Genomic DNA, 61,814 nt, shown 5'->3' with positions numbered 1-61,814 from the left:
TGTACTTTTTATCACATTCCACGCAAGGAAAAGTATGATCTCTTTTATTTCGGTTTTACTATTCTCTCAGACGTTTGACTTGCTGCCTTGCCTGTAGGATTTCGCTCAATCAATGTATCCACAGCTGCTAGTCTTTTTTTTTATTTTTGCTTGTTTTTTTTGTGTTTTTTTATTGCCACAACTGCAGTTTTTATTAGTCCTTAATAGGCGTCTCTCGTTATTGAAAGTAATCGTAGCAAGAGCGTTATTTAATAAGAGATAAAACTGTGAATGCTGGGGAAAAGATGCTTGTACGGCTCCGTTTGCGTGAAAGCCATACCGATGCTGTTATCTTGGTTTCCTTTTAATGAACATTATGAAATGATTGTATTAGCGCCTTAACTTGCGTTGATCTTTTTTTTTTTTTTCTTCCCGGTGTTTTGATTGAACAGGTGGGACTAACAGTAAAAACCGTGTAAGGCGCAGTAATGCAAGTGGATGATTTCTTAAAAAGTATCTCAGTTAAAAAGTAAAACACGCGCAAATTACAAAAGAAAAGAAGTCGCTAGCGCGTTTTGAACCCAACACTTCCACGCCGCGGCGACAAGTACCGGCGCTTTAACCTCTCGACCATACCCGAAGGCGGTGGCCGCAAGAGCCGGCGGAGGTATATAAATGCACTTCTATCGCTTTTATTTCGTGTGCTTTTTTTTTTTTTTTTTTTTTGGCTTCTATTTACTCTTCCTGGCCGTAACTTTACCTGCCGCTCCTATAGTATAAAGGGGCGGTCAGTTGGACTCCAGTTGAAAGCTCTGCAATCAGTTTCTGCGAGCGACATTAGGCTTTTGTGCTTGAAGCGATGCGGATCTCTCCGCCATTAGGCAGGGACGCTAGGTACTTCCTTGTCCCCATGGAGCTGGTCACGTGACGTAAAAATCCCTCTTGGCCGCGGCCACGGCCGCAGCCGCAAAATGAGCAAACCGGTCCAGGGATCCCAGAGCCGTGTATTGGGAGAGTTTGGCCAATAGGCGGAGCAAAGGTTGCCGCCAGCGCCGAATATTCCCGCCGCGCTTAGGGCGTAAACTAAATTTGTGACACAGCGTCGACCAATCAGGGGACCGCGACGTCACAATATTGCAAACGGAATTTAAAGCGTGAAATAGAAGCGTTTAATCTCAGCCTCTCTACTCCAGCTCACAGATGTCGGCAGTGAAGACAAAGGCACAGGCGCGTGAGCCTAGCTCAGAAAAACGGTTTTGTGTGTATGAGAACTCGTGCATAGAAGGCACTTTCCAAAGCCACGCGCTCGTGCCCATGCCTTTGTCTGCAGTGTTGATGTTTGTTCGCTCTGGGCCGGCTTGCTAGAACCGCATCCTAAGATTGGCTGAAAGAAAACAGTGCTACCGGTGGGGCGCGCTAGCGTCTTGAGACGCGGAGTCCCTCTCGGCTCGTGCGCTGGCTTTGGCAATGCTTTCTTTCCCCGTCTCAGCTGAGACGCTGTTTCAAGTAGGTCGGCCCTGGTTTGGAACCAACGTTACTAAAACACTCAGTTGGGAAACTCCCATAGAGACAGCTTTGAAAAAGTGGCCCCAATCTGTCTCCGAGCACCGAGCTAATGACGAACACAACGCCACCATTTCTCCCGCAGCGGCCTCTCGAGGAATTGCACGTGACTTCTATTTTGGCTCTCAGAACGGTTACAGCGGTAGAGGTTACAGGGGTGGCACCCTCGTCTCCCCGGCGGACGCGCCGCGTGAACTACGCGAGTTAAAATGCACCTAGGGCGGGACGCGCTACCTGAAAGGCCCGCTGAGGCATGGTTGTATAAAAGCAATATTAATTGTTCCGCAAAACCTTGCCAACTAAAGATGATAAAAACATCACGCGCCCATCATTTGGTACTAAACTCCAATAAATTTCATACAAAAAGAGTCTTTTCCGTTTGTTTTTACGCAAAAACAGGCTTTCAAAAAGCTCGAGGTGACCATAGTACAGACAAACGAAAAAGAGTGGCGCTGTTGTCGCATTTAGCTCGGTCTCGGTGGACGCCAGAGGCCCAGGTTTCGACGGCGAGTTTCCCAACTGAGTGTTTTAGTAACGTTGTTTGGAACCCACGTTCGTTTATTCTACACTTGAATATTGGCGTGACTAAAACCTCACATGCACAAAGTTTTCAGTCACCGAGAGCTAAACCTTTTCACTCTAGCGACGCTAAAACCAGAGTTATTACAATAAACGCTAGAGGCTCAGCTGGCGCTAGTGTCTTCGGGACTTCCGGTTGCAAATTGAAGCAGACAGCTTGCAGTCTACTTTTCCAGTCTTCCTGTGTATTCCTATGGGAAAACGCGCCTGAATTTTGTCTCGTCGCCGGAAAATAACATAAATAACTTTTGTTATTTCGGTTGTACCGGGTAGTATGTGTAGTGGTCGCTATTTGTCCAGCTAGTGGCGCCCTCTTAGTGTAGAGGGGCGTGCGTGTTCTTGAGAAGAAGTAAAGGAGAGTTCTTCACGAGCAGCCGTCGGTGTCGGATGTCTTTTACTGAGCTCCGCCTGACAGGGGTTTGAGAGGTAGGCTCTGAATCCTACAGTATGTACATTTATTAATATTTAGAAAGTGTAATTGCTTTAGTTACAGCATTTCCCTTTATCAGTGAACGATGCTAAACTTCACTATAAGTGTAATTGCTTTAGTTACAGCATTTTTCTTTATCACTGAACGATGCTATACTTCACTATATTTGAGGCCCAAACCACTGTTCCATGGCAGGTATGTAGAAACGAGCGACGACCCTAAGCAAAATAACGATCGAAAGGTATGTAGAGTGTGTTCAAAGTTCGCCAGCATTTCGTTGGTGCTTATATATTGCTAATATGTCTGTCCTTTCACTATATGAAAATGACCCCGTCGTGCATCTTTACGAGTGGTTAAAAAAAGAAAAAAAAACGTTCAAAACGTAAAGAATAAAGTACGTGGGCTACGAAAGGTGTGTTTTCTTATTATTTCCTATGTTGGGCAGTTTTTATCGCGCACCTGTCCTCTGGCTTCCCCTATTTGCAAAGATTTGGAGCGTGTGGGTGATGATATAAACACAGAACAAGCATCTTCGCACATATCCATGAGCAGAAAGAATAAAGATATTTCTTGCAAATCGGAGTATATTACGTGACTTTCAATTTATTTTGATCGTCTGCAAGCACAAAAATTACTTACCCAGTGTTACTGCGTAGTTCTTGCCGTCTCTCTTGGTTTTCCAGATGTCCATCGTTCGTTTGGCACGTATATCCCCTATGCTGGAAAGCGTCGACGCTGTGTTCGCGCTTACAGTGTCCGACATTGCACATAAATACACGTACGAAGCGGTATTAACCGTTTTTAATGCCGCGAATTTCAAATAAAAATGCTGTAACTGACCAATTATTTCGTCTGCGTGACTGAGAAATGTTCCAATGTGCCTAGTACGTACGAATTATTCGTCATATTTGATTTTATAATCGAGCGCGGAGAGAAAATGCACTCGCTTTTTCCCATAGAAATGCATTTCCGGAACTCAATTTGTGACTGCTTGCTGTCTGCTTCAAAATGCAACAGCACACTAGCGCCAGCTGAGACTCTAGCGTTTATTGTAATAACTATATGGCTAAAACGGCTCAAATCAGTCCTGTCACATATTTAGAGCACACCACCACCGCTAGGGGCTGTTTCGCGGCCTGTGGTTTGCCCCGAGATGCTCGCCTATTCAAACCAATGTATAGTCAAACTCTCTCAATAAACGGCTCTGCAGGGATCTTGGGTTCGAGCCCCACCCCGGCCCGTTTCGATCTGGATGAGCATCGTACCGGCGTGCGGTCGTGTATCACTACTGCGTGGTGCACGTTAAAGACCCCAGGCTAGCGGTTGTACTGCACTGGCTCAGCGGCAGCAGCGATTACGGCACATCTTTTCAAACATCCTAATCCCTAGAGTAAAATATTAGACGCAGGGTGTTTCTGACGTCGCACAGTAAAACAAAGTTTTCTCGCTGTGTTCCCACCAGGTAAAAAAAGTGTAGTTTATTTTTTTTTCCTTCACATTGCTGGACATGTGATTAGTGCTTATATTGTCACGGGTGGTGACCAGAAAAAAAAACAAATAAACAGGAAGAAATAAACTTTTAATGTGGCGAACTTGTGCCAAAAATAAAAAGGTACAAACGATAATAACAGAGCGTCGCGGGCGTCGAAGCCGGCGTAGCAGCAGAGTCGAACGCTGGTGCGAAACTGACACCGCTCGCCTTGCGGAATCCCTTATGTACCCTCGTGGGTTTCTGGATCGTTCGGCGTAGAAGGTTCGGCGCGTAGAACATTCGAATGTCGAATCAGCAAGACGGTTTCGAATTCACCAGAACATCACATTACAGTGCCAACAAAAATGTGTAGCCGCGGAGTTCTGCGTAGAAGGCAAGGGCGATAACCGTTATGCCACGCGCGCGCTGCCTACTTGGCCAGCTGCGCGCGCGGCATTACTCCCCCCTTTGAAAAGTGCATCGTCCCGATGCAACCCAAAAAACAAAACAAAAAAAATAAAAAGAACGGTAAACTAAAGAGTCATTTGAACGCATCAGGTCCACAGTCCTATCGAGCGTAGTACGGCTTCAGTCGCACGACGTGGACGACTCCCGGTCGCGGAGGGCGGCGTGACGAAGTCCGTGTTCCGTCGGGCATCACCTCGTATAGTTCAGATCCCCGAGTCGACGAAGCACTTTCTAGGGTCCAAAGTAGCGTTTCAGGAGTTCCTCGCTGAGACCGCGGCGGCGAATCGATGTCTACACACACCCACACCCTGTCTCCGGGCCGGAAGTGGACGTCCCGACGACGAAGGTTGTAGCGGCCAGTGTCGACACGTTGTTGAGCCTTAATCCGGAGTCTGGCGAGCTGACGGACTTCTTCTGCCCTTTGGGAAACCACCTGGGCGTCGTCGATTGCGTCGACAGCCGGTTCGTGGGGTAACATAACGTTCAGCATTGTCGTTACCTTGCGCCCATGCACCAGTTGAAAGGGTGTCACTGCGGTGGTCTCTTGTACGGCCGTGTTGTAGGCAAATGTGACGTACGGCAACACCTCGTCCCATGTCTTGTGCTCCACGTCGACGTACATGGAGATCATGTCGGCGATGGTCTTGTTGAGTCTCTCTGTTAGCCCGTTGTTCTGCGGGGGGTACGCCGTGGTGCGGCGATGGCTGGTGTGGCTGAGACGACGGACCTCTTGCGTCAGCTGGGCAATGAATGATGATCCACGGTCTGAGGAAACACTCACCGTCATCGTCTTCGATACAGGCAGGACCGGCCTCGACAGGACCTCTTGACAGGCAGTCGGCGTCATGGTGCTTCCGGCCGGACTTGTACACAACGGTCATGTCAAACTCCTGCAGTCGTAGGCCCCACCGGGCGAGGCGTCCGGAGGGGTCTTTCAGATTCGCGAGCCAGCAGAGCGAGTGGTGGTCCGTGACCACGCGAAAAGGACTTCCATACAGATACGGGCGAAACTTTGTTATTGCCCAGACGACAGCGAGGCACTCCTTTTCAGTTGTAGAGTAGTTCCTCTCCGCCTTGCGTATGCGATGACTCGCGCTGCCCCGTCCTGCCTTTGAACAAGCACCGTGCCAAGTCCGGTGTTACTGGCGTCCGTGTGGATCTCTGTATCAGCGAACTGGTCGAAATGGCCAAGAATCGGGGGCGTCTGGAGTCTTCGCTTCAGCTCATCGAATGACCGCTGGTGTTCGTCTGTCCATTCGAACTTTACGGCGCCCTTCGTGAGGTGCGTCAGCGGTGCGGACAGCTTGCCGAAGTCTCGAACAAATCGTCTGTAGTAGGCACAAAGTCCGAGGAATCTGCTCACGGCCTTCTTGTCAGACGGCGGCGTAAACGCAGCCACGGCGCGGGTCTTCTCAGGGTCAGGGAGAACACCTTTGTTGCTCACGACGTGGAGAAGGAACTTAAGTTCACCATAGGCGAATCGACACTTTGTTGGCTTGAGTGACAGGCCGGCGGTCTTGATGGCTTGAAGCACGGCTCGAAGTCGTTTCAGGTGCTCGTCGAAATCTCGTGAAAATACCACGACGTCGTCGAGGTAGACGAGGCAGCTCTGCCATTTCAGACCTGCCAGCACGGTGTCCATGACACGCTGGAAGGTGACTGGCGCAATACAAAGCCCGAACGGCATCACTTTGAATTCGTACAGTCCGTCGGGAGTGACGAAGGCAGTTTTCTCCCGGTCGCGTTCGTCGACTTCAATCTGCCAGTAGCCACTCTTCAGATCCATCGACGAAAAATATCGGGAGTGGCGCAGTCGGTCTAACGTATCGTCGATGCGGGGGAGCGGATAGACGTCCTTCTTCGTCACAGCGTTTAGTCGACGATAGTCCACGCAGAACCGCAGGGTTCCGTCCTTCTTTACAAGGACGACTGGGGACGCCCATGGACTTCTTGAAGGTTCAATGATGTCGTCGTCGAGCATTTCTGGGACTTGATACTGAATCACCTTCCTTTCCTTTAAGGAGACTCGATACGGCGACTGGTGGACAGGGAGCGCGTCGTCGTCGGTAATAACGCGATGTTTCGCCATTGGTGTTTGGCGAACTTTCGACGATGTGGCAAAACAGTCACGGTATTCAGCGAGGAGATCAACCAGTTGCCGGCGCTTAGGAGCTGGGAGCTCGGGGTCAATGTCGATCGGCGGCGGCGGCGTGCTGTTCTGCTGTGACGACAAGGTTTCTTCGGAGATTGCGGTGACCACGACTGGCGCCTGAAGCTCCTTAATGTTGCCCACAGTGGTACCCTTCGTTAGGTGCTGCGGCTCCTCTCGGAAGTTTGTCACAAGAACAGTTGTACGTCCTTCTTAGAGATCCGTTACGCCTCGTGCGACACCAATTCCTTTCTCAAGGAGCAGTTGGACGCTGCCTTCCAGAAGAGCTTCACAGTGCATGCTGCGTCGGTTATGACGGTGACGAAAACACTCGACCGCGGCGGTAAGTACACATGGTCGGCGATAACTCGGATAGCGGTTGACGTCGTCTTGGTCTCCACCGGCAGCAGGACAGGCTTTCGCAGCGTCAACTGGTTTGCCGCAAGGTCGATTACGGCGCCATACTCGCAGAGGAAGCCCATTCCGAGGATAACGTCCCTCGAACAGTCTTGCAGAACGACGAACTTCACAGGGAACGTCTCACCATGGATCTCGACGCGAGCAGTGCATCTCCCGACTGGTGTAATAAGGTGTCCTCCGGCGGTTCTTATTTGTGGTCCATCCCACAGCGTCATGACTTTTCGAAGGCGGCGGGAGAGCCTCCCACTCAAGACTGAGTATTCTGCTTCGGTGTCCACGAGTGCCGATGCGTCGAGGCTGTCGATCACAACGTTCAGGTTGTTGGACACCGATGCAGGAGCGTCGTTGTGATGCGTGGCGTCGGGAGAGGGGGAGCGCTCCGTCGTTCTTGGAGGCTCTTTAAGTCGGTCGTCTTCAGCAACTCCACCTCCAGGGGTTGCCGCGCCTAGTTTCCCCGGCGAGGAGCGAGGGGCGACAAGCTTTCACGCCGGGGTCGGTGCATCGGCAAAGCTGCACGTCGCGGCGACGGCGACCGGAACTCTTGGCGGGACGCAGGCTCGGTGGACTAGGGTCGTCGCAGGTACTCGTCGATCTCCCGAGGGCGTTCACCATACCGGGGGCGCGGGTCGTTTGGGTGGAATCCGCGCAGCCCGAGTCGTCGGTATGGGCATCGGCGGTCCACATGGTCGGCTTCCCCGCAGTGGTAGCAGAGCGGGCGTCGGTCGGCCGTTCGCCACACGTCGGTCTTCCTCGACGAGGGTTGCTCCGGGCGGGCGTCCTGGACCTGTCCTTCCTGGCGTCGAGAATACTGTGGCATCGGAGGGTCTCGTCGGGGTGGCGCCGTGGCCTGGCGGTTAGCTTGCGGCGGTCGTCGGGCCGTGGCGGCGTAGCTCAAAGTCGGCCCCTCTGGCGTCGTCGTGTTAATCGGAACCTCAGGTTGGAAGGCCCGGTGAACTTCCTCTCGCACGACCTCGGCGAGTGACAGGGAGGACGGGCGATCCGTAGCGGGGAGCATCTTGGGGATTTCTTTCCGGACGACTTCACGGATGATGTCACAGATGCCTGGGAGGTCGGTACCAAGGTCGTATCCGGATGATGTCGCCAGAGTAGTCACGCCAGGGTGTCTCTCGTAGTGTCTGGCGCGTGCTAGTACGGCACGCTCCATATTCGTCGCCTCCGTGACAAACCCGTGAACAGTTGTCGGGGGATTGCGAATGAGACCTCCGAACATCTCGCTTTTCACACCCCTCATGAGGTGTTGCAGCTTCTTCTCCTCTGTAGCCTGAGGATCGGCGCGGGCGCTCAGGCGAAGAACATCCTCGACGAAGCCGGTGACGCTCTTGTTGGGGCCCTTGGTTCTGGTTCGCAGTAGGTCCTCGGCTCTTTCTCGGCGGTGGTGGTTGCTAAACGTAGCCTTGGGATCGGTCTTGAAAATGTCCCACGACGTCAGAGCGGACCCATGATTCTCGTACCAGTGCTTGACGGTACCCTCAAACGAAAAATAAACGTTGTACAGGCGCTGCTCGTCCGTCCAGCAATTGTGGCGGGCAACGCGTTCATACTGGTCAATCCAGTCTTCGACGTCTTCGTATTGCTCGCTGTGGAATGCAGCAGCCGTTCGCGGTACGACGGGCAGGTAAACGACGGCTGGAGAGGCCGGGGTCTCTGACTGGTTGGCCATCGTCGTCCTCCTTGTTTGCCTGGTACTGGGTGGCAAGGGTCCTAACTCCGGGGGTAGGCCAAGGTTCCGACGACTTAATCGGATCTCGGTCTGGTCTTCGTTGGGTTCTTGGGGTCTTGTGTTCGGACTTGCATTGCGGGAACTCGGAGGGGAGCGCTGCACGGGCATGCGGGTACCCCGCACCTCCACCAAAATGTCACGGGGGGTGACCAGAAAAAAAACAATAAATACACAGGAAGAAATAAACTTTTAATATGGCGAACTTATGCCAATAATGAAAGGGTGCAAACGATAATAGCAGAGCGTCGCGGGCGTCGAAGTCGGCGTAGCAGCAGAGTCGAACGCTGGTGCGAAACTGACCCCGCTCATAGAGTAATATACACAAGGTAAAGAGCGGACACTGCCGTAGGCCCCAGCGGCCCAGATAGACCAGTGACAGGTAGCGCTCTTAGCGGGCGGTATTAAGCATAATCTGATTCCGTTTCCGGTCAAGTTAGTTTCGGTTTCGGTTTGGGCGTTTTTGCTCCGATTCTCCAATTCCCTTCTCTCTCTCTTTCCTCCCCGCCTCGCTCATCTCTCGGGAGCACCGTGACTCCCGAAGCCGCTGTTTTTTGTTTTTTTTTTAATACTGACACACTTTTGCTTTATTTTTTACGATAGAGTCCGTGCAAAATGTGTCAAACAATATTTCAACTTACTTCACAAAGCAGAAGTATATATATTTCTTTTCTTTTTATATTGTAAAGCATTGAAGTTACACAATCACCGCATTGACTCCTGGCTGGTGGAGCATTTTGGGGTCAACAACAGTAGGTGGTTCGAACAGATCTTATTGGACCACATTCATGTACACATGATTTACTTCAGAAGCTCTGTATGTTTTATACGGAAGAGATCGATACTCACAAAAATAAATGAATATGAAGGACTTCGGCATTCGTACACTTCGTAATAGATTCTTGGCGGAACCAGGTTAACAAAACCCTTCCACGGAGAACATGCTGTATGATACATTCACTTTCACGCCGACTCGGGTACGAGAAGTAAGTGCAAAAATAAATAAGACATCGCTATCATTACCAGTCATGAGAGTATAATAACAGTGCGAAGCACACGCCGGATAGTACAAATTCCCGATTTCCGGCAAATATAAAAAAAAAATCATCAATTTGCATAGCCTCAAACTCACTGCGGGCGAGCCATTACCAAACAATGAGAACTCTATTCGAAATCTGACAAGATTCAACGTCCCTAAATATTCCCCGAAATTGTTCAGGAAAGAAATATGACTTCAGAAAAAAGCGGCTAAAAAACTATGGACAGTGGATACAAAAGTGGATACATTTTCTTTCAGATATTGTTAGCCTCTATACACTATTTTCTATCGAATTTTTTTAGAAAGTGGACAAATATTTTTGTTAGGGAGCCGTGATACACATTCGCTGGAAAAAGGGGAAACAAATATTTGGAGAGCAAGCTGCACCGCCCACTTAATCACTTTTTGTTTTTGGTTTGGCAACCGCCTCTGTTAATACGCTATTAACAGTTAAACCTGTCTCGTTCTTACTAGCCACTGAAGAGTGCAACCGAACTTTGTCCGAATTCCGGTTAAGAAATCAAACATATCAACACAAGCGTACTCTGGAATACAATTTTAAAAACCCTTTGTGGTACTCCTCTGGGCAAAGGCGAAAACCACCCAGACCTCAAAGTGTGCTATACAAGGCGGCACACACTCCTCGAACATGTGTCACACTCTCTATTATGGGAAGAAAGTGATTTTCTAGTTGCTGAATGAAATAAAAGGCAGCCTGTGATGGTACTACTAAGTTCCCGAAGAATTTTCCAGGCACGTGGTATGCTTTAGGAACAAGACAGTACTGGTGAGGCCTGGTCAAGTTATTAGACTCATCCGAGAGCAGCTGAAAACAGCCACAGCTGTAAGTTGTCTGTTCAAGCAAAAGCTTCATCAAATAGCCCCAAACGTAATGAAAACGTGGACGAGTCATCAATTATGTTAGACCTGATGTCTGATGCCAGCTCAGAAATATCCTCTAGTGGCGGGAAGTTATCAATTGGAAGACATTCCACAATGTCTGAAATTAAACTTTTATGGTGCAAGGATATTTGCAACTCCTTTAGGATGTCAGCCTTGCCATCTTCTACGTTTTCATTGTCCGACAGTTTGAACAGTTTCTTTATCCAGAGGTGTTTTAGTCCTGAGGTGAACTGATGCACATTTGGGTTTGTGTTGCAGCCCAGCATTTGTCGTATATAGCTCCAAAAACGTTCCCAAGTGTGTCATGCTGCAGGCGTCGTGTAAGTAAGAACTTAAAGTCGTGGCTGCTTGAAAGCTCATCCCAGAGCATGAGGACACTTTTTATAGTAACTTGCCACCCAATGATGGCTTATGGCTGCCTCCTACTCTGGAACTGCCATGCTGAAATCCATCCCGAGTTACTGGTGGAGAAAATCAAGTATTTGAGATTCTCCCTTCAGAATGGCATGACGCAACTTCTGCCCTGTCTTCTTGAATTTTTTAGCTATTTAGACAATCAAAAAGTATGCACATCCTATCACAGAAAAAGGCTGTAGCCATGGCTGCTCCAGGAAGTTCCTTTGCATAAACAAGAGATATGATTACAAGAAAGATTGAGGCACTCAGTACCTGTGGGGCACAATTTTCTTCCATGTTACAGGAAGGTTTTTGAATAAATGTGTCTCTCAGTAAGTTTCGGAGTCCATTGCAAGCTAATCTCATGGATAGAACAATGAGGTTCAACAATAGAAGACCGCTCAATGACCTCATTTCCAATGCAAAGTTTGTAATCTTTGAGATGGCTCTTGGTTGTTTTGGGAAGGTGGTGAACATCAAAGACAAAGTAAACGTGTTCGTGTCAGCTTCAAAAAATGGCTTATCACCACACACACCAAGCTTACGTTTGAAGCCCCCTAACCACAGACCACAGCCTTTACTGTGAAGCCAACAGTCTTAAAGGGGCGATGCACAGATATTTGTATTTTGCGCAAATACCGCTTAGAACGAACCCCTGACGTGAATGATCCGTAAAATATACCCGTTCGTTTTCACCACACGCAATCGAAGTCGCAAAAAAAAATAAAAAAAAAAACAAGCAGAGTTCACCCCCTCAACTCGCAGCCAGAACAAGCGGCCCCGTGATCTGGAGCCGATTATATGCCGCCAATGTTGATCATAGTCATGCGCTGGGGTTGGCAAGGCACAGGACACGCGCTGAGTTCCAGACATTGTTATGGTTCGGCTGTGGTCGTCGTTGCAGCGATTTGACACAGGACACTACCCGAATGTTTCTCGAGCTATCGATTATCACGAGCCCAAATCGAGTGTCCACGCCATGCTCGGGTCCAATCTATGAGCGTATTCAAATATCGTCACTGGGCGGTACTGCTACCGTGCAGCTATGTCATCAGGTTTATCGAAGGAGAGATTGAATAAAAACACTGGGTTTTGTCCTCGAAATTACAGCGCAACAGAATAGTTTCTTGGTCAGTGGCGTTGCGTGCGAGTATCCTTGAGCCCCACTAGTGCCAGTAAGCTCGTGTAAAGTGAAAAACATTCCAATTGAATATCATTGCACCGCCCCTTTAAGCTCCCGAATGAGAGAAATGAGGAGACTGCGTTAAACAGAAGACGTTGTTGGAGTGTGCACAACATTGTGTGCAAACGCACCTCCTGGAAATTTCAGACAGCATAACAACCAAGGCTCTATCTGCAATGTTAGAGGTTCGTTCAACACCGTCATCTGTTAACCCATGGACAATGTCGTGTGCAAGGTCGTAAGTTAAATTCTTTTTTTAAAACAATGTCATCGAAAATCAACATGCACACACGTTCAAGTGCAGCCAGACAGCCCGGCAGAAACAACAGCGCGAGAAGCTCGAACCGATCGGCTCCACGAATTCACGCCGAGCATGCGAGCACGCGGGCGGTCATGCGTCACCTTGATTGATGCAAAGTCGACCGAACATGATGCAGCAGAAAGCACAGATGGACGGCACGCACGGCACAGACGAATGACGCAGGGACGAGCAGAGGCCATGCAGAATGATGCAGAAGCGACGGCGTGCAGGCAGGCAGGCCATGGCAGGCGCCATTCATCACGTGGTTTTTGTGACGTATTTGATTTAATCTATTTAGTCGTTTTAAGTACTTTAAACAATTTTAAAGCATTGCCATTTAAAAAATAAATACTTTTCACAGAAAGAGTTTTAACTAATTTTAACCACATTGTAGAAAAGCGCCACGTAGCGGAGGGTATGAAACGCACTATCTGGGCCGCGAATCGGCTCCCGTGTCCTCTCTTTACGTTTACTATATTACTCTATGCCCCGCTCGCCTTGCGGAATCCCTTATGTACCCCGTGGGTTTCTGGATCGTTCGGCGTGGAAGGTTTGGCGCGTAGAACATTCCAACCTCGAATCAGCAAGACGGTTCTCGAATTCACCAGAACATCACATTACAGTGTCAACAAAAATGTGTAGCCGCGGCCAGGAATCGAACCCTGGCCTTGTGCGTGGATGGCAAGCGCGATAACCGTTATGCCACGCGCGCGCTGCCCACTTGGCCAGCTGCGCGCGCGGCAATATATGCCATTTCCTATAATAAAGGGGTGAATTTCGCTAACTGTGCTCCAGCTAGAGGACCCATCAAGGAGTGGTCTGCGACTGTTGCACGGGACCTACACCACCCAAATTGAAGCATGCAAACAGCCTCGCCTACCTCCTTGTGACGTCATCCTACCCGAATGGTGTCAACTCAAAAATTGCACTTTGTCCCAAAGCCGAGCGTCCTCCGACGATTTGGATAAACGCGAAGTCCTTCTGCTCACGACGCAGCGCTCGTGACCCTTTCTCTGCAGATGACATCAGTGCGGTGATAAGGTATAAATGCTAGAGCCCCAACTTTGATAATTCTTCGTGGTTTTTGTTCGCCACGCTACCAGTTACAGTCATAAAAGAATATAAAAAGAAAACTTTACTACGCATCTAGTTTTTTTTTTTTTTTTCGTTAACTTAAAAAAAAATTAACCTTGTTGTTCATTCCGAGAGCGAGAATCTATCGCTATTTGAAATGCTTGACAGCTCTATTGCTATCGGACATATGCATCTATTATGTTATTTCTCCGTACAACGAAACAGAACGACTAATATAGTTTTTTTTTTCTTGCTTGGATTCGCAGGCATTGTTTTGCGTGGGAAGCGCGCCCAAGTTCATCAATGTTCTCCAGTTTCAAGAACTTTCAGATACCTCATTCACGCCCCACGTACCTACTGACAACGAAGAAGAGGTTGTGGCAATCCTGTACACGTCAGGATCAACGGGTCTTCCGAAGGGCGTGGAAATATCGCACAAGGCTTACTGTGCCGCGTTTCACACGTTCAGGTACACGCGCTGATCAGAGTGTTAAAAACTAACCAGTTTTCAAAAAACAAAACTACATTATGCATACCGGCAGCCTTTTTGTTTGTTTTTCTATTTTTGTACGGAAGCAGGCACATTCAGAATATATAGTTTTTCAAGTCTAGTAAGAAAGACGCGGTAGCAACTTGTACATTTTCTTAGAGCAGTTTTAAGTTAAAAATATATCTTTCGGCCCGATCGAGCACCCACTTATTTTATTCACATGCGTAATGGTATATTGAAACTAATAACTTGTGTGACATAAAAAGTGAATTATAGCAACCAAATTTCACCCTCCATGAACCATTTCATAACGCTGTGAAGCCGTGGGGGAACCAGTATCCTTAAAAACCCCTAAAAGTTTTTTTTTTAAACAGGCTGGTTGGGAGACGCGTGTCAAAAAAATTAATTTTACGCGAAAAAGATTTTTTGAAAGGTATTGACGACTAGAGATTTATTTGAAATTCTGCGCGAGAAATCTATGAAATCTATGGGTCATTCCGGAATTACCATCTCGATCGTGAAGGCGAAGCTAATCCAACTCTCTTTTACGTGCCCGAAATGCCGAGAGAGAAAACAAGTGGAAAGGAGGCCACTGTCGAGTAAATCACGTCTCGCGCCGTCAATATTCCTCCATCATTTCTTTTTTTTTTTTTTGTAAAATTAATTTTGTGATACGCATTTCCCGCCCAGACTCTTACATTTTTTTTTTCTTTTTAGGGGCTATTTAAGTATTATCTCACGAAATCAGTCACACTGCGCAGAGACACTCAAATCATGTTAAGCTCATCACATCTAAAAGTGCGTGAAAGAAACATGTGTGCCGCATTTTCATGTGTTGTTTGTTGGTTTCTTTGTTTATTTGATTTTTGCACGTTTTACGACCATATATATTGTAAAAAAGACTGCATTGTAAAGAAGGTGTAGAACACGACGGGGGATTACGGACGGAAGTGCTGGCCCTTCGCCGTCCGTAATTTGTTTGTCTGCTCTATCATATTGTTTTGTTCTGTTCTGTCTTGTCCTCTCTGCTGCCGGCCGGATTACTATATACTACGTTATACAATTATATTCCTTTATACTACAATATTACTTTACACTAAAATATACTATTTTATACAAAGAGTTTAAAAATAACTTCCAGTAGGCAAAGAAATCTTTCCTTGAGTTTTTAGGTGGCTGTATTTATAATTTTTTTTTTAGTTCCTATGCACCGTTTTTTTCTGGATTTCAGGCCTGCTGGAGCTTGCACTGAAGAGGATGTCTTCCTTTGTTGGAATCCTTTCACCCACGGGGCGGGTTTTGCAATAGCCATGTTTTGCATGTTTTCAGGAGCAAAATTAGTCATAACCGATCCTTTGATTCCGTACAAAGCTTTCCTGCAGGTTCTCAAAACTCATGAGGTGAGAAATTTCGTGTGAACATAAGAGTAAAGATAACTTCTAAGAGAAAATTATCTTTGTCAAGCGGCATAAATTTATCACGAAGGAGCAGACAGTGACTCAGTTGCATGGTAAATTTTAACAGAACACCGCTTTCCTATAAAAACGAATGTTGAATTGTATTATAGTCTCAAGACACTAAGCTGAGTGACGCTGTTAATTTTCTTTTTATGGTAGTATATTCGGAAAAAAACCGGCCGTAAGGGGAGTATAGTCCGTATTTCCTCGTTTTTGTGATTTCTTTTTTTTTTTTTCCAAGTAAGGACTGCGTTGTTTTCAACATTGAACGGGTGTCAAAATACGCCAACGCATTTATCAAAGAGACGTATCTATGGTACAACCACTCTCCTGGTTCACGGGATCTTTATTATTCATTTATGCAGTATTTACCTTCAGAGAGCATCACAATGTATAAAACAAATCTGCAAACAAAAATGTATGTCGAAGCCAAAAAAAAACGAGTCTACGTACGTTGTAAAATAAAAATTTGATAAAACGAATCTGCAATAGGTGAAATTAAAACCACGAAATGGAGACTCTAATTAAAAGAGAAATGGGTATGAAACGAATATAAAAAAGCACTTCAAAACCACTATAAAATTGACTATAGATATGACAGCTTAAGTGGACAGCAGGTCGAGATAATAAAATGCTTGTAAGCGCCGCACAAAAAACGAACACGATTAAAAAATTACTGACCTTGGCAATGACGTAGTAAAAGAGTGACACGACATTCAGTGACAGAAGCACAAAAGGAATGTCTAAAGATGCCCAAACACCATAAAGTATAGAATTATAAAGTACTGGCAGTCAATGTAAATGTGATGTCATGTTCTAAAGGATATTCCCCAACAAGACTTTTAAGAACTGAAATGCAAACTTGATAGTCCTTTCCATGATGTGGAGAAGAATGACGGCCTGATATTCGAATTGTTTTCCGTAGTTTGTTTTGATTGTTTTTGCCTTTCTAAGCGTCCGTTGAATGGTGTGATAAGGCGCTGCGCTAGCTTGTTCACATGAGCTGTGGCTTGATTTGCATAGTAGGTGAAACAACTTACTCTAAAACAACTGATGTCAGGCACCCTTTTGTATTTAGTTCGCTACGGGATTTTTTAAAGAAATACCTGCAGCCTATTGCTAAGGCTGCGTTGATATCCTTGTAGCTACGATGAGGATAATGTCGACCTAAGTTTAATACCGGTCACGCTCAATCATTCATTTTCTAAGAATTGTTAAAAATGCAAAAGCCGGTGAACGCCGTATTTTTTCACTCAATACCGAACTCGCCAAAAATTTGAAAACATTGGTATGCTCGTGAAACTTGTGGAATAACCAGTTTAAAGCGAATACAGTTGTTGTCCACGACAATTTCGTATACGGAAACACCAACGCGTGCTACTCTCTAAACTTCACAGAGGAGTTCTCCGAAAAAAAAAGTGAGTGACAGATACCAATATTCACTTTTGTAAATCCGAAAATTGCAGGATTTTTTAAAAGAATCCCGAATGGTCGAACGCAAAAATCAACGATGTCCTTTATTTCTCTCTCCATCTGATCTTTGTTTGTTTGTAGCACGTACTTTGTATTGGGTGTAATGCCAAGATTATGAATATGAGTAATTATACATTTCTTTATATTAACGCAAAATTTTTACTTTAACAAAAATAATCGCATACGCTCGAACCATTTATATTATGGTGATTTAAATTAAAATGAAATAAAACGTTCCCATGAACCAATCTTCAAAAATACATATTTTTTCTATTTATCGCTTGACGATCGTTTCCCCATTTTCATGAACACTTATCTTTTATTTCTAGCAATAAAGATTCAAGCAAGAAATATTTATATCACTATTTTTTAAAATCGCATCAAGGTGCAAAATCTATCTTTTCTACATGACGTGTATTTAATAGCCTACATTATACTTTAATATATTGAATCTATTTCAATGACACAAATTTAATTGCCCTAATTTTTAAACAAAAACATGTTGTGTTTTAGTCCTGCTCGTGAGTTTTTATATACCACAGCGCAAAAAAGAAGTAATAACTCTTGATTTGCTTCTTATTAATGCATTCGTACACCTTAGGGTTAAAAAAAACGTTAACATGCAGAAAATAAACTCATTAAACTAACCTACTGTTACTCATTAGCTGGTCAGACTTTTTATCCGGGTTACCGCCTGTTGAAACTGCAATTCTTTCTTATACCTAGCAAAATAATAATTATGTAAAAAGAATAAGTGAGAGGAAGCAAACTTGGTCTCTCATTTCCTTTGGTCGTAAGTTACAGGGCTTCAAAAGGGGAGCCACTTTCTAGGGTTGAACATTGCTTGCCTCATATCTGTTGGGGCCAATGACATTCCTCTAAAGAAGCTGTGGGAAATTATTTTAATGGTTACTTAAATCGTTTACATTCCGAAGTTCGGTATGTGAGTAATTTTGTCCATCCAACTTACAATCCATGAAATATACTTTGATCCAACTGTTAAGCCGCTGCAGAATAATGTAACGCTATTTAAGTTCAGAATTCCTTAGATTTACAGCCAGGATTTCCGAAAAACAGAATAATATTTTTGGGACCAGAACGTTGTATTCATTTTACAGGAAGTATCTATGAAGAACTTTAAACATGGCGTTAATTTTGTTTCTTTTTTTAATCTCGCAGGTATCTTTTTTTATTGGTATCGCAGGATGGATGCAGCATATTGTCAATGAAGTCAGAAAAAACAACGATAGTGTGCCTCGAGTAAAACAAATCTTGATAGGTGGTTCAGTGATTCCGCCTAAGCTTCTACGGGAGGTTCGTGAAATCTTCGACGTCGAATCACTTCTCATTGGCTACGGCTTGACTGAAACGTTTGGCTTAGCGTGCACCTCACCTGTTGGACAAATTGCCTTCGAGAACAGCGCAGTTCCTCTTGCCGGTGTTAAAATCAAGGTATGCCTGAAACTTATCGGATGGTACAAGTTTTCTTTTCGTTGGGTTTAAAATCTGCCATAACAGTGAAGAGTTCCGTTTCTTATATATTGACGAGGATCAGCAAGTAAATGATTACAAGCAGCAAAGTATTTTTTTAAGGATAGCAGGTGCGATAAAAAGGTTCCGAGGCTAATGTGGTAGCTTAAAAAAAGAAAGTGATGCGCCCGCAACATTCAAACGTGGGGGGTCTTTTTGTCTCATTGTGCCAAAGGGCCTCGTTCTTTGAACATTTGGAGCTGCGTTACACGAGCATTTATCTTTGCTCTCGCTCTGGCTTGCAGCCTATAGTGATATCGTCATTGCGCACGTGCACGTGGACACAAGAACTGGCATAGGGCAGCTCCAAACGATCACATGACGTCTATACCTTTAGTATGAGACGCGAAGGTCCTTGCCTTCGAATGTTGCGCGCGCTTTACCATGATGCCCTTGTTTTAGGCTACGAATTGAGTGTCGTTGCTCTTTGATCAAACCTTGCATATGATTACTGATATCTGTAGAAATCCACAATCAAACTTTAAGTTCTCATGAGCTTAAACACCTGATAATCAGGGAATGCTGCATTGTAATGTGGTTAGGAGCTTACTGACGTTTAACGTAACATTTTAGCATCGGTAGACCCGATGCCTCGAGATACACCTCGCAATGCATGCATGTATGTACGAATAAAAATATGACGCTTAAAACTATCTTGAAAGTAATTTAGAACATTTTACATTTATTTGAGAACGTGATTGCGAACAAATATTTAGTGAGCACGAAACGACTAAAGTCTCCAGGAAACTTTAAGAGAAGAAAATATATTGCCTTAATGACAGAATTTAAGTATTAGAATTTAACATGGCCTCACCTGAATATTATGATAACATGGCTAAACATTCTTTTTACTTTTTTAGATTTCTTACTGAAAAAGAAGTGATGACAATTTTGTGACTTATTTTCTAAGAAAAATTCAAAAGATAAAATGATTCTTCTAGAGTTATCTATAAAAATAAATAAAAAATAAGTCGTAATGACGTTACTTTTTAAGTTATTTAAAAAAATTGACATCGTTTTATATTGCTTTGTAAAAAGTGAAAAAGTAAAGTTTTATTATTTATTAAAATATTTAGGACATTTTTGTATTTGGAAGAAGGTTTTGAAGAATAACAGCTGACATATTTTGAAAATATTGAAAGGTAAAATATATTTTCTGCATATTTATCTCTCTTAGCATATTTGTAAGAGTTCTAAATGACAGTAGGTTGGTTTGCACTTTTTTTTCGTCTAATTTAGGATATTTTTTAAGAATCACAGGAGAAAGGCAAATCTCCCTTGTCATTCCCTTTCTTTTTACTATTTAATAAAACTTTCTGCTAACAAGTCCGACGTAACAAAACTAAAATTAAAGATATGTCCCACGTAACGCAAACGTTTGCTGTGCCTAGCGTTACGTCCGAACGGACCGCTGAAACGCGTTAACCGAACCCCGTTCCCCCTCTCTTTCTCGCCCATTAACTCTGAAAATCGATAACATTTCTTCTAGGAACTGTTTTTGTGGAGGTTGTTTTAGCGACTGCGCCGAATTATTATCAGTTGTGCCAATGACTTTTAGTAAGAGATAGAGTGGACGAACTTCGGAGCACTGTTGTCCATCTTGACAGACTCCCGAGAAGGAGATCGGACACTCATAACCTTAATAAGTGATGAGGATTCACCGGATAAATGATGGCCTTGATTATGCAGGCTATATAAGGCTCTGTAGCTGTACACAGGACTGTGATTCTCGTGTTGAGTGCTTCATGGGGTTTTTTGTTTGTGGTTCATTCTAACGTCTATTTGTGCAATGTGTATGTACCACAGGGACATATTTCCTAACGAAGTCCAAAATATAAATAAAAGATCGAGTTTTTATTAACGTTAATGCGCGCTGTTCTGTCAAACAAAAGCTAACAAAATTTATGTCAGAAGGAATTCTGAAAACTTTAAGTGGCCAATTTTAGCATACCTCAACAAAGTTTAAAAAAAAAGTTTCAGTACGATTTCAGTAACTTTTAACAGAAATTCAGAAGAATTAACTATAGATTTTTGTAAAATGTGTTGAGGGTGGTTCACGCATTTGCTCTGTAGAGTAATCGTGTGTGCCCTCGTCACTTGTAACCGCCTACGACAAGAGGTCCCAGAGAGTGTGAAACTGCTCGACCGGGGTCATGTGGTTTGTGTGCCGCGTTTTGAAAAACTATCTGCAAGGAGGTGACGAAAGCGTTGATCGTCTGCGAGTGTCTCTGCCTTTCCGCCTGCTTTCCTTCTCGCCACTTGACAACGCAGCGCGTGCGCATTTGCGACCAATCGGAGCGGGAGGTGTCTGCCATTTAATTTAAAGCACTCTTCGTTGTTGTCAGAGGGACTCTCTTCAATCTATGCTTTCTATAGAGCAGTCTGACACACTGACGCCTTCAGTGGAGCAAAACACTTTCGATCTGTGTCGAAGGTTCCCTGTATTTGGAAGGTCCAATATACGGTTGCTTTGGAACAAATGGTCGCGTAAAGCAATATTATAATTGTTTTTGAAGTTCACGGTAAAAGGTAATGCCTAAAATCAGAAAATATATATGCATAACGAAGGTGTTTCAGGGTTGCCCGATAGACTGCGCCGTCGTGCTGGTGAAATATCGTCGTGCTTCAAACACCCCGGGCAAGGTTTGGGTGTTCGGAACTCCGGGGACAGGTTTTTCAAAATCCGATGTTGTAAAGCTGCAGATCGTGGATGTTTCCGTTCACTTTGTTTACCAAGGTTTTTATGACCAGATACGGCCTACTGTATTTCAATGCGTAATGAGTGCCATCTCACCATGCTTCAGGCATTCGAACTTATTTTTGACGGATTATTTAACGCATTGGATTCATTAGTCTATACATCCTGCAAATATGTCGACTAGGAACCCACAACACCTGGGAAGAGATACAAGAGGTACGTCACATCTCCCAGTTAGGACGGCTTAAATTAACACCCCCGGACGAGCTACCTAGAGAGAGTTAGGCTACGCGACACCACTCTTGCAAGAACAAACAGAACGAGTACCTCGGCACCTAAGAAAAGCCATTCGTGTAGCCCAGATGCCGAAGCACATGCATCCGGTTCACATGAGGCTCGACGCATCGCTAGAACATGAACCATGAGCACCAAATACGGCGACAGCCCAACTGCAAGATACACCGACGCGTCCCTGTATCAGAATCAGCCAGCCCATGCTGTATGTGTAACCAATGCAGCGGGGCATCAAATGACCGCCATCGTCGTACGTACGGCATCTAAAGAAGCCGCCGAGAAAATTCCCATTGCCAGACCGTCACAGTGCTGGAAGACTCCCAGGCAACCTGCCGCAATTACCTATTAAGAAGCGTCTCCTAAACAGCGCTTTGCATTCTCAAGACCATCTCCCGGCTTCCCGAAGTACACCTTGTCTGAGTACTTGGACACAAATTCCTCGAAGGCGGCACATGCCGCTGCCCGCGCGCAGATATACCGGTCTATCATCCAAGATGGGGCAATCTCCCTTGTTCCCCTCCCGACTGACCTACTCATCAAGTATGCCGTCATACTATCCCACTACCGTCACGGTGGAAGAAAATACCGGCCACCGCACTCAAGACTATCAATAGGTGAAGCCTATTGATAGTTTTCCGAAGACTGCACGTCATCTACCCTTCTCATCTACCCTCCGAAGACTGCACGCCAACACATATCCCCACAGGACCCTTCTTCACGCCATCTACCCTTCTCAATAGCCGCCACCTGTAATTTCTGTCCTTCTCAACCCGGACTTTACTGCCAATCCCACCGCGTTCTACGAGCCGTGGATGACCTGCCTGACCAGCCCGAACCCTAGGATCCTGCAATACCTGGTGACGAGGGAACGGATAGCCAGCCGCAGTTAGGGTATCCCGGAGAAACGGTGCCCACCACCGGGCAGGTGCCCTAACATGTGCAACTGATGCGCGTTAAATAAGGATTTATTGAATCAATGTCGATGACTTTTCAGGCCCTACATAATCAGACATTTGCCGTTTTCAAAAATGCTGCGTCCGACCGGATTTCGGAAGTTTGATAGGCCATTCTATTGACTTAAGCGGGAGTATTAGAAATCACACACCGAAAACATGACCATTATGTCACAAAACGACATCAAGTTGTGACTTTACATCGTCTCCCCTTATGCCCAGACGTAGCCGTCGCAACGAGCTGATGCACCTTTCGGAGCGCACCATAGTCCGCTACGAAAGCACACCATGGTGGCGTTCGTCATTATTTCTGTACGCGTTCTATCACCGCTCAACCAATCATTACCTGCAAAGGACTAGTGACTTGCGCTTTTGACGCTGCTTGATCGGTTCCATTAGATCGGAGGGTCGGCTGCGTCCGAGCTTAAGATGAAGCGAAGTATAATCAGCAGGCGAGGCAACACTCATCATGCGCGACTTGGGAGTAACTATGTTTGCGAGTCCACTCCGCGAACGTAAACCTACTCTGAATTTTAGGATCGGACAATTCATTAACAGAGGTTGTTGCAAATATTTAACTACTTCCGGAAACGGTAGTGCAGCTGTCTCTTCAAGCAAATATAATTCGAAAGGAAGAAAGGATTTGATGACCTGCTATGATGACCCAGGTTATGGACATAACCAGCGGAGACTCTCTCGGCCCCTATCGTAATGGCGAGATTGCGGTTCATGCCAAAGGCGTCATGAAGGGCTACTATGGGCGTCCTGAAGCTACCGCTGAAGTCTTGAGCAACGATGGATGGTTGCGTACAGGTACGACGTGCTTGTTTTTTTTTCGTTTTTTTTTTTCGTTTCGACTAACAAGAATACGGCTTTCTCGGTCTGACCCAAATATTTCGATTCCGCCAAAATTGTCATGGAACCAGAGTAATATTATTCACTTTTTAATGTTCATTAGCCCATAGTGCGTCTGAGACCTTTATATGACGCTGTAAATACGTACTGTAAAATATGCGGATTTGAGCTCGGACAAAGGCTAACCAATTACCAGTCTCAAAACTTTGCGGTTTGGTGTTCAACCAACAATGTATACAACTATAGCGGGCATTATTAATATTACATGAAGTTTGTCGTAACATCAGAATTCACTACGATCTCACTTCGGCTGCTAGATAGATGTGCGCACGGAAGCGTGCAGGGGCGCACTTCTAGAAACTCCTCTGCAGTTCTTGAGATATGGCATGTGGTGTTCTCCTATTTCTGTGCTTTTATGCATATGGCCGATAGTCATTGTGTATTTCCTAACGTTCATGCCCGCGACGGAGCGAGCGCTCGTTACACAATAAATCCTTGTTTAGGCAATTTATCATCGTTCTCGGCTCGTGTTCGAGCCCCTCACGAGGCAGTTAACCCAAACAACACCTGCGGCAAATTGCCGCCTTGACGACCCCGATGATGGTTGAGGGGTGACTACTTCTCTGGTGAAGCGTCGATTCAAGCTTCGTGGGTACCAATCAATTAAAACTGGTTGTTTAGGGCTTTTATATTAATGAAGTGATTTGATGAGTGCGATTGGTGAATTTTCATCTCAAAACGAATTCGACTGGATCCGTACCAAATAGTGACCAAACATGTAAGTACAAGTTAAACATTGAATACCAAAATTTCCATTTGGAATGCACAGAACCTTCACAAAAACCACGTAACAAAGGATCAAATCCTCATAGGTGTCTGTTTTACCACGAAGCCACTGAATAAAGAGGGATAAGTACTGCCAAGATTACGTTTTGATTTTCAGGAGATTTAGGCTACTACGACGCTGAAGGACGGGTTCATGTTATTGAGAGATTGAAACAGATGATAAAATGCATGGATAATGTCGTCACCCCTGCGGAGCTGGAAGAAATTTTGAACGCCCACGAGGCTGTCGCAGAGGCCGCAGTTGTGGGCGTTCCAAGCTCCAAGTATGGCGAGGCTCCAACAGCCTGCGTCGTTGTCAAGGACGGCTTCGAGAAAAACCTCGAGAGTCTGGCGACAGAACTGAAGGAACTCATTGCTGGTATATGTCATGTTCCTGATATTCCAACTTTGCTTTTGGTGTGATATGTGCCTGTCTAACTTCCACAATTCAAAGATTAACTTTTACGGATAACGAACAAATTTGTTTTGGGGAAAAGTGCCCTGTGACCTCTAATCATTAATGCAAAAGGATAACTAGAAATCTCTTGAGTGTCCTCCCCCTGCTCCCTTTACCCTCTCTCCCCCTCTCTCCCCCTCTCTTCCCCTCTCTCCCCCCTCTTCCCTCCCTCTCTCTCCCAATCCCTCTTCAGTAGGGACAGGAGCCTACAAAAATAACTACATATCCATACTTAAATACTTGAAATAGAAAAGCACCCTTCTAGAAAATACCAGTAGTCATACCGAGGCCACCTTTATCGCGTAAATTAGTGCTTTATTTGTTTATTCGGTGCAGTCATTGTTAGTAACAAGCTATGTGAAGCTTTCTGGACATGAGCAAAGTAACTGTTGGATTTTTATTGGAATATAAATATTCATCTGTGGAGTGAGGTAAGATTCAGGAGCGCAGCCGTAATAATATTGTGAACGAAGAGCGGAGGAAGCGGTTACTGAATTTAATGCATTATGAGGGAAATGAAAGAGAAATAGAGCTGGCCAAAAATTGAGCCGCTCCTGGCTAAATTTTTTGCCAACTCTTCCTTTTCTCGCCCTAACATTAATGCATTAAAATCAATATTCACTCCCTTCCTTGTTCGTTCACTATATATATATATATGTATATATATATATATAGAGAGAGAGAGAGAAAACGAAGCGCAGGATGACGAAAAGTATATACGGAAGAAAACGCTCCTGAGACGGTTGTTGGAGTTTTTAAAACATATTATTGGTAAAGTTGGTCGACGTTTCGGCCTGAGCCAGACCTTTTTCAAGACTGGCACATGAGATGTCTGACATCTCATGTGCCAGTCTTGAAAAAGGTCTTGCTCAGGCCGAAACGTCGACCAACTTTACCAATAATATGTTTTAAAAACTCCAACAACCGTCTCAGAAGCGTTTTCTTCCATATATATATATATATATATATATATTATTCATACATACATACATAGAGGGTGTTTCACGAAAGGAGGACAGATTCGATATTGCGAAAACTACACGTCGCAACTAAAAATGACTTGAGTCGTTGTGGTCCTGGCCCAGGGGCTTATTTAGAAAAATTATTAAAGTCCGGGATAATTAAGTTGTTCATTATTTTTGCTTAATTAACTTTTTTTAAATATTGTGTAAAGGGCATTGTTTATATTAGAAAATTGCTCAGCATCATCAAAAAACACTAAATCAACAAATTGCAGAACGAAAGAGGGCACGCGAAGCATTTTAGGGCTTTCTGAAAAACCGCACAAATTCGACGGGTTTTTAAGTTTTGCTTTGCTATCGGAGCGCGTCTCGGCCCCGACGGCACCGCGCCCCGCGGAGAAATAGTGCAACCAACCTCTGCTGCGTCCCGCGATGACAGCCCAGCAGAGGTTGGTTGCACTATTGCAACCAACCTCTAAGTCTTCGCAAAAACACCCGGTATCTATATATATATATATATAGCTGCCCAAATTAGATAATCGTTTTTGCTTGAAAGAGCTATTTTCTTAATCCGAAGATTTCAAAGTATTCAATCAAAATTTGATGGCACAAATAACAACCTTCAAAAAGGTAAAGCGTAAACTAGAACATAAGCATTAACGCACGAAGTATGAAAAGGGACAAACGCATGCCCCGGTGCGTTTGTTCCCTTCTATACTTAGTCTGTTCGTGTTTATGTTCTAGCTGACGCTTATACCTAACATGTACGAAGTAGCTCTACATGAGACTGTACTTCAAAAATGTTGTGTGTATTCATGGTAATAAAAACCCGGGACTCAGGAACACAGAAGGGGACGAGCACAATGTCGTCACCCCTTTTAGTACCCTACTAGAGCCAGCTATTATGTAGCACTGGACATAGCTACATTACATTACCTTCTCTTTGAAACTGACAATTAAGAGAAACACTTGTGAACTTATTCCATACAATGAACAAGCGATGTACAAGCGCTAAAAAAGCAAACGTGATTTTGTTTGTGCCACGTTTTTCTTTCATTCTCAAAATTACATTAACTTGAAACGTAAACGTCTTTCTGCTTTTTAACCTGCAAATATTAGGGTTACATGAATCGAGTGTTGAGCGTGCGGGAACCTACTACAGTTACTATACGTCTTTTTTTTTCTGTTTCAAAGGTCAAGCAGCAGTGTTCAAGCAGCTGTATGGAGGCGTTTTTTTTACGAAATCTCTTCCCAAGTCCGATAGCGGAAAGATCCTGAGAGAAGACCTCAAAACAAAGGCTGCCCATGAAATAGAGAAGTTGAAAAAATAGTTGAGCTTCTCGGACGCCACAAGTTACACGAAAACCAGGATGTAACCTGCGATAAAGGTGTTTCTGTATTTCACTTGCAATAAACAAGAATAAAAAAGCTGCGCCAGGTACAATAATGGTGATATTTGTGATAAAAAGAGCTTTATTTACGGTAGTCTAAAGTAATTGGCTTTTGATGAAGTGTAGTGTAGTGTTGGGACGATCCGGTAGGCAGCAAAAAATTTATGGAGGCCGGGCCAACTCGTGAAGGCAGGCGCGAGGTAGTTCTGCTTTACAAAATTGTCTCCCTTTTCCTGGCAATATTTAACAAACAAAGACTCCTACAGGAGTAATTAAAAAGAAAACTTTCTCGAACTGTGAAGCAAAAAAAAACAACAAAAAAACATTACGATTGTAATTTTTGGTTATTGATTAAACTAAGTAAAACACATGGAGCGAAAGCTCGCGATGTAGAACCCAGTGATCATGGGTTCAATCTCCTCCCTTGCCCGTTACGATCTGGATGAGCATCGTACTCGCGTGCGGTCGTGTATCACTACTGCGTGGTGCACGTTAAAGGTCCCAGGTTAGTGGTTGTACTGCAGTGGCTAAATCGCTCATCGGCAGCTGAAGCACGAGACCCCGCTGAGGCAAACTAACTTTCGGCTGTATAAACATACACACAACAAGTTGCTTTGGCTTTGCTTTGATGTTTTTCTGTCTCTAATGGAGTGAGTGCCTGTTTTGTGAGAGATATATGGGCTATGTAGTCGTATGATTACAACCAACGTTACTGGATCGGCTGAGTTCACAAGCTCCGAAAAAAAGGGACGCGCTGTCATCCACTGCCGTGTAGTGGCGCTGTTGTCGCAGCCAGCCCCACCCGCTTGGTCCGACGTCGCGGTACCCTCGCACACGCAGTGAAACACATAGTTTCTGTGAGGATTCACAAAGTGCATTACCAGAAACTAGTGCCAGTGTAACAATGTCCGGAGTGGGGCAACATTTCCTAGGACATTTTAGGTAAATTCACGCCCGCCCGGTCTTCGCAGTTTTGGCAGTCTTCGACATTCGACAACAGGCAAGCAAGCTCGGAGAATTGGCTGCGTCTATCGTGATTTCCGTCACGATAGACGCAGCCATTTCTCGCTATGTTTTGGTCGTTTGCGGACTGAAATGCAGAGAACTTCCTTCTTTTGTGTGTCCTGTGTTTGTGTTAGAAGTTCATGCATAATGGATGCATTCCACAGCCGCATTAGAAAAGATATTAATTTGAAGACGTCTTTGTCATTTGAAGGAAGCGGGCTGTTCTTTTTTTATTGTGTTCGGCTACACCGAGGCCTACTAGCCTACTACTAGAGCACATAGGGCGATGGAAAGGGCTGAGTTATTCGTCGCGTACGTTTCTCCGAGCTGGTGTGCGCTAGACCACGGGGCCACCGATCCCCCTCGAGAAACGTTCGCACAGCGCTGAACTGACAACTCTTTGTATTTTAGATTCGTTTTCTTCTACACGTTGTTAAAACAAAATCTGAAAATTATTATGCCCTCATTTTCTTCTCGGCCTATTAAAACCAATTCGCAAAATAGTCCGCTATAATCTTCTTAAGGTGCAACCCCACCGTGCGTGGCGTTTTGGTGCTTTTTTGACGGCTTATAACTTTCTTTATATGTATCTTACAATTATAAAGTTAGTGTCAAATTAAATAGCTGTTTTTCAACGAAACTTTAGTGACTCGATATTACGGTTATTTTAGTTGTTAGTTAATTATTCAGCTTTTAGTAGACCACAGTCTCTAATATTGAAAAAATGATTTCTCGAGCTAAAACGTCCCATCGGCCACGATATTTTACGTGAGCGTTCGGTTGATTGTAATAAATTAAAAACGTAAGAAAAAAATTGTACAGATAATATATATTTTAAAATAAAAAAATAAAGTTTAAATATGTATTATTTTATGGCGCTATAAAACGAAATCACGTCCACTAATCAAAATAACGAAATATTAAATAATGAAGCATCCTCGGATATTACACTTTCTATAATTTCATGTTGATATATTACACGTTAATAATGTTATAAGACCTTAACATTTCCCATTCAGTTACGGCAAATTGTAGTTTCTTAATATAAAATACAGATGGCGAAACGTGTTCAAGAACAGTAGGGTGCGCGTGTGTATGAAGGCACTCTAAAGAACAGCTTGATGTGCATTTGCCTTCGTGTGCTGCTTCGAACGCCACGTGAAAGGCAGAAAAAACGCCAGAGGTCAGGGTGTCAGATGCCTGGATGCCCGCAGTTAGCTAGCCAGAGATGTCAGAACAACAAGCGCGAGGCTGCGGGTGCACCACAGCTACTTTCGCGAGGCGTTCCGCTGTGTGTCGGCACACATGCCCGACGCGATCCAAATTAAATGGGTGCCATGAAATGCATTCTGCCATTTCAGATTGCGCCACAAATGCGAAAACATTTTAATGTTTTTATCACTTCCGAAAATCATTTTCACAATCAAAGCTTGTCGAAGGTTTTCACTATATTTTGTTTCAAAAACCACGTCGGTGGCTCTTAAGTGGCAATGATATTAAGACAAAACACAAAACATGAAATTGTCTCAGTGTCTCCGAGCCAACGCGCTGGCTGATGGATCCCTATTTGTCGAGTTTAAATATAGGCCAAGGTGCCGGCAATCCGACGAAGGTCAATCTGAGATTTCGGTTGCAGGTCAAAAGGTCTCCAGTTAGTCAAAATAAACCCGCTTTTTTATTTTTGGGGCGTGTTAAGTGATTTTTGTTGGCTTGGCTTGTGAAACCCTAAGATCTGAATATGTGCTTTGCTTTACCTTAGTTCGGAGCGCAGCCAACGCTACGGGCTGATGAAGCCACTGAAGCAGCGCCAAGAGCTTTTCGTTTTCTTTCTGTGCCTATGCGGTCGGGCTAAACCAGAGCCACTAAATAAGCTACGCTTCATACAAATCTTGGTGCTTGAAATGATAGTTGTCAGTTATCTGAAGCTTCATCTGAAATCACAAGAAACGCTTTTCCGTCCTCCACAAATGCATAAACAGTTCGCGACAAAGCAAAGGAATATTACGTAAGTTTCCTGACACCGAAACTAATGCTGAGGAAGTCGCACTTTTGAATCATGACGATCGGCACCTGCTTTTGATTTGTTACTAATCATCAAGATTGTGGCGCCCACAACAATATTGGGGGGAAAAGTGCCGATACTCTAAGCGTAGCTCATTTTGTTTAGCTCAAAGGCTAATACCCAAATCACACGGCAGCGTAAAGGTACCTTTAGCTTAGGTCCCTTAGCTAAAGGTACCCGTAGTTAACGGCGTTTTTGATCACACGATAAATAAACGGAGCACTTTAAGTTTATGTTAATTGCAGTCCTACTAAACCGCGAGAAGAGCACGTGATAAACAATTATTCCTCGAAATCGGTTTAACGCGCAGTTTTTGTAGTGTAGTGGTGGGAGTTTGTTGACAAATTGATGGAAAAAGAAGAGGAAATGAAGGTGAAAAACAGTGATGATCGCCATTGGTTGGCTCCTGTCTCTGCCACTTTTCTGACCATTAATTACCAATTGAACAACTCTACATGCCAGTGACGCTATCGAAAGGAATGGGTGACGACGAGCTCCTGGGTATGGTTTGGTCGCTTCAACAGCAGCGGATCCAATTTAACCAGATGGAAGAGCAGATCCAAACAATGGAAGGAGAAGCGGACACACTCGACGAGCAGCTTCAGGCATCGAATTTCACAATCGCAGCTATTTTGGCCCGCGAGCTCATAAAGGTCGCTCGGCAGAGGACTGTGTTAGTGAGGCCAGCGAGGTGGTTTGAGAAGACACTGCCTAGGATGGGCGAACAGCACTTCCGCGCTTGCTTCCGCGTCTCCTCCACCACCTCGTGGACGTCTGCCGCCCGTTGATGGTCCGACAGGACACCTCGATTAAGTCCGCAATGACGGTCGAGAAGAGGGTGGCGATCAGCCTCTACAGGCTCTGCTCATCGGCATAAGAGCGGACGATTGCACACCTCTTTGCGGTAGGCCAATCGGTGGTGAACGGAAGCTACCGGCAGTTCTGCGATGTGATCATTGATAAACTCGAGTCGCGCACTGTTTCGGTGGTCCTGAGCCAAAACCTCTACCACCACATGCTCGAGTTCCAGGCAGTCCTCGAATTTGCTAATGCCATCGTTGGCTGTGGACAACCTAAACTACAAGAGATGGTAGGCTAAACACCGTGACCCTTAGTTGGCAAATCGCATTATGTAGCTTGTCTCTGGAGAAATAATCATGCGGGCAAACACTGGTGCTGTCAGAGCAGGGGCCTTTACCTTCGTTGCGTGGTGTCACACGGCCCTTGCCACCTTGCGCCCCTGTAACGTTACAACCCACCAAAACGCCCTTGTTGGCTGTCACCTGCTAAGCGAGCGGATTCCCCTACCCGCTCTCGAAATGCTCTAAGGTGCACAGCCATAGTCTCTGTAGTCAGCATAAACCATAAAAGAACAACTCAAAACCGTCAGCTGCAAAATGCAATCAATTAAAGAAAACGTGCTCTCAAAGGGATTCGGGAAACTTGTTAAATAGAATTAAAGCACACATTTTGTTTCATAGCGCACGGTGTAGCAAAGTTTCATGAGTATGTGCTAGTGCTACTTGTTGCTCACTCGTGGTTCTTTGGTTTTAGGTACAGTGTCATCCTTCTGGCCTTGGTCGACCACCGCTACCTTTACCGATACGTCAACGTGGGCTTCCCAGGAAAGTGCCACGATGCCAACGTGTACGGCCGTTCCCCGTTAGCTCGTCTCTTGGAAAGCTATCAGGCTGCCGTTCCAAGAGTTATGGGAGGCACAGAGATTCCACCCCTTGTGCTTTGTGATCAGGCATTTTCCCTCACCCAGAACCTAATGAAGCCGTTCCGACACAGTTTGAATTACCCTCAAGGCAAAAGAGACTACAACTACGCTCTGTCCAAGGCTAGGCGAGTCGTAGAAAATACGTTCGGGCGTCTCAAGGCTCGCTTTAGAATCCTTCCGAAGCGAATGGAGCAACGGATGGAGAACGTGAATGCTGTAGTTCGAGCATGCTGCATTCTGCACAATGTCTGCGAGACCCTGAACGATAGGGCTGACCAGCAGTGGGTGACGGAGGCCCTGAAGATCGGAGAAGATGCAAAACAGGAACAGCCGAGCCTCAGCTCTTTATCTGCGACAGATAGGGGGGATACACTCCGAGCAGCACTTGTTTCATACTTCGAGGCAAATCCACTTCGGACACGCAAGGCATAACTAGCCCTTGTCATTAGACTGGGTGCCACTGCTTGAAGCCCACACATAAGTAAAACGGGGTCATATATCTGTGTGCTTCACATTTTTTTTGTGCCCTTGACTTCAGGAACTGCAGGAACTCCCGCTGCAGGTTGTTCGACTCCTGCAGTATTTGAAACTGGCGCTGCCGATCATTGCGGACTTCATCTCTTGCCTTTTTGAGCTCCAGTCTTTGTTGTCTCTGCTCCTCCAGGAGCAACATGAGGAGGTCCCCTTGCTTCCTGGAGGACTTCCTTTTTTTTTTTTTGCGGTTTCTATTGCCTGAGAGGCCCGTCTCCACGTCGTCTTCCTCGGGCCGGTTTTCGTCTCCCGGTTCCTAATAAAATCATGTGCTCATCAGTACGGCCCATTCCTTTATGATACATGCAAAGCTTTCGTTAATTCACGTAGTTACATTCCTTGAATAATTCAGCCACAAGACAGGGAAGGTCTAAACCCTCAACCGTGGGGTGTTTTTAGACACAGTTCAAGAACATAGCACCAGGGTTATGTGAGTGCAATGCTGTGTGAACAGAATAAGCGGATGATGCGTGTAGACACCTTAACACTGGACAGCTGTCACATGTATTACCTAGTTCCACTCACTGACTCACATAGAAATCATAGATTCTGCCCTTTGCGTCTTCGCAAAGGGCAGGAGACTCTCGCTCTCAGCATTCTAGAATTAAAAACACATTAGATTTTCTGATATAACTCTACAAGATCTTCAGAGATGGAGTCGTCCACCAGGCTAGAGTCGTTATTCGGTAGGCTTCCGAGAAACCTGTGGAGGTCACAATAAAGTGGCCAGTTCACCTTTCCGGACCCTGTTGTCATGCTTCTTTTTGTCCTGTAAGAAAGAGAAAAAAAAGTGAAAGCCGTTTACCACTCCCTGTAACACCGAATTAGAGCGCAGCTCTTGAGGAGGAGGAGGGTAGGGTACTGGGGGGGGGGTGGAGCAGACTTGTACACGTTACTGAAAAAAAGTAACTGATTACAATTACAATTACTACAGTCAAAAGAGTAACCGATTACCGTTACTGATTACTGCCTCCCAGAAGTAATTGAACAATTACTGCAAAGTAATTTATTACTTTTCAAGTTACTTTCACGTTACTTTTTATTGCGATGACAGAAATACACAAATACACAGTAAAATATAGCGTACACAATTTTGTTTGGTTATTGTTCCTTTTTTTGTTTAAATAATAATTGGGTTGTGTGTGTGTTTATACAGCCTAGAACTTGGTCTGCCTCACAGGGGCGACGAGTCTCCCAGCTGTAGATGAGAAATTTAGCCAGTGCGGTACAACAACTAGCCTGGGGTCTTTAACGTGCATCACGGAGTAGTGATACACGACCGCACGCCGGTAGGATGCTCATCCTTTTTTCTTTGTTTTCAGACCCGGACCTTGTCGTGTAGCTGACGCGTCGACCTATGGAACAAAGCCCACTAAAAAGTCAATAGCGAGTTCCCGCTTCCCGTCGACTTTATCAGCAATCTGCAACGAGATCCGGAACTTTCCAGCCAAGGCTGGTGGCGCGCTTGTAGAAGAGCGTGGCGTAAAAGAAAAAAAGGATTTGCCGACTAATCCTAGTGTTATTTTTTTTAGATGTTAAAATTTTTGCTCCATGGCTGAGTGACTATGCTGATTTTTGTGAGAAAAAAAAATTGTGGGATGAAAAATGTAATTGGTAATTGTGTAATCGATTTTGTAATTGATTACAGAAAAACAGTAATTGAATTACTCCGAGCGTTACAGCTTGACAAATGTAATTGAAGCGTTACAAAATTACACTTAACTGTAATTGATTACAAGTAATCAATTACTTGTAACGCGTTACGTACAAGTCTGGGGTGGAGTGACCTGGGGGGGGTCACGTGACGATGCCGATGATGTCATCAGTCACGTCACTGATGACGTCATCAGTGACGATGACGATACGGACTCCGATGACGTCATCAGCGATGATGACGATGCGGATGTCGGTGACGTCATCAGTGACGTCACTGATGACGTCATTCGTGATGATGACGATGCGGATGCCGGTGAGGTCATCAGTGACGTCACTGATGACGTCATCAGTGATGATGACGATGCGGATGCCGGTGACGTCATCAGTGACGATGACGTCAGCGGGGAGGTCACGTGACCCTGGGGGTGGTCACGTGACCTCGGGGGGGGGGGGGGGGGGTCACGTGACCTCGGAGGGTCACGTGATTTTGGGTGTCACGTGACCTTGGGAGTCACGTGACCCTGAAGGAGGGAGTCACGTGACCTCTGGGGGTCACGTGACCTTGGGATGATCTTGGGGGCCGCGTGACCTTGGGGTGACCTTGGTTACGCCGACGCCGACGCCGCTCAAGCCGGGAACGGGCCCCTAAGAGCTGCGCTCTAAAAAGTGGTATTAAGCGATTTGGCCTTTTGCCATCTGTGAAGTTCAAATGCCGCAAAATATGGCCTATCACTCCTTCCTCTATGGGGAACTTTCTTTTTGTACTGGTGGCCTACTTTTCTCTGTGTTCTCCTACAAGACAGTGGGGCGAGTATGTGGGTGCTTGCAAAGTGGCTCAAAATCTAGGGCACGCCCGCCTCACTTCGCAGAAAAAGCGCGCTATAAAAGTTGAAAAATGCAAGAAAGCTGGCAAACTAACTCTGTATTAAAAAAAATTTAAAAATCCCAAAACTGGAAAAAAAACGAATCACACACGTGTATAACTGTCCCTTTTTAATTTTTTTTATTTCCCCCGTTTTGAGGTTTTCCGCTACAAAGTGAGCTATTACTCCAAATTTTACAAGGTATACTTCGTTTCACCTTATGTGCGAGCGAAGGCAAAGCTGGAAGCGCGAGCACGAAAGCTCCGTGCGTTCAGGCTTTGCTCGAGCGCGCGAGCTGGGGAGAAACGCAAAAAAAGCGCTGGTCTCGCGCTTCTAGCTTTGGCTACGCTCGCAGATAAGGTGAAACGAAGTATAGAATGCAACACTAAAATGCAAGTACGGTGAAATTCTGAGATTGCTACATGCAATGAGGTGATGTCGCTAGCCTGCAATAAAGCTCGGAGCTTCCTCCGAGGACGGGGCTTGGGACGCTCTCAACGGAGCGGCAGTGCGACAGCCGCTCGTTTAGAGACATCAATACCCATGCAGGCGCCTATTCTTACGGCCTTTTATAGGTCGTATTCACTGGCGGCCATAGTTGAGCTCGCTGCTGCTGAGCACGTGTTGACGTCAAGGTTCTACAACGCTTCCAACATCCACATCGTACACCATTTAGACTGTCTTCTTTGGGAGGCCATAAATAAGAACTACTTTCGAGCATGCGCTCTCAGCAGACACCTCAAATATGGCGTCCAGTGAATACCACCTATAGAGCCACACTCGAGACTTTTACGGAGCGTGCAGCCACTACGAGCTGTATTCCTTATCGCATCGTTAAAGAAACTTGGAATCTGCATCCAGTTGTGGCGATGTGGACGATCTGGAGATTTACGGGCACGCAGAAGGTGAGCATCAACGACAATTGCGGTAACGTGAAAACCAGCTCACCTGTACGTCTGGTTGAGGTTATCTATCGTGTCCTGGACCTGCTGCCGTGTCTTTGTAATGGAGACGGACTCGAGACTGAGCCATATCGTAGACGCCGGCGTTTCTCCTCTGCCGCCGGAGCTCGCCGATGTTATCTTCCCACAGACGGATAAGTGTCCAGGTTTCGGATTCTTACCAGTGAACTCGAGCGCCTTTCTTCTTGTGCGGCTAGTGCTGGCGCCACTAGTGCTTGCGCCCGAGTTTACCTGACCGAGTGGCCCCGGAACCATGGTGGATAAAGGTCATGGGAGGGAGAGTCGGGCGACTCGTCTACAATCTCAAAAAACAGCTCGGAGTGGTCCATTGAGCTCGGGTTCGTAGAAGATATTCCTTTCCACGTGCCGCCGCTGCTACCTGCTAGCTAGAGCATGCGTTCCTCGTTAACGTATCATTCGAACGCTTTTGTGTCCACAATCATTTCGTAATAGACCGATCTCACCAAGCGTTCGACGCATGCGCAAGGCAGCCATAACTTTTGTTCGTAAGAGGCATCGGCAGTGCACGAGACTGTTCGTGTTCTGCACGCGCAGAGCTCCAGCGAGGTTGTCGCACGCGCAGAAAGACTTTAAGTTCCCTCGATGCATTGCGGCAGCGGTGGCGTTGTCAAACTGGCTGGTGAGATCGGTCTATTCGCTACTTATGTATATTCAATTTGTTATAGTGCATTAAACAAGATATATTTATATAGACGATTGCAAGCCGGGCGACTGAAAGCCGCCATGTCTCTGCTCGAGCAGGCACGCCCGTGCGATTACGAGCTTGCGAAAGCTACGTTCACCCGCGCGTTGCACGCGCTTGCACGCATGGGGCACCACTTGTGGTGCCATGCTTGCAATTGTCTATATCTGTGATTTTTATTTGGAGTTTTTAAGTCCGAGGATATTCCCTGTAGCTGTAAAGGGAGCTCGGCGAGCTCCGTTTAACACAGGACCTCCCTTAGCGGAAGGGACCTTTATGCACCGTGTGATCACGCTCTCCCGCACCCTTTTCGACAGGTACCTGGGCTAAAGGCACCTTTACGCTGCCGTGTGATTTGGGTACAACCTTGGCACTGCCACAGTGGCATTTTGTTCCCCTCATTTTCTTTGTATTTTTACTATGAATGCGCTGTTTGCACCGGTTACAACAAAGGGTTGCATCAGTCTATGCAATGTGCACGTGAAGGCAATCTATGTGTGCGTAGTTCTGGCATCCTGGAAGTATGTCTTCCTCATAATGCATTTTATATTAAAACATAAGATCCAGTTCACGTAAATAATCTCGCAAACAGGCTCAGCATGTCACCATAACTGCGGACGCTAAAGCAGAGAAAATCATGCCGAATCGTGCAGCGTCAGGGCGAGCGTGTGGTTAAAGCGGCGGCCAGAGATGGATGTCTGGTCAAAGCAGCCCAAGTTCAGCCGCATGAGCCACAGCTGAAATTAAGAGTATAAGGGTGGTAGCCAAGGGAAAAAAAAACCGAGCATACCGAGAATACAGTACGGCCGCCACCATGTTTTGTGGGAATTCACAAGCCATCCGCTTCTGTAAACAGCTGTGGTTTGTGAAACGACGGTTCACAATGTGGCTATAGCTTCTTAATTTCTAAAGCGTTTAATGCTTCATGCCACCTTCTTGGAGCCAGAAAGAACTTGTAGTCACTATCTTTATTTTAAGACAAGAAAAAAAGTGTGGGTCATACATTTTTCAGCAACCCTTGTATAAAAGTTCCTATGCCATGCACAAGCCCTTATTCTGCAAGCTTATTACAAAAACGTCTGGTATTTTATTCGAGCACACAAGGCTTTTGCGAGTCAGGCAGGTGTAAGGCTAGGCACTAACTATGAGCTTGAAAATCAAAAGATCACTATGAACACATTTTCGGCCATTTTGCAGGAACTTCAGCTCACTTCTACTGCAGATCTTGGGTATTCCATAAGAACTGCCACGTCTGCCGATGACACCTACAGCATGCATTGAAGTTCAGTACAAAAACAAAGGTAAGGACTTGTGAGGTTTCATTCTAGTTGAGAACGGTCCGCAACTTGAGAACAAAAAATGCGGTAAACTCGCCGTTACTCGTGTTTTTTTTTTGTTTTTTTTTTATTATAGCAATTGCCCGAGAACATCTATAAGGAGTATTCACTGGGCGCCATATTTGTGGGTGCTGTCTAGAGCGCATGTTCAGAACGAGCCCAGATTAATAGGTTGCTAAGACCGGCACTCTCGATGGTGTGGAATGCACGGTGCAAAAGAACCGGGGAAGCTCGCCGTCAGCGCGCGCTCAGCAGTATTGCACACAACTATGGCCACCAGTGAATACTTCATATATTTTGACAAAATTTAAAAATTCGACCCAAAATTCGTGCCTGAGCTGAGATGAAGTCGTAAGATGGAAAACCAACTATCCGAGGCCGCTCTGTTAATAATAGCTATGATCACCTGTTCCCAAAATCCAAACTTCTGCGGGAGTATTCCGGTGTTCGAGTGTTCAAGCACAGTGACTGCCCCGTGATCTTGCGCTCTTTGTCTGAGTGCATTTGATTGAGCAGATGATGACAAAGGCGCAAAGGTGATGAACACTGTGACGATGCACATTTGTCTCTGGTTGACTGGCGCCATCCGGTCGTAGCGGCGGCAGTGATCCAACGTCTACAATGAAACGGAGTATAGAAAGAAAATACATTTCAAATCGGAAAAATATATTTAAAAACTCGACCTGGTCTACTGGGTACGTCTAGTTTATCTATAGTTGAAGCACCGTTGCGTTTTGTTTTTCGGGAGTCTTGTCACAACTGTTTGTGGCGCACGATATAACGTTGGACATGCGCGTATCTACAATATCTGTGTTACTGCGCATATGTGCGCGTCATACGAGTATGCTCTACTTCTAGTGGGCACGAATGCTCTAGTGGTAGCCTAGTTGACGGTGTGTTTCCACCTGGTTTCGGAGGGGCGTCATTCAACATAGGGGTACATCGCTTGAAGGTCTTTTTCTCTTAAAGGTCGGTAAAAATTGCCAATCTTTAAAAAAAACAAAGTTTAAGTTGAATTTTAAACGTATTGTATCTTTTGGTGGCATAAGTAGTTAAACCTTTATAGAGCCGAAAGTGTGGTTGTGGGAATTCAATATTAAGGCGTAGTCACATATACAGTACAGTGCTAAAGCGGCGTTATAGATAAAGAACTGACTTTGCTCTATAGCAGCTGTGTATTAGCGCTCTGTTGTAGGTAACTCTGTCCCTTTTCAGCGTAAATGAACTACGCAGAGCTAACTCAGTGCTAAGTCAGCACTGAGCATGGCACTGATGCAGCGCTGGCTCTACCTAGCGCTGCGTTAATCTGTGAAACGGCCTTTACAGACTTGGCGGTAAGGTTATTTCTGAACAGCGAAATGCCAACGATTCAATTCGTCTGTTCATTGCTCTCGCTTTATTGAACCACAGACATAGTACTTTTTAACCTATTGCCATCGTTTGGCTTCCCCTTTACATCTTTAGAAAAACCTCCCGAACCTCGGTAAGCACGGCGGCTCGCATTGTGAACGGAGTGATACAATCGCATCTTCCGGACTTTGACGTTGGGAACAACTGTGCTTCTGAACTGATAGAAGGACGCTTGAAGAAGCTATTAAGCAGTGTGATCATTGTCAGTATTGCTTTTCTCCGACAAATAGCTGCGCGATCACGTAGGAAATGTTTGCATACTTCTAGGAACATAGCCTATTATAATTCCATGCTCTATGTGATAATGGTGCGAATCTCCAAAATTTCGCCCGGAATGTGCGCGATAAATCCGCTATTAACAGAATTACAACACGTACGTTCCGTGTTGCGTAGGCGCAAATACTACAGCGATAAGATCAACCATTTTTAGCCTGTGCCTACGTGACAGCGGTGAGATAACATTTCTGTTCTTTCTGAATGTTATGTCGGGCTGGCGTCCGCGCCTAACACCTCGTTGATTTATTGAAGGCCCAGTGGCATTCAGCGGTCTTCTATTATTGGAGTCGAGTTCATAAACTACGGGCTGAACGCGATCGCTTCGCGTGCGGCGCAACAGCAACTCTTCAGAAGCCACGCGCAGAGCGAACGCCGACCGGCGAAATTCGTTAATATGTTTTTGCTCAATTGAGTTTAGTTTTAAACAAGAGAAGTAGCGTGACGCGTCTAACGAAAGACAAAAAGCAGCTATAATAGGAAGAAACTTAGTTTCGTTTAAAAGCCCAGTAGTGTACCTTATATCGCCGCTGCGTATATAAGACCATAGAATTATTTTAACGTACGCTAGAGGTTCAACTGGTGCTAGTGTCTATGCGGCTTTCGGGAGGCAAATTGAAGCAGACAGCAAGCAGTCTACTTTTGCGGTGTTTCTGTGCATTCCTATGGGGAAACGCGCGTGAAATTTGTCTCTTCGCCGGAAAATAACATTTATTATTTCGGTTGTACCGGATAGTGTGTACATATATTAATATTGTAAAAGTGGAATTCCTTTAATTACAGCATTTGTCTTTGCCACTGAACGATGTCAAGCTTCGCTCTATATCAGGCCCAAACGTATGTTCCATGGCAGGTATTTAAAAACGAGCTACGATTCTAAGCAAACTAACGATCGAAAAAAATGTAGGGTGTATTCAAAGTTCGCTTGCATTGCGGTCAAGCACGTGGCCAGGGGGGGGGGGGGGGGGGGGGGGGGGGACCGGGCCTCCCCCGAAATCTTCCGTTTTGCTGGGACCTCCTCTCCCCCCCTCGTCCTCATATGGCATTATGTCATGAACCTCGCCCCCCCCCCCCCCCCCGCCCCCCCCCCCCCCCCCCCCCCCCCCGAAGCAAAATCCTGGCTACGGGCCTGATTGCAGCGGCACTTATATATTGGTAATATGGCTGTCCTGTCACTCTATGAAAATGACGTCGTGCATTTTTACGACGGTTAAAAAACACTCGAATACAAGAAAGAAAGTGCGTGGACTACGAGAGGTGTGTCTTTTTATTATTTCCTATGTCGGGCAGTTTTCATCGTGCATCTGTTCTCTGAATTCTTCCTATTTACAAAGATTTGAAGCGTATGGTTGATGATTTGAGCCCCCAACATACATCTTTGCACATATTCATGAACAGAAAGAATAAAGCAGTACTTATTTATTGCAAATTTAACTATATTACGTGGCTTTCAATTTATTTTGGTCGCCTGCATGCACAAGGAGTTACTTACCCAGTGTTACTGAGCAGTTCTTGCCGCCTCTCTTGGTTTTCCACATGTCCTTCGTTCGTTTGACACGTATATCCCTCATGGTGGAAAGCGCCGATGCCGTGTTCGCGCTAACAGTGCCCGATAGTGCACATAAATACATGCACGAAGCTGTTTTAGCCCAGTTTTTCATGCCCACGAATTTCAAATAAAAACGCCGTAATTGACCAATTATTTTGTCTGCGTGACTGAGAAATGTTCCAATGTGCTAGTCCGTACGAAATATTCGTGATATTTGCTGTTATAATAGAGCACAGCGAGAAAATGCACTCGCTTTTAACCACAGAAATGCATTACCGGAAGTCAATTTCTGACTTGTCGCTGTCTGCATCAATTTGCAGCAGCACACTAGCGCTACTTGAACCTTATGCGCACACTATAATAATTTTATGTATAAGACAAAGATATCGACTGAACCTAAATGACAGATTTACAGCTTGCTTGTTCAAGCGTTAATTTTCCGGATCAAAGATTTCTGTTTTTATTTATTGGTTTTTTATGATAATTTAGAGGTGTAACTCGCAGAGTTATTATAACGTACGCTTGGAGGTTCGACTGGCGCTAGTGTCCATTTGACTTCCGAGGCGCAAACTGAAGCAGACGGTAACCAGTCTGTCTACCTTTATGGTGGTCCTGCGCGTTCCTATGGGAAAATGAGCGCGCATTTTGTCTCTTCGCCGAAGAATAACATAAAGCTTTTGTTATTCGGGTCATACCAGATAGTATGTTCCTTTATTAACATTGTAAAAGTGTAATTGCTTTAGTTGGGGGGGGGGGGGCGTGACCTGGGGGGGGGGGGCGGGTCACGTGACCTCAGGAGGAGGGGGTCACGTGACCTCAGGAGGAGGGGTCACGTGACCCCTCCCTCCCAGGGTCACGTGACCACTCCCTCCTTGATAAAAAATCGGTAAACTTCTTTGGGAATAAATATGCACCAAAAAAAACGAACATTAATTTTTGAAATAAACACCAAAAAAAGCACGCCCATTTTTTAAACAAATAAAAACCGAAAACGCGGAACCTTAATTATATTTAAAAAAAGAAACTCAAACGTGGCACCTTAAGCAATTTTCTGCGAACTTTCAAATATTAGAACACCAGAGAAATAATCAATACCAAAAAAAAAAAAAAAAAAAATTACGGGCAATGCGTAAAACTTTTTTTTTTAAATTTCGTCAGTTACTTGCAGACAGACATGTTTTAACTCGTTACTAATAATGGGTTACTTTACCAAGTTATTGTTTTCGATAACGAGTAACCTATTTAGTTATTTTGTTCACAAAAGGAACAAGTAACGTACTTAGTTACTTCTAAGGCCAAGTAAAAGTAAAGGTATTTTGTTACTTTTGAAGAGTAACGTCTACGACACAGTTTAAGCTGCCTGGTTTAGATTTGAACTAGGGGATTCGTCTCTTGCGACAAAGGCAGATTGTTAACCCCAAAAACAACTAAGCAGTGTGGCAATATTGCAACGCTTATCGCTGAGCGCGTCAGTCGAACTCTACAGCTGGGATTGTCATTCAGCCAGAGAAAACAAAAATGTTCATCGGTTGAATTTTCCAGAATCGTGTACAGACCAGACTTGTGCTCTTTACTTGAAAATTGTAATGAATTACCGTTACAAATTACTTTTCACTGAAAGCAACGGATTCCTTTAATCGTTACGTGAGAAGTTACTTTCACTTTACTTTTTTTCGTGCACTTATCTAGAAAACGATAAAAGAAATATTGAAAATTTTCAAAAATTTTCTGCAACATGACTTTTCATTACTCATACGCCCGCATTATGGTAGTCCTTGTAAAAATAAAATGTTGCAATTAACAGAAAAAGTATAGGTGCACTTCGTTCACCTGTAGACTGAATGTTTCCCTGAAATTTGTTTTTTGACGTCCGGTGTTTTCAAGGGATTAATACTGGGCCCTCTTTTGTTCTTGGCCTTCATAAACGATATAGTGTCCTGCGTACACAGTTCTGAACAAAATATTTTTGCTGATGACCTAAAGTTGCTCAAAAACAATCAGTGTTTTAAAGATTGCGGTGTCCTAACAGGTGACGTCCCAGCGTTCCTCAGTGGTTTAAAAATGATCAATTGCTGCGTAACCCCGAAAATGCAGAAGTAATTCCGTTTTTCCGTCGGTTTTTTTTTTTTTTTCCATCTACTTATTATTTCGTGGGATCGCCCATACAGCGTTGACGTTGGTGTGTGTGTTGAGAACGCTTTATCTTTTTTGGTGAATAATGTGTCGTTGATCGTGGGCAATGCTTTTAGAGTGTTAGGGGCAATTTCTTGTTTGTCGCGTAATTTTAGGAACCCCCATTCATTGATTCACTTTTTTAATTCTTTAGTGAGGTCACCACTCGAGTTTGCTTCTATCGTATGGAACTCGATACCTAAGTAGAGGCTATGAGTATAGAAAATGTTCAGAAAAGAGTTGACCGGATTGTTTATGGCAGATGCTTTGAGTGGCGCTTTTATTATAGGTATGAATGTATAATAAAAATGTTTTTACTTTCACTACTGCCTAAAAGGACGACTGTTTGAGATTCAATTTTTCTGCACACATTACAAATGGCGTAGTTGGTTCGGCATAACTCCTTGCGAAAGTGAACTTCCATATTCCATACCGAATAACCAGGCACCTTGTTTGTTTTAATTTTCGCTCGCCAGGTAATACCTTACCTCCCTCACGGATTCAGACATTATATAATACCTTCGCCTCATCCCACCTTGCCATACCTGCATCAATTTCTATCTACCGTCACAATTTCAATGATATTATTCTAGCCCCTTTGCATTATGTTTGTGTTAGATGCTTTATCTTATTAGTAAGCGTGTTTAGAACCTGAGTATTTGCTCGCTGATTTTGTTTGTTTGTGTTTGTGCACCAGTGAGACGACCAATGTGGTTTTTTTTCGGCACCCAAAAATAAAGATTTGTATTATTATTAAGGCGCCGAAAGCTGGAACCACCACCCGGCGTCCCGCTAGCTTATGGTCTCCAGAAACGAGCCCTGGAATTGTGCAGACAAAGCTAGCGGTCGGTGTGCTCAATAGGCGCGTCTACCTGCACCACGAGATTCGGAACTAATGAAGCGATCTACGTAAGCTGCCTTTTGACTCGGGTGTTTCGCCTGTTATCGCACAAGAAAACAAAAACTTGGTTCTAACGTTGCAATGTATAGCCAATGCAGAATGCAGGTGTTTCAGCTTACATTGATGTGTTCCCATAGATTAGAGTTTCTTGTTCTTCCTGACGACATTGTCTGTGTTTTTAGGCAAGCAAAGTATGCACTGAAACTCTAGGTAGATTTCCGTTCTCTTAATGCCTAGAATTTGGAACATCTCATTAAAAGGTAGCTATGGAGACGACGGACCCTCCCTTATCAAAAACTCGACCGGTCAGAGAAAGAGCGGCGGTCACGCGTTATCGATCATTCTTCAGTTCTCACTTTCATACCAATATTCGGGGGGGGGCCAGGGGAGGGGAGGGCATAGAGTGCGAGAGAAGCGGTGACCATCGGTCTCACAAAACAATAGAGGCTCACACCACTTTTACGCGTTCTCTCTCTCTCATTCAGCACTCCTTCGACGGCCTAACCCTCCCCCACCCTTTATGTTGACACTTGACTGTAAAGTGAGAAGTAGACTTGACCACCATGCCCGGACAAGTAAACCAAAAGAAGTATCGCCCGCACACTCGAAGACTATGCTCTTAGAATCGCGCCGGGTGCATTTCAGCCGTTCCTCACGAGCGTGCTAGAACACAGTAGCGCACATTAAAGACAAAGTGAAGTCGACCCTCTCCCGCGAGGATACAACATCTGTCACGCGGGTTGTGAACCCGCGAATCGAGGGGTTACGGACCCGCGTTCGATGCCTGTGCAGGTGACGGAAGACGTCGAAGAACTTTGAAAAAGTGAAACGTTGCAAAAGACAAAAACAAATAAACACGAAGAGCTTTCTCCTGCCCGGGCGAAGAAGAAAAACGCGATGGAAGGCGACGGAGGGCCTACTCGGAGTTGTCCTACTTGATCTTTGTCCTTCGTATATTTGTTCTTGTACATGTCATGACCGTTTTTGTGATGGTTCTAGTGACTGGTCATACAAAAAGTCGGGTTTTCTTTTTGGCTATTCTCCCCTTCCTGATGTTTTCTATTTAGTTGAACTTGCTCTTTTTATGCTGCTGAATGTTATGCTGGTATTGCTCCAGCTACTGCATTATGCTCATAATTTTAAAAAGTAACAATTAGTGAAAGTAATTCGTTACCAATATTTTGTAACGAAATTACATTACATATTACTTCTGAAAAAAGTGACGTGGCAATTACAAAATTACTTGAAAAAGTAATGGATTACTTGTAATTCGTTACTTGTAGCGGAGTACTTCTCAAATCTGGTACAGACCGATTATAAACCGGGATGTTGCCAACGCGGGAAGGCCCAGAACCCAATGTCAGATGCAGAAAGAGCAAAGCAGATAGCGGAACCCCAGTTTTGCCAGCTCTTCCTGAAGCACAAAATTGACATTCCATCAAGCGCGTTAAAGAGAACGACTATTCCGCATCGCCGGAGATGTATTCTCAGTGAAGAGGGAAACATGACTCATGAAAACATCGAGAAGTAGCTTTTGCTTAAGTGCAACGACTACAGAAAGAAACTCTAAACCATCAAATAGAAACAATTGTGTACTTGGTCGTCGAAGTTACGAGAAAAATAACTTGCTAGTTGTGGAGTCAAACAACGGGTTCGTTTTAAGAATCGGTAACGAGTTACCGTATAATTAATTTTCGAGCAGGTAACGAGTAACGTTATTTAATTAAATTTTTCGGGTAACGTCAACATGTATGCTTATAAGTTTATTAGTATGATCCCTTGAAACCGTGCAGCATATATAACTGAGGAAGCCGGTACAGCTCCTTTATACAGGCCGTTCTTGAACCTGCCCAGAGCCTTCCATTGCGTGGTGCAAACATTACCAGATACTCAGTGGCGATACAAACAACAGAGGCATCACTTGCGGTGACGGCCCAACGCTGGTTCAATGACACAACATAGCTTTCAACATCTTCGTCCCTTTTTCTTTTCGTTTTTCTTTGATGCCACCTGCTGCTGTTCCGCCCTCGTCACGCTCGCCATGGGTTGGGGCACAAGACTCCTAACATCTCCTGTTCATATGCTCTGTTTTACATTACCATGGATAGACCACGGATAACGCTACGAGTCATACAAGTCAATTCAGTGCTGTGTGATTGTCACGTGGCCTTCAAGGTAGGCGCAGTGACCCATTTTCATCCGATGTGCCAAATTTGCATATAGCTCGTAACGTCCGCTACGATGCATCGTAATTAGAAACGGAGTATAGATGCTTTGCAGCAAGCAGCTGTGAATCGGCGCTGCCAGAACCGACTTCACACTTTAGTTTCCCCTTATTTCATTTACGACACTTCATCAAGACCGCAGCAGGGCAAGTTATTGCCGTTTTAGATGATACTGTGCCCTTCGCTTCAGCATCGGCGTTTGTGCAGCTCGTCAACTCCCGCTTCACTGACTCGGCATCTGGGCAAGACAAGAGGAGGTCAACGATGGCGGCTGTATTCTGGCGCGTGTGCAAAGCGTCTGTAGTGACATCGAGATACTTTAATCGAATGATTTTGTCAGCAGCAAACAATATTGGTCTGAAAGCAGCACCGTATATGTAACATTGTTTACGGACGAGGTGATCTGTGACCAAACGACTTATTTCTAACGATATAAAAGAGGCATCGTTAGCCATTGAGGGCCGCGATTGGGTTAGCGTGTCGTCGCGTGTATGTTGTGTTTGTGCATCTGCTGGTTTAAATGTATAATACGTGTGCAAATATGAAGTAAATGTTTGGCGAATGTGAATGTAAGCATCGTGAAGAAAGAATCTATCGCAGTGATAATAATTTTTGCCAAATATATTTTACGTTGATTAACGCCACCTGGGTCTTGTGAAAGTAGTCCCAGGCAGCACACAGTATTGGGCCAACATTGGATTTGATGTGGCGAAGAATGGCCCAACTGAGCCATATGTTTCCCAATATTGGAAACACATTGGACAATAATGGACTATCAAAGCCAATGGTTTTCCAATATTGGTGATACGTTGGCATAGGCTGGTCAACATTGGACTGTCAAAGCCGATAGCTTTCCAATATTGGATATATGCCGGCATAAGTTGTCCAATACTGCCCAGGCAGCACACCAATGTCGGTCCGACATTGGCCTAACATTGGCAAAGACCGGCCTCAATATTGGACAATATTGGAAGCGCTACCCTTTCCAATGTTGGTCCAGTGATCGGTGCCAATGTTCAGCCGTCGTTCCAGCCGATGTCGGCCCCGTCAGTGATGCCAATGTTGGGCCATCGCTAAACCATGGTTCCAGCCAAGGTGCTCCCACATTGGCGAAGACCGGCGTAATATTGGACAACACTGGAAGCGCGACCCGATCCAATGTTGGCCGTCATGCTGATTTTTGGTCATCGTTGCACTCGCCCAGCTCTTTGCAAGTGCCCTCGCCAAGTTGTTTGCAAAAAGGAAGGTAAACAGACACAAGGGATTGTTTTGAAATCTCCTAACAGTTTATTACACACAGCTTATGCTGTAGACAAGCACAATCTCAGCAATTCGTAATATGTGAAGAGGTACTACTCAGCTGTGATACAATTAAAAAGACTGCAAAGCAAGCAACAACCGGGGTAATTCTTGGGTAGTGTCCAGTCTCCCGGCAGCTGACAGAATTGTTTCGCCAAAATTCTACCACTAGTCGCCCCTCATTGGCGGTGCAATCAGTTCATCGAACTACATTTCATAGACAGATCGTTTCATCAACACGCGATGTTTCATAAAAAAAATCAAAATATGTTTTCTTTTCTTCTTTTTTTGATGCAATGAACCGCTTCAGATTAGCATGAAGCGCCGTGAAAGGGTGGGCTGGTTCGGTGAGCACGCGCCTCAGGAATACACGCGCGACGAAATGCCCCTACAGCGCGCAATTCGCGTAACGAATGTCGATGAAACGTAAATGTCGACCAGAAAGGTGGCAACGAAACGTGTTTTAGCGAAACGCAGGTAGAATAAAAAAGTCAGTATTCTACCTGCGGTTGTGACATTATTTCAGACAGATAATGGCAGGCGACTGTCGGTAAGATTGCGGGAAAATTATTCTCCCAGCTGCCAGGAGATAGGCAATGCCCAATACTAGAGGTTATCCGGAAGATTGCCCATACAAGAACGGACAATGATCATCAAGTAGGTTGCAGCACACTTACGTTGAAAATACTGGACTTGAAAGATGTAATCCGACTTATATGTCAACACGGGCACTGCAGAACAACCACTCAAACACAAAAACTACAAGGAAGTGATCCGTGAAGATTCAACACAATGTAGCACACGCTGCCATTTGCCGAGTCGGACACTAAACTGTTCACAAGAATGTCTTGGGCCTCTTTGAAGAAATCGACACGGGTAGGGCTTTTCGAACGAGATACCATTTACCACAGAAGCGAAATCCACAGCGGGCCTGCACCCCGCAGGCCGCATCACGCGCGAAACTAGGTCCGGTCCTTTCGACGCAGGCATTCCGAGTTTGTCAACGGGTAATGTGTCATCCGTCAAACCACATGATCACACTTCTGCCGTTACCCGCGCACAGAGAGCGGATTCAAGTCTGGCGAGTACGCACCGTCTACTACGCCTTCAGCTTAGGGAGAGAGAGACAAAAGAGAGAAGGAGTACAAAGCAAGCAGGCCAGAACGGGGGTGGGGTGCGCTTACAAAGGCTTATCTTCAGGGGCATCTCAACAATGAACGGAGCGAGAGAATTTGTCACTTCTACCCAAGGTTGATAGTGAAGTAGAAGGTATGCGTGACCTTCTGCTTTAGGCAGGTTCCGTGCTCTGCCTTATCGCCAGCTTTGAGACAGTAGTCACGTGACCCTAACCGGAGACAGGATTGGCCTTAAACACGCATAGCGTCTACCTTGCTGTCATTACCGATTCAACAGGACAGCTCTTTGAAGGTCAGCTTTCGAACTTCTAAAGAAACTGTCCAGTCCAAAAGTGGTTCTAAACGGGGCAAGTGTGACGACAGCATGTTTTGCGTCGTATAACTTACATTATAATTTAGAATGAAAAACTAAGCGCGACTATTTTTTGCGCACGATGTACACAAATATATCTATAAATATATAACTATATTTTTTATCAATAAATTTAAAACTGTTTGTACACTGTTAGGTTCGCGTTTTTAAACTTCAAATTTTTTTAGGAAAGAGTTGCACATAAAAGACACCTCGAACAGCACATCGTCCGACTTTCAACACACGATGAATCGCCGACGCTTGCAGTAAGAAGGTTGCGATGCTGCGCGAACGGTTTCTGAAATATGCTGCGTAGGGTACGCCGGGCGCAACGGCTTCGCGACCGTTCGAAGGGCAAATGATTCGCGACAACAAAGTAGCGTCTTGCAGCATCAGTAAGCTAACGGGGCTCGAGAGTCCCACGCTCACATTTCCGCAGAGCGAGCGCGGCCGGCCAGATCGAGGCGCAGTATATATGTATCTGTTTGCTTACTTTTACCACTTTGCAAGTTGGTTCCATCACGTGTCGCACTGTCGTGCAGTTTTGCTTTATATGATTTGTCTAATTTTCATGTAAGTTTGTAAAAAATGTTTCAAATAGAAGGTTAATTAAACCACTGTTGGGTTCCCATTCATTAAGTTATCTATATGCCATGTTTCATTGAGTTTTGAAAACCAGGTGACATTTAGCCTCTATTTTAATTCTTAAAACTGACGAATGCTGGTCCCAACTTGCTCCAAGACCTCGTTTTTGCTGCTAGCCTGCATGAAAATAGTTTTTTTCTGCTCCCAAAATTTCTCCAAAGCTGCTTTGCCCAGTTTCATCCCTGTATTTTCAATACTGGAAATTGTGGCTTTAACACTCCAATATTGAACAGCATATGACAGCATACATTCAATATTAGAAAGCCCTTGGCCTTGGCAGTGCAATATGACCAGCACAAGTCAGCATACTTCCAAAATTGGAAATCTAAATTGGCTTTTACAGTCCACTATTGGACCAGCTTATGCCAGCATGAGTTGATCTTGGAAAGCTGTTGGCTTTGACAGTTGAATATTGACCAGCTTACGCCAGCATGCATCCGATATTGGAAAGCCATTGGCTCTAACAGTCCAATATTGGACAGCTAATGGTGGCATATATCCAATATTGGAAAGCCATTGACTCTGACAGTCCAATATTGTACAGTTTATGCCAGCATATATCCAATATCGGAAACCTATCGGCTTTGACAGTCCAATATTGGATAACTTATGCCGGCATATATTCAATATTGGAAAACCATTGACTTTGACAGTCCAATATTGGACAGGTTATGCCAGTATATATCCAATATTGGAAAGTCATTGGCTTTGGCAGTCCAATATTGGATAACTTATGCCAGCACATATCCAATATTGGAAAACCATTGGCTTTGACAGTCCAATATTGGACATGCTATGCCAGCATTTATCCAATATTGGCAAGCCATTGGCTTTCACAGTCCAATTTTGGACAGCTTATTCCAGTGCATCACCAATATTGGAAAAACATCGGCTATGATAGTCCATTATTGGCCCAGGTAATTCCAATATTGGTAAACACATGGCTCAGTTGGGCCATTGTTGGGCCATTCTTTGTCACATCAATTCCAATGTTGGCCCAATATCGTGTGCTGCCTGGGTGGACTGTCGGAGCCACTGGCTTTCTGATATTGGCAATACGCCGGCATAAGCTGTCCAATATTGGACTGTCAAAGCCAACAGCTTTCCTATATTGGATATACGCCGGCATAACCTGTACAATATTGGACTGTCCGAGCCAATGGCTTTCCAATAATAAATATACGCTGGCTTAAACTGGTTAATATTAAACTGTCAAAGTCAAGAGTTTTCCAATATTGGTGATGTCTTGGTATAGGCTGGTCAATATTGTACTGCCATAGCCAATGGCTTATCGATATTTGTGTCGCCTTGGCTATAGACCTGCAACCCTCTTTTTAGCATAGCAGAGGTAGGAAATTGGAAAAGAGTCATTCATGAGCTCGCTCGGGCGAGAATTTTATTTAACCAACTTCATGGGGCGTACGTCGCCGGTGGTTTATAACCGCGATCACAAATACGTCCTTAGCTGCCTATAGGACTATTGCAGTCTTTTGCCGGCTGCTCTCCCTTCGCATTGCCTCACCTCGGCGTTGATAACTTAATTCCGTTTTTTTAGATTTAAGCATTTTTGTCTTTTCCAAAGTACTTTGTATGTATACGTAGCGTCAACGTATTCTTTTTGTCCGTGCCCCTGTCATGTTTGTATTTCTTTCTGCGTGCTCTATTCTTTATATTTAATGTTTCTGTGCATATTTAGTCATTGTCGACGCAGGTGTCAACAAACATAAAGCCGCCGCTTACGCCGCAACCGAAGTGACTCTCAGTTTACAAGAGTCTATCGCGCTATAAAGTCATATATTAAACTCGAGTTAAGTCTCGAGAAGGCTGCTTCGACTGCCAGTGCACATGACATCAGTGTAGGCAGAGCAACGACGTAGCAATCGTGACGCGAGAGCATACTGCGCCTCAATCTGGCCGGCCGCGATCGCTCGGCGGAAATGTGAGCGTGGGACTCTCGAGCCCCGTTAGCTTACTGAAGCTGCTAGACGCTACTTTGTTGACGCGAATCATTTGCCCTTCGAACGGTCGCGAAGCGCTTGCGCTCGGAGTACCCTGCCCAGCATCTTTCAGAAACCGTTCGCGCAGCATCGCAACCTTCTGTCTGCCAGCGGCGGCGATTCATCGTGTGTTGAAAGTCGGACGATGTGCTGTTCGGGGTGTGTTTTATGTGTGACTCTTTCGTAAAAAAATTTGAAGTTTAAAAACGCGAACCTAACAGTGTACAAACAATTTTAAATTGATTGATAAAAATATATTTATATATTTATAGATATATTTGTGTACATCGTGCGTAAAAAAATAGTCGCGCTTAGTCGCGAATTGCGCGCTGTAGGGGCATTTCAACGCACGTGTATTCCTGAGGTGCGTGCTCACCGAACCAGCCCACCCTTTCACGCCGCTTCATGCTAAGTCTGAAGCGGTTTATTGCAAACAAAAAGAAGGAAAAAACAAACATATTTTGAGTTTTTTTTTATAAAACATCGCCTGTTGATGAAACGATCTGTCTATGAAATGTCGTTCGATGAACTGATTGCACCGCCAATGAGGCGCGACTAGCGGTAGAATTTTGGGGAAAAAATTCAGCCTGCTGCCGGGAGACTGGACACTACCCAAGAATCACCCCGGTTGTTAGGTTGTTGTTTGCTTTGAAATCTTCTTAGTTGTATTACAGCTGAGTATTACCTCTTCACACATTACAAATTGCTGAGATTGTGCTTGTCTACAGAATAAGCTGTGTGTAATCAACTTATAGGAGATTCCAAAACAATCTCTTGAGTCTGTTTACCTTCCTTTTTGCAAACAACTTGGCGAGTGCACTTGCAAAGAGCTGGGCGAGTACAACGATGGCCAAAAATCAGCATGACGGCCAACACTGGATCGGGTGGCGCTTCCAGTGTTGTCCAATATTACGCCGGTCTTTGCCAACGTGGGACCACCTTGGCTGGAACCATGGTTTAGCAATGGCCCAACATTGGCACCAATGATGGGGCCGACATTGGCTGGAACGATGGCTTAACAGTGGCCCAACATTGGCATTAATCACTGGGCCAACATTGGAAAGGGTAGCGCTTCCGATATTGTCCAATACTGAGACCGGTCTTTGCCAATGTTAGGCCAATGTCGGCCCGACATTGGTGTGCTAACTGGGGTGCAATTTACTAGATAAAGATAGAAAAATGATGAACCGTGTCAATATTATGAGCCGCATAAAAATACGCCAGCGAGCTAAGAAGACAAAAAAATATAAGTGTTGAATATAGAGTACTGTATTCTTTTAATATTAAATGTATAAAAATCCATGTTGTACCTTTACGCACCTATCCATCGTCGCAACAGGCTTCACCAATAGCTTCTGGATGCCCATAGTAGCCTTTCATGACGCATTAGGTGTGATTAACGATCTCGTCATCCTGATGGGCCGAAGAAGTCTCTAGTGTTTATGTCTATGACTCTGGGAAGCAGTTTGAGTCATCATTTATTGTCGTTTTCGAGATCGGATTAGTTCAAGAAAACAGCTGGAACCACTGTATGAGCTAGAGGAAAATTATTTTCTTTGTCTAAATATAATGCTCACAGCAAGATAATACCGAATAAACTAATCTCTTCTAGGCAAGAGTAAACAAAATAGGATATATAAAGCTTCCATAAATTAAGTACTCTTGTTGCATTGGTCCTTTGAATATACTTACTTCAGAGTCATGCAAGTTCAGTTGTGCTCCTAACACCTTGGGACTAATAAACACCTGGTACCATTGAGTGCTGGACGCCATTTTTTGACAGGGATATTATTTTTTTATTTTCGCTTTTTACTGTGCATTTATTGTGTTTAATTAAATATAACGACCCCATAACTTTGTCGTCGAGAACTTTATAAGAGTTTTGAAAGCGGAAAATACCCGACCTTGCAGATTGTCAAGACAATTAAAAAAACTAAAACATTTTTTAAGCTACGGGCAATAAGGAAATGGATTGCGCCGAAACGGGGTCAAGGGCTCATAAAGCGAGAGCGAGCGATCATTATGCTTTGCGGAGCACTAGGCGATACCTGCTGACAGAAAAAACTGTGATGGATACAAAAAGTCCAGCGAATCGGCGCTTTATAACTTACGATGTTGCACAGAATTTTACTTCAAATTCGGAAGTATTACCAGCGAAATATTAAAAAATACTCTTACCACTAATTTGTTCTTACAGTGGACACTAACAATGTTTGCTTGAGACTAGGGTTGCAAACTTTCAATGGCGTGTTAGATTCAAACCTCTGCCAAAATGAGGCAGATGCCTTCACTTGAAAGGGGATTGCATCGAAATCGAGATTTAGTTATGCTGAATAACGGTTAAGAGTTGAGGTTATTAGTACATACTTGCATATATATCAGCTTGAACTTTAAAATTAAACTTGAACACGAAAAAAAAAGGGCAGGAGAGGACACGCAGCTGACTACCAGCGATGTTTTACTGTAAACGTCTTCGTTGCGCGTTTGCTCCTTCATTTAGAGTCCTAAGTAGAGCATGATAAGCCTATTACGGAAATAAACCTATTTCACTAATAAAGATCTCTACCGATATTTACACTTATACAAATTATAGAAAGCATTTACACAGAATTCTCTAATTTTTTTTTTTTTCATGTGACCCGTTACAAGCTCGTGCTCTTGTTTGGGGAGTGACATTTCATAGGTATTCTCTTTCCTTTTTATGAACGGTGTTTGACGGGGTGCTGACGCAATCATTCGCGTGCTCGTCGATAGCGAGCGCCTCTAGCATCTCACGTGCATGAGGATTTTTGTTACTGGCAAGAATGGTTGTGCTGTTAAAACCTATACTGCACTGACATGTCCTTTAATGAGCTGCCAGGTGTCCTGCCGCTGTTCCCTTAAGAGACGCTGCATGCTCGCGGGCTCTGTAATTGATACTTCGGCCCGTTTCGCCGACGTAGCATTTCCCGCAACAGGAGTGGTACGCCACTCCTGTTGTGCATGGGACATACTGCGTTCTATGGGCCGTGTCGCATGATTTCTGCTTTGTTCTTCGGTTAACTTGACTGCACATGGAGTAGGCTTTGTTGGGCGCGGAGCATACTACTTGAAAGTCATTTCTTGTGTTTCAATGTTGCGTCGGAAACAGATTGGATACAGCTCACCACGCAACGTTGCGGTTTTGAGTCTGTACTCCACTGAAACCATGTTGCATGAGAAACATGTCGCGCGCTGCAGATGCTCAACATTTAAATTTTGCCGCCTAGCAAACGTTGTACCTTCAGCCTTTTTCCGACTATTATTAGGCGCTTTCCCAGGCAGTATCGAATTCGAAACAGTAGCCTAACGCTGCCGCTTTGCGTGACGATCAATGTCCCGTCAGGAGCAAATTAGGAACAGTTTACTACAAAAAGTCGCGATTTTTACGTCTCTTCTACAGCGACGCCGCATCGCTGTAGAACAACTTCGCTGTAGAACAACAAGCGATGCCGCATCGCTGTTGAGCAACTACATCGCCGAACATATGTTCGGCGCTGTAGTTGCTCAACATTTAAATTATGCCACCTAGAAAACGTTGTACATTGAGTCTTATCCTGACTTTTAATACACAGCTCCCCAGGCAGCATGGGGTTCGAAACAGTAGCGTAACATTGCGTGTTTGTCGTGTCAATCACTGTTGTAACAGAAACATATTGGAGACCGTTGCGCAAAATATTCCAATTCTCCCACAACATTAGAAACAATCTCGCAACATATCTACAACACATCGATGTTACTTTGGCATTTTCATTGACGTCTCCAAAACATTCGACAAAGTTCCACACCAAAGTCTTTCAACAAATCTTAGCGATATTAATATTCATAGTTGAACGTGAGCGCGTTGGTTTTGATAACTTGTTAGAGAAAGAATAAACAAAAAGGACGGACAAGGACGGACATGTCTTTCGACTTTTTACAACATGTAGCGTTTTTATTAGATGTTGGTGTCGAGATCGGTGGACCATGTGGGAAAGGGAGAAAGAAAACGAACAGTGAAAGGAGGGAGGAAGAGGAGGGAGGGAAAAGATACAATGAGGGAAAGGTGGAAAGGGGAAGGAAAGAAAAAGTGAAACAAGGGAGGGAGAGGAGGGGAGAAGGTCGGGGCTGCAAAAGAGTGAGTTGAGGGGGCGGGGGGGGCGGAGTGGGAGTCGGCATGAGAAACTCACGAAGTTGTTAGTCCTTACCGGGCTAACTTCCCGAGTTTCTCATGCCGACCCTCCCCCCCCCCCCCCCCCCCCCCCCCTTCTTGTCGTACTATGCTAACTCGCTCTCCTGCAGCCCCGACCTTCTCCCCTCCTCTTCCTCACTTGTTTCTCTTTTCACAACTTCCTGAGTTTCTCATGCCGCCCTCCCCCCATCTTGTCGTACTAGGCTAACTCGCTCTCCAGCAGCCCCAACCCTCTCCCCTCCTCTCCCTCCCTTGTTTCATTTTTCCTTTCCCTCCCCTTTCCCCCTTTTATCTTCTCCCTCCATCCTCTCCCTCCTTTATTTCACTTTTCCTTTTCTTTCCCCCTTTCCCTCATGATCCACCGATCTCGACGCCATCTAATAAAAACACCACATGTTGTTGAAAGTCGAAAGATGTCCGTCCTTGTCCGTCCTTTTTGTTTATTCTTTCTGTAACAAGTAATTAATATTTACTCCTGTGTTGTTATGTGGATTTCTGAATTCCTGATTAACCGCAAACAATATTCCTCCGTTAACAACGTGAAATTTCCCACCTCCACTGAGGCTCTACTGTAACGTCAAGTGTCCCCCAGGGAACCGTACTAAGCCCCCCTATGTTCCTAATGTGTATTAATGATCTCCAGCTTAATATAGCTTCTTCTTTGCGCCTGTTCGCCGAGGATTGTGTCATTTACCCAACCATTCTTTCATACCATGATCATCATGCTCTGCGGGAGGTCCTTGAGTTCGTAATTCATTGGTGTGAAAAACGGCAGATGACGTTAAAGTTTAATAAATGTGGATCCCTATTATTTTCCCGCAGTTTGCGTGCCACACCATTTTCGTATTACCTCAGTAACACTCAAGTAATAGCGTGCTCATCTTATAAATACTTGGGTCTTCATCTTACCTCTGACCTATCCGTAGGCTACTCACATAACTTCTGCTATTTCTGACACTAACCGTTCTCTCAGATATTTGCACCGTAATGTCAAATTTGCTACACCCTCCGTGAAACGACCTAGCGTGTACTACATTTATAAAATCGAAGTTAGAATCCGCCTCATCTATATGGTCTCCATGGCACGCTTACCTCGCAAATAATCTAGAATTCGTCCAAAACAGAGCCCTTCGTTTTATTTATAACAACTACTTACCATATACCAGCATATCAGGATTACGCCAATCAGCTAACCTTCATTCACTTTCCCTTCACCGCCGAGTATCACGCCTTCCTCTCCTCCATCGATTTTTGAACACAATAGCCACCTCAAAGAATTACGGCTATCACCTCCCCGTCGTATTTTCTCTCGTCCATATCGCCTACGTAAATTACGCCCATTTCGTTCATCAACCGTTTCTCACCAGACTTCCCCACTACAATGGCCATCGAGGATTGGAATTTACTACATCACAACATCGTTCCTATTAACGATACTACAACATTTGTTGAAGCCATTACCCTCTGTTTATCTAACCTACCTAGCTATCTTACAGTGTTATAATCGTGTCTACTCTTCTATCTTTTCTTTGTTCTATTGCCACCCCCCTGTATAATGCCCTACGGGCCCTCAAGGAAAATAAATGATGATGATGATGACGCGTGTCCTTCGTTAACCACGATTTCTTTTACCCAGTACTCTCTCTATATTTATTATTTTACTGGAATATAGAATAATGTTATGGTATAATGTTTTCACAGTTTTTTTGGTTTTTTTTCTTTTGTCGCTGAGTCTATGGTTTCAGTTCAGTTTCGCCAAATCAAGAAACGTTTTAGCTCGCTTTTCTCAGGAAGCCATTTTATGAAGACAAAAAACAGTTGATGCTTCGATGAGAGTACCTAAAATACAGCAATCACCTGAATAGAATATTTAACATTCGCAGTGCCTGTCGTGTTTTTCTTTTCTTCGTTCGCTCTTTTATATCTGTTTATCATCATGTACAACGTTCAGTCACTGTCCCTATTCGCTACTTTAGTTTGGTTTGATGATCGTTTAACATCTTGAAAACAGGTTGTTTCGGGATATTGTAAACTTTGTGCCCCGCATGGCATTTGTAAAATGGTAATTTCTTAGGAAGCTTGAAGTGACAGGTAAAAAAAGTTAAAGCCGTTTACAACTCCCCGTAACGCCGAATCGGAGCGCAGCTCTTGAGGAGGAGGAGCGAAGGGTACTAAGGCGAGGGTAGACCAGGGTGTCGAACCGGAACCGAACCGAACCGAAAATCGGAACTGAACCGTTATTTTTAGCCGAACCGGAACTGAACCGAACCGAAATCTTCGCCGCCATCTTGGAACTGAACCGGAACCGAACCGAAAAAAAATATAACGGTAACCAATTCAAAACGGTTCAAGGTATTTTTTATATTGTTAGTATCACAAAATGAATATATGGGAATAAAAAAATGGCAGCAGTATTTCCATCTATTGATCAAATCGTCAGATGCAGAATTGCAATGAATGATAAATTGTGGATTTGCGGGGCGCTTTTGTATTGGAGCTATGATTAACTAGTGTCATGTTGCCACGTGACGTCATGGTGTCAATACATGCTGTCCAGTAATGTCACGTAACCCCGTGACGTCACGTGACTCACTGCGTCAACTCGATTTAATTTGATGAAGTCACTAAATGTATTAGCTTTGTTGACAGCGTGACGTAACATGACATTACGATTTTGCACCGAGAGTCACGTGACACCGTGACGTAAGCGATTTTCATAACCCCGAGTCGAGTGCTCGGATTCATGACAATCAGCATCGCCAAACATTCTGGTAACTGCTGGCGTTCAATTAAATGTGATAATAGCCCAACTCTAACATTTTCTGAAGCTCAGCCCAAGCTTTTGCTTTCCAAACCCTAGTGCTTGACTCTGATGAACAGCGTCAGGTTACGTCGCTGCTTTTTCAAGTTGCGAGTTGAGGAGGGATCGACAGCTGTCTCTTTTCTTTATTTTTTTCTGCATCTGCTATTGCGCGGAGGGGAAGACTAATAGATATTTTCACAAGCTATCAACGTCAGGGCTTACTTCTTAACAGTATTTACTGAAAGTACAAAAATATGTTGCACGACCAATTTTACATCATTAAGGCACCCAAACATTTTTTAGTTGTTGAACTGCATCCGAAAGATGTCCCCAAGAATAGAAATATTGAAATGACTAAATGCGACTTATTAATGGGACGTTACATAGAACTACGTGTAGGTACAAAAAAGATACTTAAAAGAAAAAGGGAAAATTTTAGTAGCTTTAAAGGTACAGCCGAACGTTGGCAACCGCTCTAAGTCTCACACGAGAGTCGTTCTCAAGTTATTGCCCAAGTTTCGACCACCTATTTATTTTGCTTAAAGGAACCATAAAAAAGATTTTTATATATTCGCTGAATACTACTTAGAATCACCCATAACGTGAATAACTGAATAAACTTGGCTTTCCTCTCCTTTCTAGGCAATTACAGTCGCCAAAAAATTAGAGAAAATGAGCATCATTCATCCCCTTAGCTCGGAGCCAGAAGCGGCCAGGTGGCCTGGTGCCTATCCTATGCCGCCAAATAGAGCCACTAAATGAGCTGCGCTTAAAATATCGGCCCTCCGCTCCCCGACATAGTTGTGGGCGCTGCCATTTCGGTGCTTGTTCAGAGCAGACGGAACTGCCGATCGTCATGATTCAAAAGTTCGACTTCCTCAGCATTAGATTCGGTGTTAGGAAGCTCGTGTAATATTGCTTTGCTTTGTCGCCAACTGTTTAAATATTTGGGGAGGACGGAAAAGCGTTTCCTGTGATTTCAGACAAAGCTTCAGATAAGTGGCAACCATGATTTGAAGGCCGTGATTTCAGAAAAGCTTCAGATGACTGGTAACCATGATTTTAAGCCACATTATGGCCAAGTGTCGTTATTCCGAAGCGTAGCTTATTTAGTGGCACTACTGCCAACGTTATCATACCCCCCGCGCTGGGATTGGAAAAGACGAAAATGCGTGCTGGGAGCTCCAAGCATTGTTAGAGTTCGTCTATTTTCACCACCGCAGTGGTTGGATACGAGCCACAACCCAAGTGTCCGCCGAGGCATTGATTGTTACAAGCCAATGTATACAGTGCTCACGCAGTTCTCGTGTACAATCCATGAGCCGCGCGGGACTGTCCTCAGGCGGGTGGTTTTGATCTCACAATTAAGACATCAACCTTTGCGAGAACAAGACTAAAAGAAATAGTCTTATTTTATCCTCGCAATTTCACCACGACGAAGAAGCTTCTGGATCAGTGGCGCCCTGTGCGAGTATACATGGGCCAGATTAGAACCAGTACGCCTCTGAAAAGTCATGAACGGTCCAACACGATATCGTTTTATGACCTCTTTCAACTTCACGGGGTGCAAAATAAAAGCAATGGAGGGTTGCTGTTAACAAGTGACAAATAAAATTTCCGAATTAGCACACCCAAACGGAGGAGGCAGTTCCTCATGAATACAAAATATTCTCTGGAGGAGCAAAAAAAAAAAAAAAAAAGAAGAAAAATAAGTGTGTGTGTGCGTGGGGGGGGGGGGGGGGTAGTTTTAAATACAGTCTCTGTTGTAAAGGTTCCTCTTCCCCGTATTTTCGACGCAGACGAGAAAGCGTTGCCTCGTAAAATATTCTTTGCACAAGCACTCTTGCCAAAAAGCACGTTTTTGTCGTGCCTGACGCTCGCGCCTTTCCCCACGACGGTGCACTAAGAATAATAATACGTGTGTGTCAAATACTTGGCTTTCACTGAGCTTAAACCTCCTGCAGCGTCCATTTTGCACCATTGAATTTGATTTTCTCAGCAAGAAGAAATCCCAATGACCATCAGCATATAGTGTGATGACGTCACGTGCATACCTTGTTAAACAGTTCAGCTTTCTAGTGAAATGTGATGTTCGCAATACTAGCAATAGATGTCCTAATTATAAAGTTGTGCAATATTTATAGTAGTGTCGCAATGATATACGGCAGCGTAGAGAAATGTTAAAGCGCATGACTATTGAAGCATAGTGTTGTAAAACGAGGGCCCGAAACAAGTACAGGTAAAACCGTATATAACATTAGCCTCCCGAGGCAGTATTTCGCTAAGTTTCGAGCTCATGCAAGCTGACGAAATGTGATTTATATTAAGATTGTAAGAATCTTTGCCTGCCCTTCGCGCTATTTATGTAAAATTAAGAATTTCATTGCACGCACCTTTATGCATCTCTTTTTGCAGTAAGGCGTTCTGTAAGAGATTATTTAAAAAGATTTCGTTAATTATCTCGCTCTTTTTGCACATTTCGTGTATTTGCCTTCCGATCTATCATGTGAGCGCAGAGTCCTTTTTGGCACACTCTGTAACCCGATGTTTCACACTCCCAATCAGCGAAAAAAAAAAAAAAAACACGTTTACGCAGACTCAACAGCTCGCATAGTTTCGAGTATCGTTCTTTCGTGTCGGTCTCAAGTGGTTATGTAACCTTCATGTAGTAACATTTATTGATCATTGTAAAAATATATTTAATTACTAACTGAATATTTGACAACATAAACAAAGCTCAAACCACCCTAAAGGAATGCCCCCCCCCCCCCCCCCCCCAATTATCTGAAATGCGTTCTGCCAATCTTTTACTGCGTTCTTATCTTCGACACCCACGTTGTAAATGATTTGGGACAGCCTTACACACATTTTTGATTTTGAACATAATTTAAATAACATTATGTTCCTCACACATATTTCTCAAACATATAGAAGTCTGTTATT

At 44.6% G+C, this 61,814-nt stretch overlaps 2 protein-coding genes across 2 annotated transcripts; both read left to right on the top strand.

Annotated features, from left to right (window-relative positions):
• Positions 1–13,959: 13,959 nt before the first annotated feature.
• LOC115310350 (4-coumarate--CoA ligase 1-like) lies at positions 13,960–27,018 on the top strand (the record flags this gene model as incomplete). The annotated part of the gene is made up of 6 exons (XM_042287704.1): positions 13,960–14,162; positions 15,415–15,583; positions 18,293–18,565; positions 23,257–23,401; positions 24,387–24,647; positions 26,882–27,018. Coding segments are annotated over 6 exons (1,188 nt in total), but the record flags the coding sequence as incomplete, so codon positions are not given.
• Positions 27,019–30,600: 3,582 nt separating this feature from the next.
• LOC120844906 (putative nuclease HARBI1) lies at positions 30,601–32,300 on the top strand. The gene is made up of 2 exons (XM_040216908.3): positions 30,601–30,818; positions 31,700–32,300. Exons 1-2 carry the CDS (start codon positions 30,601–30,603, stop codon positions 32,298–32,300), a joined length of 819 nt encoding a protein of 272 aa, XP_040072842.1.
• The last annotated feature ends 29,514 nt before the right edge of the window (positions 32,301–61,814 follow it).

The sequence above is a fragment of the Ixodes scapularis genome, unplaced genomic scaffold (genome assembly GCF_016920785.2).
Source record: "Ixodes scapularis isolate PalLabHiFi unplaced genomic scaffold, ASM1692078v2 ptg000225l_1___fragment_2___debris__unscaffolded, whole genome shotgun sequence".
NCBI classification, from domain to species: Eukaryota; Metazoa; Arthropoda; class Arachnida; order Ixodida; family Ixodidae; genus Ixodes; species Ixodes scapularis.
Note: the sequence above shows the minus strand (reverse complement) of the source record. Positions and strands in the feature narration are given on the sequence as shown.

Bases quoted from the DNA above. Each gene is read 5' to 3' on its own strand.
- LOC120844906 (XM_040216908.3), top strand. From the start codon at position 30,601: ATGCCAGTGACGCTATCGAAAGGAATGGGTGACGACGAGCTCCTGGGT. The intron at 30,819-31,699 runs GTTAGTGAGGCC...CTTTGGTTTTAG, and splicing joins GTCGCTCGGCAGAGGACTGT to GTACAGTGTCATCCTTCTGG.